At 38.5% G+C, this 72,089-nt stretch overlaps 1 protein-coding gene across 1 annotated transcript; it reads left to right on the top strand.

The window, feature by feature from the left end:
- Positions 1-21,078: 21,078 nt before the first annotated feature.
- RAD23B (RAD23 homolog B, nucleotide excision repair protein) lies at positions 21,079-65,850 on the top strand. The gene is made up of 10 exons (XM_057721531.1): positions 21,079-21,559; positions 36,230-36,311; positions 39,171-39,250; positions 42,244-42,515; positions 46,959-47,014; positions 53,228-53,355; positions 57,000-57,132; positions 58,514-58,641; positions 59,271-59,441; positions 64,493-65,850. Exons 1-10 carry the CDS (start codon positions 21,494-21,496, stop codon positions 64,604-64,606), a joined length of 1,230 nt encoding a protein of 409 aa, XP_057577514.1. The 5' UTR covers positions 21,079-21,493; the 3' UTR covers positions 64,607-65,850.
- The last annotated feature ends 6,239 nt before the right edge of the window (positions 65,851-72,089 follow it).

Raw genomic sequence — 72,089 nt, 5'->3', positions numbered from 1 at the left:
GCAACAAAAAGAATAAAATACCTAGCAATAAACCTAACTAAGGAGGTAAAAGACCTGTACTCAGAAAACTATAAGACTAATGAAAGAAATCAAAGAAGACACAAACAGATGGAGAGACATACCATGTTCTTGGATTGGAAGAATCAACACTGTGAAAATGACTGTACTACCCAAAGCAATTTACAGATTCAAAGCAATCCCTATCAAATTACCAATGGCATTTTTCACAGAACTAGAACAAGAAATTTTACTATTTTTATGGAAACACAAAAGACCCCAAATAGCCAAAACAATCTTAAGAAGGAAAGACAGGGTTGGTGGAATCAGGCTTCCTGACTTCAAACTATACTACAAGGCTACCGTGATCAAGGCAGTATGATACTAGCACAAAAATAGAAATATAGATCAATGGAACAGGATAGAAAGCCCAGAGATAAACTATGGTCAACTAATCTATGACAAAGGAGCCAAGGATATACAATGAAGAAAAGGCAGCCTCTTCAATAAGTGGTGCTGGGAAAACTAGACAGCTACATGTAAAGAATGAAATTAGAATACTCCCTAACACCATACACAAAAATATACTCAAAATGGATTAAAGACCTAAACATAAGGCCAGACACTATAAAACTCCTAGAGGAAAACATTGGAAGAACACTCTTCGACATAAATAACAGCAAGATCTTTTTTGATCCACCTCCTAGAGTAATGGAAATAAAAACAAAAATAAGTGGGACCTAATGAAACTTCAAAGCTTCTGCACAGCAAAGTATAAGCAAGACAAAAAGACAACCCTCAGAATGGGAGAAAATATTTGCAAAGGAATCAACAGACAAAGGATTAATCTCCAAAATATATAAACAGTTCATCCAGCTCAATATCAAAAAAACAAACAACCCAATCAAAACATGGGCAGAAGACCTAAACAGGCACTTCTCCAAAGAAGACATACGGATGGCCAAGAGGCACATGAAAAGCTGCTCAACATCACTAATTATTAGAGAAATGCAAATCAAAACGACAATGAGGTATCACCTCACACCGGTTAGAACGGGCATCATCAGAAAATCGACAAACAGTAAATGCTGGAGAGGGTGTGGAGAAAAGTGAACGCACTTGCACTGTTGGTGGGAATATAAATTGATACAGCCACTATGGAGAACCGTATGGAGGTTCCTTGCAAAGCTAAAAATAGAGTTACCATATGACCCAGCAATCCCACTCCTGGGCATATACTCAGAGAACACCATAATTCAAAAAGACACATGCACTCCAATGTTCATTGCAGCACTATTTACAATAGCCAGGACATGGAAGCAACCTAAATGTCCATCAACAGATGAATGGATAAAAAAGATGTGGTACATATATACAACGGAATATTACTCAGCTGTAAAAATGAATGAAACTGGGACTTTTGTTGAAACATGGATGGACCTAGAGACTGTCATACAGAGTGAAGTGAGTCAGAAAGAGAAAAGCAAATGTCATATATTAACACATATATGTAGAATATAGAAAAATGGTACAAATCAACCAGTTTGCAAGGTAGAAATAGAGACACAGATGTAGAGAACAAACATATGGACACCAAGTGGGGAAAGTGGTGAGGGTTGGGGGGGAATGAATTGGGAGATTGGGATTGCCATATATACATTACTAATAAGAAAAAAAATACCAAATTGAAATATATGCAGTGTATTGTATGTTAACTGTATTTCAATAAAAGTTCTTAAAAAAAAAAAAATTATGGGACTTCCCTGGTGGTCCAGTGGTAAAGAATCTGTCTTGCAATGCAGGAGACACAGGTTCCATCCCTGGTCAGGGAACTAAGATGCCATATGCCATGGGGCAACTAAGCCCATCCGCCACAACTACTGAGCTCATGCACCTCAACTAGAGAGTCTGCCTGCCTCAAACTACAGCGCCCATGCACTCTGGAGCCCATGTGCCCTGGAGCCTGCACACCACAACTAAAGAAGAGAAAACCCACATGCCACAACTCGAGAGAAGCCCATGTGCCTCAACAAAGATTCCATGTGCTGCAATTAAGACCTGACACAACCAAAAAATAAACAAATAAAATTAAACAAAATTTTTTGAAAAGAATTTTTAAAATTATAATAATCTTAAAGATCTTTTTACTTACTGCCATTTAACTTTCTAGAAATACTGCAATTTATAATCTATAAACAGTACAGGAAAATGTTCATCTCTTTGCATCTTTGCTAATAAGGAGTACTGCCACTTCATTTCAAAAAATTCTGTCCTGGTAAAGAAAAATGGAGCTGGAGGAATCAGGTTCTCTGACTTCAGACTATACTACAAAGCTACAGTAATCGAAACAGTATGGTACTGGCACAGAAACAAAATATAGACTAATGGAACAGAACAGAAAGCCCAGAAATAAACCCACACACCTATGATCAATTAATCTATGACAAAGGAGGCAAAGATATACAATGGAGAAAAGACAGTCTCCTCAATAAGTGGTGCTGGGAAAACTGGACAGCTACATGCAAAAAAATGAAATTAGAACATTCTCTAACACCATACAGAAAAATAAACTCACAATGGATTAAAGACCTAAGTGTAAGACTGGACACTACAAAACTCTCAGAGGAAAACATAGGCAGAACACTGACATAAATCACAGCAATATCTTTTTGGATCCATTTCCTAGAGTAATGAAAATATAAACAAAAATAAACAAATGGGACCTAATTAAACTTAAAAGCGTTTGCACAGCAAAGAAAACCATAAACAAAACAAAAAGACAACCTACAGAATGGGAAAATATACTTGCAAATGAAGTGAGCAACTAGGGATTAATCACCAAAATATACAAACAGCTCATGCAGCTCAGTTAAAAAAAAAAAACCTCAATCAAAAAATTGGCAGAAGATCTAAATAGACATTTCTCCAAAGAAGACATACAGATGGCCAAAAGGCACATGAAAAGATGTGCAACATCACTAATTATTAGAGAAATGCAAATCAAAACTGCAATGAGGTATCACCTCATACTGGTCAGAATGGCCAACATCAAAAAGTCTACAAACAATAAATGCTGGAGAGGGTGTGGATAAAAGGGAACCCTCCTACATTGTTGGCAGGAAAGTAAATTGGTACAACCACTGTGGAGAACAGTACGGATAAACTAAAAATAGAGTCACCAATCCCACGCCTGGGTATACATATCCAGAGAAAACCATACTTCAAAAAGACACATGCACCCCAATGTTCATTGCAGCATTATTTACAACAGCCAAGACATGGAAGCAACCTAAATGTCAACAGAGCAATGGATAAAGAAGATGTGGTATTGATACAAGTATACAACAGAATATTACTCAACCATAAAAAAGAATGAAATAATGCCATTTGCAGCAACATGGATGGACCTAGAGATTATCATACTAAGTGAAATAAGTCAGACAGAGAAAGACAAATATCATATGATATCACTTACATGTGGAATCTTAAAAAATGATACAAATGAACATATTTACAAAATAGAAACAGACTTACAGATATGAAAAACAACTTACGAGTACCCAAAGGAAAACATGGTGGGGCTGGATAAATTAGCAGTTTGGGATTAACATATACACAGTATTATATATAAAGCAGATAATCAACAAGGACCTAGTGTATAGCACGTGGAACTCTACTTAATATCCTGTAATAACCTATATGGGAAAAGAATCTGAAAAAGAATGGATGTATGTATATGTATAACTGAATCACCTTGCTGTACACCTGAAACTAACACATTATAAATCAACTATATTCCAATTAAAAAAAAAATTCTGGCCAACTCAATAAGTCAAAGACTACATTTCTTTGATGTTTAAACTGATCAATAGACTAACAATAAAGAATTTTATCTTATATATCAAAGATTATTACAACACTTTTCCCCTTTTATCATTTGCTTTATTTCATGGTTTTTCAAGTAGACACATTATTGATTTTGATGCTATTAAGTCTATTTCTCTGTAATTTATTTCATTATTTTTGTGCTTAGAAGGCCTCTCCACATTTTGAGATAAGAAATACTCACCTCGACTTCGAGCTAATTATTTAAAGGTTTCACTTTTCATATATAATCCATTCTTCCATTTGGAATATATTTTAGTCTATGGTATGACAAATCTTTTTTTTTTTCTATTTAGCGCATTAGTAATCCCAATATAACTTAATTGAGTAATCTTTTTCTTTTATTTACATATTTTATTTATTTACATATTTATTTTTTGGCTGCTTTGGGTCTTTGTTGCTGCGTGCAGGCTTTCTCTAGTTGCAGTGAACAGGGGCTGCTCGTGGTGCACGGGCTTCTCATTGCAGAGGCTTCTCTTGTTGCAGAGCACAGGCTCTAGGTGCACGGGCTTCAGTAGTTGTGTTATGTGGGCTCAATAGTTGTGGCTTGCGGGCTCCAGAGCACACGCTCAGTAGCTGTGGCGTATGGGCTTAGCTGCTCCGCAGCATGTGGGATCTTCCCAGACAAGGTATTGAACCCATGTCCCCTGCGCTGGCAGGCGGATTCTTAATCACTGCACCATCAGAGAAGCCCCTTCTTTTTCTTATTTGGCTTATGGCTTTGATCACACAATTTCTTTTTTAATATGAAAGGGTCTGTTGTGGAGCATTCAAATCTGTTCCAATTATTCATTAGTCTATTTAGTTTCAGTATCACCTTGTTTGACACCTTCCAACTTAAGTTTGAATAGTTAATAAGGCATGTCACCTCAAATATTTCCACTATTTGGGAAGTGCCATATGTGGCAACTAGTATCTCTCGTTCTTTTCACTTGTGTTGAGTTGAATACTAGTGAAATGTAATTTTTTTTTAATGTGTATATGGACCGCTTGTGTTTTTTATTTGTTTATTGCCTGCCTATATCATTTGGCAAATTTTCTATTAATTTAAACTTTTCTTATCAATTTGTACATGTGTTCTATTAATTAGAGATATTAACGTAACACATGGTTTATTTTTGTCTTCATTTTAATTCTGCTGCATCTTTTTCGTGAATGAAGTTAGCTAGAGCACAGGCCTCTTTCTATAACTGGCCTAATTTCTGTAGTACAAGCTTACTATTATTGAAACAGCCATTCTTCTCCCACTGATTTGAAATGGTCACTTTTATCACATTCTGCTTATATGGACCAGTGGTTAATAGTAAAAACTCTGAGATCATAACTGCTCCCGTTCTCTTTATCAGCGTTTTCTACGAGGCTGCGAGTGAACTGGGGCAGTGGCCTTCAGCACATTGTAAGTGGCACATAAGTGATAGCTGTTATTATTACACAGGCTAAACGATCTCTCCTGCTGTGCTCTTTGTTTGTTTTCACATCCTGTTTCATTTGGTGAGATCAATCTCAGTAAGCCTTGACCTTTGCTCTTTGAATATTTTCAGCTACTCACCTCCCTAGAGACAGTCTGGAAACTCTCTCAAGTAAGATAAATGGAGTTCTCCAAATTCTTTGCTTTGACGCCCTATTCTCAACCCTGAAAAAAACCTGCCAAACATTCCAGCCACTGTCCTTGCATATTAGGGATACTGTATTGCAGGAGGTTACTGTGGAGGTGACACGCTGGACTTACCATGACATAGTCAATTTACCATGGCAACCTGAAGGGGCACTGAGCCACCAAACTCCTTATTGCCCAATCCAGGAGCTGTGGCAAACCCCTCCCTTAGCCAGCACACATAGCAAAGTGAAGCCTCCTAACTCCTAAGGTCCTTCAGTTTACAACCCACCCAATTCTCTGCATCTCAGGGCTGGCTCCTGATAGCATTGCCTCTGCTTGGAACTCACATAGGAAAATCTACCTGTGTTTGTTTGTTTACTGTCATTCCATTTCCAGATGCTTTATAGCTTCTAGAACAATAGCCAAGTATCAATCTACCCCAAATTTCATGGCTTACAACATTAATTTAGTAGGATCTCTCATGATGCTGTGTGTTGACTGGGTTTAGCTGAGCAGTTCTCCTCCTGGTGTCACTTTACGTCTCTCATGCAGTTACACTCAGATGGCTATCCTGCATGGGGACATCCAAGATGACATGTGCACTCACATATCTGGCCCCTTGGTGCTTCTCTAAAAGGCCATTCTCTCCATCCTCAGGGGTATCTCATCCTCCCAATCTTTCCACATGGTCTCTTTCTACAGCATGGTAGCTGGACTTCATACATGGTGGCCAGCTTCCAAGGGTGTATAGGGGCCAGAATACGCCACCCTAAAATGCGCCACTTTGGCATAAGGATTATTTTGAGCTAGAGGCAAACGAGAATTGAGAGATGCAGAAAGACATCTTCCCAGAGCTTCCCTTACCCGACGAAAAGCAGAAACTTCTGAGAAATGAGGGCTGCCATAACTCCCTCTCCTAGGGAAGTTTTATGGCCATGAAAAAGAGGGAAAGTCAACACCGATATGCACCTGCACACAGCAGCCTCCCTCCATCAGTTTCCCCCATACATCGATAGTTACCTTCCCACAGTTTGCCCCCCTTGGAAGCCCCAAACCCTCTCTCTTTGTCCGGTCACTTCTCTACAAATTTATTGTTCTTTGCTAAGATGCCACATAAGCCCAAGTTCTAGCCACTCTTTTGAACTACTCATCACTGAGCATACGCATGCTATAACATTAATACAATTCTTTTGTTTTTCTCTGGTTATTCTGTCTTTAGGCAGTCTAACTGGCAGGGACTCAATCAATGACCTAAGTTGGATAGAGAAAAAAAAGGGTTTTTTTTTCCTTCTCTAAAGTATAGAGGAGGAAGCTGCCAGGACTTTTAAAGGCTTAGATACAAAACTATCCAGCACCACTCTTGGTATTCTGTTGGCTAAAGTTCAGCTTCAAAATGGGAGGGGAACTTCACAAGGACCTGAGTACCAATGAGCCTGGTTCACTGGGAACAATTCTGTGTAACTATTACATCACCTTCCTGGTTTTCCAGAGCTCTTACTTTTGTTTTAAACTGGATTATTTCAAAAAGATTTCAAGGAGAGAAAAATGGTGAATTCCTTGTTTTAATTCATCTTCTTCAAAGTGAAAGTCGAGTATTTGTTTTGAAGATGGCTACGGAAATTTTTTTTTGCCAGTTATGTCATCCTCTTTTTACATATACATATTATGTAATACGATATTTATAACACTCATTCTCCAATCCTCTCAATATCACTTAATTGAAAAAATAACTTTTCTTCGACAATGAGATCCCTCAGAATAAGAGTATATTTAATTCTCTAATTTAATAAATATTTTTAAAATGCCAATTGTGTGTTGGGTCCTACAATTAGGGTACAGACTAATATTTTCAATTCAATTCAATAGTAAAGAAGCACAAAACATTTTTTTAAAGTGCATTAAGCTCTTGTTATAATGCCTGGTACTGTAAGGGATGTAAAGGATTATAAGACACAGTGCTGTCCTCAAAGGGCCTTCTTGCAATATGGAAAAGTATCAAATGTAATAAAAATGAATATCTAATACCCACATGCAAAAGAATGAAATTGGACCCTTACCTAACAACACATACAAAATTAACTCAGAATGGATCAAAGATCCACACACTAGCTCTAAAACTATAAAACTTTTAGAACTGAGGAAAGCTTCATGACATTGGATTTGACAGTGATTTCCTGGATATGACATCAAAAGCTCAGGCTACAAAAGAAAAAACAGACCAGCTGGACTTCATAAAAATTAAAGAATTTTGTGCACCAAAGGACACAGCTATGGTCTGAATGTTTGTGTCCCCTCAAAATCCTAGCCCCCAAGTTGATGGTACTAGGAAGTGGGGCCTTTGGGAGGAAGTGGGAGGTGACTGGGTCCTGAGGGCACAGCCCTTATGAATGAAATTCGTGCCCTTATAAAAGGAACTCCAGAGAGCTCCCTCATCCCTTCCACCATATGAGGACACAGCAAGAAGACTGCCATCTATGAACCAGGAAGTGGGCCTTCACAAGACACTGAAACCGCTTGTGCCTTGATCTTGGACTTCCTAGCCTCCAGAATGGTGAAAAATAAATTTCTGTTGTTTATAAACTACCCAGTTTATGGTAATTCTGTTATAGTAGCCCCAATGGACTAAGACAGACACTATTACTAGAATAAAAAGGCAACTCACAGGAGAAACTATTTGTGGATCATATATCTGATAAGGGATTAACATCCAGGATATATTGAGAATACCCAGAACTCAACAAAGAAAAAACAAACAACCCAATTGAAAAATGGGCAAAGGACTTGAGTAGATGTTTCTCCAAAGAAGATATACAAATGGCCTAAAAGCACATGAAAAGATGCTTAGTATCACTAATCATTAAGGAAATGCAACTCAAAACCACAATGTGTGATACCACTTCAAACCCATTTCTATAGCTATCATTAAAAAAAAAAAAGTGAGGATGTGGAGAAGCTGGAATCCTTGTGCACTGCTGGTAAAAATGCAAGATAGTGCAGCCACTGTGAAAACCAGTCTGGCAGTTCTTCAAAAAATTAAACACACAATTACCATTTCATCCAGTAATTCCACTTCTGGTTATATACCCAAAAAGTCTCAAAGCAGAGATTTGAACAGATACGTGTACACCCATTATTCATAACAGTTAAAAGTGGAAACAACCCAAATGGCCTTTGGCAGCTGAATGGATAAACAAAATGTGGTATACACATATAATGGACTATTACTCAACCTTAAAAAGGAAGGTTCTGATACACACTACAACATGGATGAACGCTGAAGAAATTATCCTAAGCAAAATAAACCAAACACAAAAGGACAAATACTGTATGGTTCCATTTATATGAGGCACCTAGGGTAGTCAAATTCATAGAGACAGAAAGTGAAAGTGTTGCTAGGGACAAGGACAGGAGGGAGTGGAGAGGGAGGGTGTGGAAGGGCAGAATGGGGGGTTATAGTTCAGTGGGTACAGAGTTTCAGTTTGGGATGATGAAAAAGTTCTGGAGGTGAACAGTGGTGATGGTTGCACAACAATGTGAATGTACTTATTGTCACTGAACTATATATTTTAAAATGATTAAAATGGCAAATTGTATGTTATGTATATTTGAGCACAAGAAAATAAATAAAATAAACATATAGAATAGCAAGTGATAAATGCTATAAGAAAGGCACAAGTAACCTTTCCCTAGGACTTTCCTCAGGCATTATATCTAAAATTTGAATCCTATTTCCACCCTGATACTTCTTATCCCCCACATCTGCTTTCTTTATTCTTATTGCTATTTAATATTCTATAAGTTTAACTTTATTTTTACTGTCTGCCTTCCTCCTTAGAATGTAAGTGCCACAAAGGTAGAAAATTCTGCCTGATTTGTCCATTGCTTTATCTGCAGTGACTAGAACACATAGTAAATGCTCAATAAATATTTGTTGAATGAGTAGATAAAATGATGAGGGGATTGAGAGGAAGGAAAAATGATTTACTGAGCACTTTAAGGAAATCTTCAAAGAGAACAGGATATTAAATGTGCCCTTAAGGATGAACAGGATCTGAACTCTTCACAGGCAAGAGTGATGTGCCCATCAGATCAACAAAAAAGAAAATTATAGAACCTAGTAGGTGTTGGCTGGGGGGCAGGGGAAGCTGGTACTCTCAAACTGTGTTGGTAGGAATATACGTGGCAGTTTGGGTAGAATTTTGGTAGGATCTATTAAATTGAAAATCCAGGACTTCCCTGGTGGCGCAGTGGTTAAGAATCCGCCTGCCAGTGCGGGGGTCATGGGTTTGATCCCTGGCCCAGGAAGATTCCACATGCAGCTAAGCCCATGAGCCACAACTACTGAGCCACATGCTATAACTATTGAAACCCACGCACCTAGAGCCCGTGCTCCACAACAAGAGAAGCCACCGCAATGAGAAGCCAGCACACCACAATGAAGAGTAGCCCTCGCTCACCACAACTAGAGAAAGCCTTGGGCACAACAATGAAGACCCAATGCAGCCAAATAAACAAATAAATCTTTAAAAAAAAAGAAAGAAAAGAAAATCCACATTCTCTGTTGATCCAGCAATCTCACTTCTTTGCATCTTTCGTGAAGTAATTCTCAGACATGTTCACAATGCCCTGCATTGGCAAGTGGATTCTTAACCACTGCGCCACCTAGGAAGCCCTGTTGCACACTTTTTATCCTGTTTACATTATTATTACATGATGAGATAATGAAATCTTTATGTAGTCAATTCCATTATGGGTATTTTTTAAGCTTGGATATTTGCTGCCGATCAGAACTCTGACAAATATTTGCTTCTTATTTATTGTTTCTGTAGTCTGATTTTTCGTATTTACTAGTCAATCTAGCTAGAATTGATGTCAGTGTACCTAGAAGTTTTGGTATCAGTTTCCTAGGGCTGCTGTAACAAATTACAGCAAACTGGGTGCCTAAAACAACAGAAACGTATTGCCTCACAATTCTGGAGGCTGGAAATCTGAAATCAAGGCGTTGGCAGGGCTATGCTCTCTCTGCAGGCTCTAGGGGAACATCCTTCCTAACTTCTGGTGGTTTTGCTAAAACTTCCTGGTGTTCCTTGGATTATGGCAGCATCACTCCAATCTCTGCCACCACTGTTACATGGCATTCTTCCCTTTGTCTGTGTCTGTGTCCAAATTTCCTTCTTCTTATCAGGACCCAGTCACTGGATTAGGGTCCACTCTAATCCATCTAATCCAGCATGACCTCATTTTAACTGGATTATATCTACAAAGACTCTTTCTGATACCGTAATATTCACAAGTACTGGGTGTTAGAACTTAAACATATCTTTTGAGGAAACACAATTCAACACACCACAGCTTCTAAATAGCTAACCAATTACTCTACTGCTAACACTCTTCCCTTTTAAAGATTATTAAATAATCTTTTATCATGCTATCAGATCCTAAATTAAATGGGTATATACTAGAGTCTCAGGATGTCATGTTTTACTCTACTCTGTTCCTTATACCAACATGAGAGGTGATATATCTGTAAGTGGCTTATAATCATTTTTACAAGTAGTTGAATATAACTTTTCAAAATGTCATATAATATAACATAACCAAATTATTTCCCTCTGCCAAAAACCTATACTTTCACCAGCAGAGTCTTATTCATTCCTAACTTTCTCAGAGCCAATGGTTTCGGAAGAGCAAGAGTTTCTGCTATGTTTAGGAGTATGCCCTATTCACAGCCCTCGTGTTTTTTGGTTTTATCTTAGTTTTAGCCCATATTTTATGTAGTCCATAAACTACAACATGGGCTACAACTACTTTATAATGATTTGGAACGGGCAGTAAGGAGACTCAGTAAGAAATGAGACAGACTGGGAACACCAATGGGAACTAAAACTATAAAACCAATTTCACTCAACAGTGAATATACAAGAAAAGATGTAGCAGTGGGACAACTGCTATCTAAGCTTCAGACACTTTGGGTCCTGGGACACTTCTTAATTAATACATAGTATAACAGCTCTGCAAAACACATGTATTGCATGTATTGCAAAGCCACAAATAATAAACATGGGTCTGGGAAAAGGAAAACCTACTTTCCATTTAAAGTAAAAAGAAAAAAAAAATGTAATGCTCTAGAGTTTCTTTAGAGAAGCCCATAGGATTATACTAATTTATTCACAGTTTCCTTTATGACAAGATAATATTATAACTCTAATATAATTTTCAGAACACTTGACCAATACATAGATTAGACAGCCAGCTGTGAAAGAGAGGCAGACTGAGAGCTGAAAAGATGTTAGATCCCTGTGTCCATCTCCACCCCATCAAGAGCCAATCAAGCCTTACTGCCTTCCTGGAATCTGCCTCAAACTCAGCACATAACTGAGATCTTTGACTTGTTTATTTCTCTTAGTAACCTCCTGTGGGCAGAGATTCAGAGACTCGTCAGACATAGGTAGGGCCTGGTCTATAATTGCTTCCCAATAAATATTGGAGAATAAATGTCAATAAACTAACAAACACATAAACATGATTTCAACAAAAAGCCAGCTATGCTTTTTAGCTCAAAAGACAAACCAGGTATACTTGAAATAAAGCATGTATTAAAATCAGCTTTAGCTAGTAATGAAAAAACCTGCTGAAAGAAAAAGAATGTTGAATTGGGAAAACACAAAAAATGGAAGAACCAAAACTATTTAAACATATTGAACTTTAGCAAAAGATCTATTTCACAACTTGTTGCTAACAATTTTTCTACTCTCTTGCAAAATTAATGAGAAAATCAGTGCAAATGAAAAAAAAGAATGTTTGGTTGCATAAATGATACTGTTTAAACATAAAACATGTGAAACACTAAGCCTTTGCCCCAGTGGTTAGCTGACTACACCATTACATCAACTTTTCAAATCATAGACAGCTAAGCCTAGAAAAGTAGTTTCAGAGATACTCATGTAGTGTATACAAGAGTTGAAATTCCAGAAGTTAAGAACCACCTATATGGCTAAATGGCTTCCCAAAAGTTTGTAAGAAATTCTAAACTCACCAGCAAACTATGAAAACATTTTCCCCATACACTTTTTCATATTATTGGAGGTTAAGTTTTAATCGTTAATTTTAACACATAACAATATCACCTTGTCTTACTTTTTTTTGATAGGTGGATAAATTTTCCTTTCATTGCTGAGTTCTTTCTGTTTCAGACACTCTTCTTGGTGCTTAAAGAATGTGAGTAAGTAAAACAGAGAAAGATCCCTGTCTTCTAGCAGGGGAGACAGACATCAAAAAAGAAACATAATAAATAAACAATGTACTGTGTTAAAAGAGGAGGAAAGCAGGGTATAGGGAAAGCTGGGCTGGGAAATGGGCATTTTGTCATATAACATAGGGTGATCAAGGGGTCAGAGCAGGTTTCATTGAGAAGGTGAAATCTGAGCAAAGGTTGGAGGAGGTGAAGGAGAGGGCCGATATCTGTAGGAGAGTATTTCAGGAAGAGAGATCAAAAGACCAGGTAGGAGTGGACCTGGTCAACTCAAGGCACAGCAAGGAGGCCAGTGTGGCTGGAGCAGATTGAACCTGTGTAGCTGATGACGTCAGAAAAGTAATGAAGAGGATGAGGGGTGGGGAGCAATGCGAAGACTTGGGATTTTACTGATTGAAGAAGGGAGCTAGTATAGGGTTTTGAGCCTGAGTGAACTGATCTATGTTTTAAGAAAATATGGCTACTGTATCTAGAACAGACCATAAGGAAGGAAGAGTAGAAACATGATGAGCGGAGTGACCACGGTGGCAGAGGTGGAGACTACGCATGACCTCTTGGCATGAACTCTCAGTAAGGCTCATCTAGCCACCGTCACCTCTGAATGTCCAACCTGGCAGAAAGAGAGACCAGTGCTGGATTCCCAATGTGCTACTCTTCTCTGAGGGACCAACTGACCACTTGGTGACAAGTTGACTTCATTGGGCCCTTTGCATGCTGGAAGGCCAAGCAACTTGTTCTCACAGGAATAGACATTTATTCTGGGCACAGGCTTACATTTCCTGCCAGCAGAGCTTCAGCCTACACCACTCTACAGGAGTTTACAGAGTGCCTGATGCACAGACCAGAACCCCACCCATCACAGCATCCAACCAGGGGGCCCACTTCAGTGAAGGAGGTTTGGGAGTGGCCCCATGATCACGGGACCTGTTGGTCTTGTCACATACCACCTTCCCCAGAAGCGCTAGCCTGAGAGAGGGTTGGAACCATCTGCTGATGGTGCGGATGAAGCACCATCTCGGGGCAATTCTGTGCCAGAACAGGGTCTCATTCTCCAGGGTGCAATCTACAAACTGAATAAAAGTGCCCTACAGGGCACTGTGTCCCCAGCAGGAAGACTAGCTGCGTCCAGGAATCAAGGCAGGGAAGCAAGAATGGTCCCATTTACCACTCCCAGTGACCCACTGAGGACCCTCCTGTCCTGGGACCTGTGGGGTTAGAAGTCTTTGTCCTCAAAGGGGGAGCACTTTGCCAGGGGACACAGCAATGGTCCCACGGAACTACAAACTTTATTGCTTATATTAAGAGAAGAGTCATCGACTTGGGAGGGGCAGCCGATCCTTATGAGCAAGAGAAGGTAGGACCACCTTACACTCACAACAAGAAGGAACATATGTGGAATTGACTTGGATGCTTCTTGCTACTCCCTTGCTCAGCTGTGACTCTGAATGGACAACTACAGCAACCCAGGCCTGAGAAGAGTGGAAACACCAAAGGCTCATCCCCTTCAGGAATACATAAAGGCAATGCACCGAGACCAGCAGAGGTGACTGGTGAGAACGAGGGGAATTTAGTAAGGATCATGGAGGAGGGAAATGATGAGACCAGTTGCCTGTACGGAGTGTGTGTGTTGTCCCACTAGCCTCCTTCATCTAGGTTTCCCTTTAACAAGAGAGGCTCAGTGGGCCCCTGGAGCAGCTGTTTCCTGAGTGTGTAGGGATGAGCAGGTTTATGTGGTGCAAGCAGACGCCTGTTTCAGCCAAAAAGGTGCACTATGTGGTTGGCCCTTCAAGAAAAAATTTACCTGTGAGAACTTAGCTATGGGAAGTACAGTTAGCTGACAGCTCTTCCTGGGCAGCCTCTAGCCACTAAACATATCAGGGATACCAGAGTCTGGCAATTTCATCCAAAGAGTGACTGCTCTAATGGGTAATCTTTACATCATTTACTCCTATTGGGTTGGCTAATACTTTGTCAGATCTACATCACAATCTGAGTCTTTCTCTACCCAATGTTTCCTTCTTTCTTTTCACAGCAAACACATCAACATTGTGCTCTGAAGCAGCTTGCTTCCTCCCCTGTGTTTTTCACAGTTGATATCCACCAAAAAAACCTTCTTGTACTCCTAACTCCATTTCAGTGTCTGAACTGACGTAGTGGCTGAACAACGAATGAGGCTCACAGGGCTGAGCAACTTGGGGTGGGGAGGCAGGATGGAAAATGAGGTAGCCAGAAGCCTAAGCTAGAAGACAGAAGAAATTTTTAAAGCTCAATTGTTATGGGCTGAATTGTTTTAAAAAGTATATTTAATTGCAAAACAAAGGACTTTTAATAAAGAGTTGAAAACTTTAATTACAAAAAGGAACCATATGCACCACTCTATAAACATCTAGAACTTGGATAAAGGTTCTATTAACGTAAAACTTAAGTCGTAAATTACCAATAGATTTTATAACCAATGGAGATGGGAGCTGTGCATCTTGCCTTTGGAAGGGCTTAAGTCAAACACTGTTATTTTTTTTAAAAGGATCCAAAGTCAGTCTTCATTCATTACTGTATATCCAACACAATGCCTGGCACAGAGTAGATGCTCAGATAATATTTGCTGGATAGGTTGGTGCCCTACAAAACACCGTCAGTCAGGACAGACACTCTTCAGAATTCCAAGGAAGTTTCCTAATGTGAACTCCTGTGTGCTGAGCCTCTTTCTCTCACACCCCACATGCACTCCATGAGCAAAGCCTGTAAGCTCTATTTTCAGTAAATAGAGAATCCAGCCGCTTCTTACCACTTGTAAAGTTTCCACACTATCACAAGTCATCGGTCTCTTCTGGATTGCTGCAATAACCTCCTAGCTGGTCTCCTTGCGTCCATCCTTACTGTCCACCACCCCACACCAAGAAGTTCTCCACACAGCAATCAGAGTAATCCTTTAAAGGCATAAGTCAGATCCTGTCACTCCTCCACCCTAAAATTTCCAATGACTTTCCAAGTTACTCCGGAAGTCTTTACAGTAGCTTTGTGCTTACTGCCTCACTTCCTTCACACCTCTAATGTCATCAGCTACTCTCTCCTCACAGCTGCCCCAGCTCCCTCACCTGACCTCCTGGGTATTTCTCCAATATGCCAAGGATGCTTCTACCTCATGGCCTTGCCTCTGCACGTAACAAATACTACGTGAGTATGAACATTTGTGGCTATTACCGTTGTCCCCTCTACTTAGTCCCAACTCTACTTAGTATCTGTGTGTCTGGCTTTCTCACTTCTCTCTACTCTAATATCAACTGTGGGGAAAACCTTCCTTGATTAACCCATATATCAGAGTCTCAGCAGAAAAACATTCTGCTGAGAATGAGGTACTGTTCAAATACAAATACAAATGGAAACATTCAAATGAGGTATGGTTACAGATTGAATTGTGTCCCTCCAAAAGATATGTTAAGGTCCTAATTCCCAGTACCTCAGAATGTGACCTTATTTGGAAATAGGAGTTATAATTAAAGTTATAATTAAAGTTATAATTAAATTAAGTTGTATCAGAGTAGGGTGGGTCCTTAATCCAATATGACTGGTATGAAATAATAAGAAATATACATACTGGCCTCTGCCCCTTGTTCTTGCTAATATTTGGTCTTTGACCTTGGTTCCTGACACAGGGCTCTCCAAAACTTTTATAATTTCCTGAGTGATAGCCGTATCTGACACAGAGCTCCTAAATCCCTTGGAATTTCCTGAGTAATAGGAATGTCTTTCATAATGAGGGGACTCTTCGTGGGCTCCTGGTTGGGGGCTGGTCACCAGAGAGACTAAGCCATGATTAGAAGGTTGTAACTTTCAGCCCAACCCCCATTCTTCGGAGAAGAGAGAGAGACTGGAAAATGAGCTAAATAATTGATCATGCCTGCATGATGAAGCCTCCATAAAAATCCCCAAATTATGGATATTTGAGAGCTTCTGCGTTGGTGAACACATCCATGTGCCAGGAGGGTGGAGCACCCCAGCTCTACAGGGACAGAAGCTCCTGCACTTGGAACCCTTCCAGATCTTGCCCTATGTATCTCTTCATCTGGTTGTTCATCAGTACCCTTTATCATACCCTTTATTATATAAAAATCTAGTAAACATGTTTGAGTTCTGTGAACTGTTCTAGCAAGTGACCAAACCCAAGGAGGGGGTCGTGGGAATCCTAGTTTTACAGCAGCTCAGTCTGAAGTACAGGTGACAAGCTGGGACTTGCAATTGGCATCTGAAGTGGGGGCAGTCTTGTGGGACTGAGCCCTTAATTTGTGGGATCAGATGCTAACTCCAGGTAGTGTCAGAATTGAACTGAACTGTAGGACACCCAGCCAGTGTCTGCAGAGAACTGGAGAATTACTTTGTATGGGAAAAAAACCCATACACTTGGTGATCGGAAGTAAATATTAAGAGTAGTAATAGAGTGGTGAGTAGAGGAGAAACAATAGAGTTTTTCCTATTCTACTGGTATCCTCATAAGAAGAGATATACAGGGACAGATATACAAGAGGAGAACATCATATGATGATGGAGGCAGAGATCGAGCTGGTGCAGCAAGCCAAGGAACGCCAAAGATGGCCAGAAAACCACCAGAAGCTAGGAAGGGGCAACGAATTCCTTGTGATGGGTGTCAGAGAGAGCGGTGCCCTACCAACACCTTAATTTTGGACTTCTAGCCCCTAGAACTGTGAGACACTAAATTTCAATTGTTTTCAGCCACTCAGCTCATGGCACTTTGCCTCAGCAGTCCTCTGAAACTAATACAGGGGTAATCCAGGGAGGTTCAGCAAAGGGACTCTTCACAATCATGTAGGGAAGCATACAGGGACACTGCAAGGACAGTACAGCACCGTGGAGTGAGAAGTAGGGGCCCTCTAGGCCTGAAGGGGCAAGGTGGGGTGCAGTTCCCAGAACCTGGAAGGAGAGAGTCACCTGGAAGGCCAGGATACACAGCAATGACCTGGTATCAAGAGCACGGCCAACCACAAAGAGGACTACATTGCCTCCCTTCACTCTCCTCCCTCAGTCCTATCTCCTGCTGGCACTCCCCAGGAAGCCACTGTGGTAGCCCAAACAGGGCAGCCCTCTTGGGGCCAACGGCTGGGTGAAGAAGTAGTAAGAAAGAAGATGGGGGAGGGGAACGAAAAACATCTGGCACATTCTCTGTAGCAATTCTATTTCTTCTGAGGACTGTTGATCATTTTTTTTAAACAGCACTTATCAGTACCCCATATATTATAAATATTGATAACTTTGATTTTTAGTTTATTTGTTTATCTGTTATCCCACTAGAATACAAACTCCAGGAAGGCAGGGATTTTGTTCCCTATTGCATCCTCAGTACCTAGAACAGTTCCTGGCATGGAGAGAGTCTCAAGGACTATTTGCTGAATGAATGGCTTGGAGTCTGGCATTTTTACCCTGGTATTTTCTAAGTTGGCAGTTGCTGCATCTCTGCTTGTCCATCTTCTTCCCTGAAATCATTTGACTGATTACCAAAAATGCAAGCAAAATTCCCTGGCTTGTTACCAAGTATTTGTAATCAACAACTCCCTCCCATCTTTTTATCTTGGCCAAATAGCTCCTGAAGAAGCCCAAGGCCTATCCTACAAGGCCTTGCTCATAAGCACCCTCACCTTGGTGGCCTTTGCACTGGGGGGTTGGAGGGGGTCCTATCATCTGTCATGTGAATTGTGGGACTCTGGGCAAATGCACCTACACCAGACAAGGAGACATGCAGCCTGTCCAAACTGTACTATTTAGCCAAGAAAATAAAAAATAATAACTTCAGGTAGAGCCATGAAAAAATGGAAACCAGGGTACTGTTGCAGCTATCACATGGAGTTTTGTGGGGCTCAGATGAGGTTATCCATGGAAAGTGCCTTGAATGGTGACTTGCCTAAAGGGTTAAGGTATGTTTATTATATATTATTAAAGTTGTTGGAGAAGTCCTCGGTGAGGAAGTAAATTATGACTTGGACTCTGAATGATAAAAAGGAGTTAGTCATTCAAAAATCTGGAAAGAGAGCTTCAAGCTGAAGTAATCTCAACTGCAAAGGCCCAGAGACTAGAACCAGCTCGGCCTGCTCAAGGGACGAAAGAAAGGTGGTACAGAGGGATGACTGCAAATGAGAGGGAGATAGAAGGAAAGAAATGAGGCCAGAGGGTTTCACAAGTATCAGATCATGTGAGCTCCCCAAGGCCAAGTAAAGAGTTTGCATTTTATTCTCAAGCATAATTAGGTATTAAGAATAGAAGTGACATGATTTAACATTTGAAAAAGACCACTCTGACTGCTGGGGAGGTTGGAAAAGGGCAGAAGTGGAGAGACCAATTGGGAGGAAGCTGAAAGATACTGACTGACTAGCCTAGGGTTGTAGAAGCAGAAATGGTGAGAAATGGCTGAATTGGGGATGTAGTTTGGAGAATAAAGTTGATAGGACTTGTTAATAGATTAGATGTGGCAGTGGGGGGATGGAAGAGAGGGAAGAGATTTATCAGGGTTGATGACTAGATTTTTGGTGAGCACCTGGGTAGATGGTGGTGCCATGAACTAAGGGGAAAACTGAGAGGAGCAGGTTTCAGGGGGAAGGGAGGTCCAGAGGGAATCAATGGTTCTGTTTGGCCATGTTAAGTTTCAGAGGCATATTATATTTCAAGTGAAGATACCGTGTAGGCAATTGGCTAACTTTATCTATAGCTAAGGGGAGAGGTCCAGCCTGGAGGTATGAGATCACCTGGTGACTAACAGTAGATATACAGGAAGACAGAAGGTGGAGGATTACATACCATATTACAATACAGGGAGCTAGGGCCTGTGAATGGGGCAACACCAGCTTAGTGGAGAGAGAGATTGGTCACCAAAGTTCCATGTAAAAATTATATCCACAGAAAACCAAGCAGTGATATTTTATCAGTGAGGATGCTGGTCCAGAGGGGTAATCTGCAATTAGTCACACAGCTAGTGACCTAACTGTAACTTTATACTTGAACTACTTTAAGTCAAATGTGCAGCAGGGTATCCTATTAAGAGGCAGCAGAGCCAGGCACCTAGGAACACAGGCTCTGGAGTCATTCTGCTTGGGCTCAAATTCTGGACCTGCATTTACCAGGTGGGTGACTCCAAGTACATCACTCATCATCTCTATACTTCAGTTTTCTTATCTATAAATGGGCATACTACAAATAGCTCTCCACTTAGGGACCGCTTCCTATGTTCCTACCACTAAGACTTTACATACATTATTCAACACCCGCCTCCAATAATCAATGAAGTTGAGTGCTATTATTGTCCCCATCTTTCTGATGAGAAACCGAAAGCACATTTACGCATTCCACAAATATTTACTGTGCCTGCGCTACATGTCACGCATGTTTCTTCACGCTGGGGGTACATCAAGCAACACAACAAAGTCCTTGCCTTTGTGCAGCTTGTCTGTGACTTACTGAAGGGAGAAAGATGATACACATAATAAATGCGTACATTATGTGGTAATTAGAAGATGATAAATGCTACAGAAAAAACAGCAGGGTACTGGAGCTAGGGAGGTTGCTGTTTTAAGTCTAGTATCCAGAGCAGACCTGAGAAGGCGACATCTGAGCGAAGATTTTAGGAAGTGAGATAGCGAGCCACCCAGGTATCCAGGCAAAGAAGATTCGGAGCGGAAACAGCAAGGGCAAAGGTAGGCGCTCAGGTGAGAGGATTTGCCTAACATCCACCAACAACGCCTAGGGCAAGCCGTGAGAATAAGATGTGATGGGCAGGGGCTGTGTATCCAATTCTAAGAACTTTGACTTTTACTCTGGGTGAGATGAGGAACCACTGGACAGTTCTGCCTGGAGGAGTGATATAACTTGACCTTGTATTTAAGCCCAAGGTCCACCAAAGCAGTCTGGCGCTGGAGTCAGTGCTCTCAGGATAGAAGAATCAGCCGCCAGCACCAGAGTTTAGCCACACTGTAGCAACCGCTCTGCAAGTGCCGGCCCATTTCCTTTCACTTAAATCCCGCCCCGACCTACCGCCCTCTAGTTCCCCAGCTCCAGGGCTCGGCCTCGCCTCAGTCCTGTCTCCACGTAGCGCTTCCCCGGCTACGGATTGCGCAACTCGGGCAACCGGGCGGAGTCTGGACGCAGGCGGAGAGGCGGCGGGCGGGAGAACGCCCCGGCTGCAGACGCGACTAGGAAGCCCAGAGCAGCCCCGAGCCGCCCACTAACTGCGCCTGCGCACGCGCGATCCAGGTCGCCGACATTCCACAGCCGTAATCCACCCGGCCCCAATTCCGGGGCGGAGTTCTAGGCTGCGCCTGCGCACAGCCTCGCCGCACCCTACGCCTGCGCGCTCAGCCAGCCCGGCCCCCATCCCCCAGGTTTTTCGGATGGGGGAGGGGGCGCGTCTCGGCGAGTCACGATGATGGCGGCCACCAGCTTGTGGTGAGCTAGCGGATCCTCTGCTGCTCTCGCAGAGCCCCTCGCGCCTCCTGCAGACCCAGTAGCTGGCGCCTGGCGCGTGAGGAAGCACGGCGGCCCGAGCTCGAGAGGAAGGCCGCAGTCGCGGAGGCAGCGGCGCGGCCCGCGGCCAGCGCTGGGGGAGAGGCCGCTCCGCAGGGCGAATGTGACAAGCCCCCACCCCCACCGCCTTCCTCCGGAGCGCGCGAGGAGCGCGGGCGACCCCGGGGCCCCGCCAGGCCACAGACCCCGCCCAGCGGCCAGCACCCGGAGCAGGCCCGGCAGCGGAGCTGCGCGGCGGCACCATGCTGGTCACCCTGAAGACCCTGCAGCAGCAGACCTTCAAGATCGACATCGACCCCGACGAGACGGTGAGGCCGGCGGGGAGCGCGGGGCCCGGCGCGGGGTGGGGGCGGCGCGCGAGGGGCCCGCCGGGCCTGGGCGCGGGGCGGCGCGGCGGTGTGCGGGGCTCCGGCCCCAGCTTCGCGCGGGGCCGGGCGGCGCGCCGGAGCCGGGAGAGCCGCGGTGCACCCCGAGAGGGCGCGGCGAGCGGGGGCCCTGGGCCCCGGGCGCGGGATGAGGCCTGCGGGCTCCGGGCGCGGGCGAGGCCAGGCGGCATGCGGCCGACCGGACCTTCCGCGTTGGCTGCGGGCTTTGTGGCAGGAGTGCGGAGAAGCGGTGGTCGGACACGGAAGCCCCGCTGGCAGATGGCGTGGAGCACACGCCCGCGGGGCACGGGAGGCCTCGGCCTGGGCGCTTTCGGCGGAGGGGCCGGAGGGGGAGGGGAGGTCGAGCCGGGCGCCGCGGTGTGGGTGCACAGGTGGGGGAGGGAGATGTAGGCGTCGCCACTATCCCTGCCTGGACCTGGTTAGGCGCTAAGGTCTAGGGGGTGGTAACCGGAGATGAGGAGCCTTAAATAAAAAGGTGTCAGGTTCCGCCTGCCGCAGAGAAGTGAGGGGTGGCGAAGAGGCATTCTTTGCCCCTTTCTCCACAGAATTGGTGACCCTTTTATTTGCATATATCTCGACTCGTTTCGCTGCAGTTCTCCCGCCACCCAACCCACACCCCTATGCACATTGCACTTTGAGGTCTCTCTGGTGGTGAAGATTGTTGCATTAGAGCCCTTCAGATCCAGGCTCAAACTTAACTCCAGATTAGCGAGCCCCCTGAGTTTGAAACCTTGAAACTGTGGGAGTTGGAACTCTGTACCCAACCCCCAAATAAAAGCCTTTCAGGGGAGAAAATAGAAAATGAAAACTTTGAATCTCTTCTGTAAACTCTTGAACACCTCTAAAGTTCACGTGTTAAATTCTCATGTCATCCTCTGTGTTTGTGACTGCAAAAAGCCACTGTGTTGAAATCAGTACAACTTTATGCCAAGATCTAAAAATGCCATTCAGTGTAAACTTACTTCCTGTCTTCTGGAATTGTGATTCTGTACACCATTGAGGTTGTCATAATGCTGTATTTAAAGCAGCAACTTTCTGCCCCTCTATATTTTTTAAAATAGTTGATTCAATTTTGGTGGAGATCAGGGGCCTTGCTGTTAAATAAACTTGAGCTCCCATTTGTGGCTCTAACTTATTTGCTATGTACTTGTTTTGCAAAGATGTGAAGATTAGTATTTAATTGGTGGTCAATAAATAGAATTGTTTATTAATCAATGAGTGCCTTTGAGTGAGGGTATAGTGTTATGTTTTACATATATCATCTGAAGTTTTCTACATCTTTATTTTAAAAACGTAGTTCCCAACCTTTTTGGAATTGTGGCACAAAATGATTTTTGTTCAAGATATTTAATTATATGTGTAAATATGCTGTGTGATAAATTCTTAAAAGTGCAGGAGATAACAGTCTTAGATGAGAAATTCAATGTCCTCAGAAGTAATTGGGAACACACTGTGGATTGCTGTTACTAACAGAAATCAACTTCTTCCTGAATATTCCTTTGCTGCTTAGTGTGTACTTATACGTCAAAGGATCAAAGTGAAAATGCAGCTGTTTAATGTTTTCAGACAAACTTTTCATAAATTGTCTGTTGACTTTGGTTTTTGATAGTAATAAACGTTGGTGCCGCAGGAACTTTACCAGCTTATACTCACAATTCCAGAATTATTGAAACCTAAAGGATTTTTTTTTCTTTTTTTGGTAAATATCTGGGTTTATTGAAGTTATGCAGTGACTTTCTACAGCTCCACTGAAATATTTATGTTCCATAAGATTTGTATAGCTCTTTAGGCATTTTATACATTATTTTAGAGCCAATATTGTGTTTGTATAGATTCTTAACTAGCTGTTTTCCAGTTTATTTCCAAGGAGATTTAAGTTACATGAATTATAAACATACTTCTAGAGGTATATTTTCAGAAAGCTCAGTTGTTACAGAGAGTTGCTTCTTCAGCTTTTTGTTGCTATTTGTCCAAATGTAATTTTGTTGCTCTTTATGTAAACATAGAAACTAACATTGTTAGTCTAGGACAAGAAATGAAAACATTTCATTGGGATATACTGGAACATTTACATTAAAAAGACTTGTGGGTTTTTACTTAAATGGACTTAAATTTCAGAAATGGGAAAAACGTTAGAACTATTTTAATTCCATCTTTATAGTGATTTTTAAATTAATGTTTATTTTTGACACAGTAGTTGAGAGAATTCCAATAAGAAAAAAAGCAATGAAAATTATATAAGAATAGGGAGGCTGTAAGTGTCCTGTTTGTAATTTGCAAAAACTAGATAACCAAGGATATTAGAGATAGAGCTAAAAGAAACAGGAGAAAATAGGATTTTAGTGAGACCTCTAAGGAGATTCACACAAAACAAACAGATTTGGGTCTGTAAGACCTCTATTTTGGCTGCTCAAAGGTATGATTTTTACCTAGAAGGAACTAAGGAACCTTGAGGAACTTAGGTAACTTGAAGTGGCTCGTATAGAAACTCTTGTGAGCTGGAGACGAGCAGGAACAAAAATGAGTGAGAGAGAGGACTGAGAGATAAGAGAAATCATGGGAGTGATTCATTTGCTGAGCAAGTAAATGTTTGGTGAGCTTTGACTGGCAGAACTGGAGGAGTACGGGGACATGGGGGACATGGTCTGGGTCTTCTTGGGAGCCATATTGACATAGTCTTAGCTCAGTCAGTGGCTGTAGAGTAGGAGATGTACGAAGTAGAAAAAGCAAGAGAATTTGTTTTTAAGGTGTTTGTGTTTGCTTTAGTGTTTGAATGTTGAAAGTCCTCCCCTGCCTTTTTTTTTTTTTTTAATTGGCCGCGTTGGGTCTTCCTTGCTGCACACAGGCTTTCTCTAGTTGCTACGAGCGGGGGGTACTCTTCATTGTGGTGTGCAGGCTCCTCATTGTAGTGGTTTCTCTTGTGGAGCACGGGCTCTAGGCACATGGGCTTCAGCAGTTGCGGCACATGGGCTCAGTAGCTGTGGCTCATGAGCTCTAGAGCACAGGCTCAGTAGTTGTGGCGCATGGGCTTAGTTGCTCCATGGCATGTGGAATCTTCCCAGGACAGGGCTCGAACCTGTGTCCCCTGCATTGGCAGTCGGATTCTTTACCACTGTGCCACCTAGGAAGTCCATCCCTGCCTTTTTTTTAACTAGTGAAACTTTCCTAACATTCATTTGCCATTTTGTATCATTTATTTGACCATTACCATGCACTGCCTTTAGTGTTAACCATCACCTAACATTCTTTATTATTACAATAATAATTCATCTTTTCTTATAAAATAACGGGGTAAAACCAACAGTAAATTTGAGGTGGGATTTTAAATGCACAAGCTGAAATGTGATTATATTACATAAGTGGCGTCAAAGCTACATGGTATACATTGGAAGTTTTTGATAAGAGAATTGTGAAGCAGCAATAGTTTTAATTAGTATAGACAGCATATTTAATGTGCTTTACAGTAATCTGCAGAGAATTACCTCACTTTGTGGTATATTTGTATAATGGTGATTATGCTATAAAATACTGCTTGAGTACTAGTTTTGTAAATGGAATTTACTAGCCATTATTTATTAGCAAGTTGTTCCCATTGTGTATTTTAATAGAGTTGTGCTGGCGATAGTGCCTTATTATAAAAGTTTACTAGATTATTAAAAACATTAAGTAGTAAACATATTAAAACAGTATATCACAGAGATAAAACTAAGGTTTCTTGGCATATTGGTAAAACAAAATACTGGAAGTACTTGGGAAACCAGGTATGGTTTGTATCAGACCTTTGCTCTTTCTATACTTGGCACACGGTAGGCATTTAATAAAGATCTTTTGAATGAATTAAATACGTTTTTTGGTGAATTGCCAAGTCAGTGATCCCTCAGTGTTTGCATATTGATTTAGTTATTTAATGTTTGTTGAATACTTACTAAAAGTGTCAGGTCCTGCTGTTGTGGTGCATACATTATAGTGAAATAAATCAGTCGAAAAAAATTTTAAAAACCCGATAATGGTAGGAGTTATGCAGAGAATTGAAATAGGGTGAGGTAATGTGATAGTGCATGACTGGGTGGCTACTTTTAAATTGACTGGTCACAGAAGACCTTTCTAAATAAGGTGACATTTAAATTGAGATCTGAATAATAAGCACTCAGAGATGGCGAGAGTGTTTTCTGTAGAGAAAGACCTTAAAGAGTTTGTTTTGGGAATCAAAAAGGTCTGTACTGTTGATCTAGTAGGTGAAGGGGAAGAGAGATAAGGGATGAGAGTTAGGCAAGGGGCCAAGGTCTGTAGGGCTTTTGATAAGCTGGAGGTTTTCAACATAAAATAGGAAGCCTTTGGGGACTTTTAAGCAAAAGAGAAAAATTATTTCTTTTATGACTTGAAAAGTTTGCTGTACGGAGAATAGATAGTAGGAAGACCAGTTAGAAGGCTTGCACTACAGTCTTAAGGGGTCGAAGTTTTGACCCGGAAAGCAGTGAAGGTACGGAGAGGGGGAGGGGTTTGAGATATGGTTGGGAGGGTAGAGTTGACGGAATTTTTTGGTGGGTTGGAGTGGGGAAATTTGAGAAGTCAAAGATTAAACATAGATTTGGGTTGTATAACTTGTGTGAATACCTGTGTTCTTTCCTGAGATGTGGAGGGATGGGAGAAGAGCAGGTTCAGGCTTTGGGGTGGGAACTCAAGACTTAAGTGCCTGTTAAACATTCAAGTGACAAGGAGATTTGCTTTAATTTTGATTCCAAAAGGATATTTGGGCTGGAGCTTGAGACGTGACAATAAGCAGCATATATGTTGGACCTCAGTGCCTGGAACTGGATGAGATCATCTCACCTCAGTCTTTTTCAATGCCCATTACTTGACAGAGTTGAGCCCAAGTGCCTAAATTATCCCTTCTATGTAGTTAGCGTCTCTGCTACTAGAGTTGAGGAACCTTGGTGAGAATGTAATGGGATGGGGCTTTTGGCTGAAACCTGGGTTGCTGTAACGGGTGGAGATTGAGTAGTGAAGAGGTCAGTTAAGGAGCAACTTTTGAGGTAGGAAGAATCCAGGAGAAGAAAAAAGTCTCAAAGAACCCCCAGAGAAAAGGGTCAGATGTATCTACTGCTTGAGAAATCAAAAGTAAGATAAAAACAAGAGACATGACTTTCAGTTTTAGCAACTTGGAGGTCATTAGTGACCCTGATGAGTAGTCTCCATGGAGAGCTGGGGCCAGAAGTTAGATTTGAGTGGCTTGAGGAATGAATGAGAGACATGAAAATGATCACAGTAATTCTAAGAATCACAGCCTATGGTAGGCATTGTTTAAAAAAAAAAACCCACATAAGTATTGTGAAAAATATGTAATAGTGTAGCTTTTAAAAAGAAGAAATGGAGACGAGCATGATGAGTAACTTGCCTGGTAGTTTCACTGTCTGTGAATGATGGTCTTGCCCATACGCTGACCTTCTATTCCTTAATTGCTCATCCAGTGATCTTTCTTTCTACTCTACTTCTATTATTCAGACCCATGACTGGTAACTAGCTCTTATCACAACCAGTGACTGTAGCCCCCCCATCCACAGTAATCTGTTTTTAGCATCCCACTTTAACTTCCCCCTGATTCCAGTTCTGAGACTTGAAATCTTTTTGATCCCTGTTTCTTTTCACTGGCCCTCCCCTCGTGTTATTGCTTCCACTTTGCCCAGCTAAAATAGTGTCAGTGACTGCACAGTGCTTGCACCTGTGCAGCTGAAAGGCGAACACATCGGCACCTTGACTTATCTCACTTAAATTCCTGAACAATAATCGTAATCAAGCCCTTTCTACTGACAGTCATACATTTCACTAGTCCATTCACTTTTCCACTGTCATAGGCAGATTTCATATCATCTCCTCTCTTTATTTTCAGTTTATGACCCTAGATTTTAGACTATTGAGAATATAGAACTTTCACAAGATCCTACCAGAGCTCCCTACCTGTTAACCTGCTTTTAGTTGTGTGGAGATAGCTGTGTGTTGTGGATGGTGCTAAGGCCAAGCCTCTCCACTTTTCCATGACATCCTGAACTCTTGACACTTATGAAGAGCATCACTCCATCAGTTCTCCTTTTCTACATCATTGATTTTTCCATTTCTAGAGTATGTGAACATTTTGCTTGTCATAATAAAACCTCCCGTCTCCACATTTGCCTACTGCCCCATTTTCCCCTTTCTTACAGTAGAACTTGAGTACCTCTGAGTCTGTTTGCTTTTTTTTTTTAACATCTTGCTCTTTCAAATACATCGTACTATTCTGAAACTAGAGGAAAGTTTTCTCCCATTTTGTAGTTGCCCTGTGTCCTTGAGCATAGTACTCAAATCTCGTACTTAAATCTCTCTTCTCATGAGTAAAATGGGAGTAATAATTATTTACCTTATTTCCTCATAGAGTTGATGTGAAAATCAGATGAGATCATGGATCTGAAAAATTTTTGGTGGATTGTGAAATCAGAAATAAATCTGCAGTTTTTTTTTTTAACAAATCCTGTTTTTATCAGTTTTCCAGTTATTTTGATCAGTTTTCACTGCCGTTTTTGAAAAAGGTTTGTGTGAGATAGCCTCCTCCTTTTCTCAGTTTGATGTAATCAGCAACTTCAGTGTTAAGAGCAGTGTTCTGTCTTTATTAGCGTGGAAATTGAGATTATTTCCTAGATAATGTATAAAATTTCTGTTGCTTTTGGAAAGAAAGGCGCTAAATTTAAGCCTTCTGTAGAACAGCGAATCCTGCTGAAGGATACCACAACGTCTGTTCCCTATAAGTTTGGATAAATACATTCCTTAGGTAGTGTCTCAAAGAGCTAATTTTATAATGGAGTGAACTTCATAAACCCTTTAACATATACCTATTCAAGCAGAGGAAGTAGACCAGCTACAAATGACTAATATGCACGAATAGGTCCTAGATGCTTCAAACAAGTAGATAAAAATTATTTATCTCTCCCTCTGCCCTCTCCCCCACACATTTCTGATTGAATTAGGGAGATGGCTTTTTTGTGGTATGTTAGATCCATTCTCTGCCTATATAGAAACTTTAAAATTTACAAGTAACTTGGGAGTTTCTAGTTTTCAATCTTCAAAGTCTCTGTCTGTTTTGATCTTGTTGAGACCATACTGTTAGGAATATATTTTATAATAGAATAGATTAAACTGGCATAAATAGGTAGGCTTAGGAGCCTAAATACCATATTTTTTATTGGGGGAAAAATGCATTCTGGCTTTCAAATTATATTTAAAAGAGTAGCCTTTTGGATCATAACCCTAATTTGAGAATTGGTTGCCTTTGTTTAGTGTTTATCCACACATTATTGATACTGTAGTCTCAGTTATTGTTTCCGTTAAAAAAAAAAATAAGTCTTGTGCCACATTTTTTTCATTACGTGGGTCCAGTGGGGAGATTTTTCCTGTTGCACTGATGTCAGCTGACATCTTCATAATCAATTCTGTTTTTAGAGTTAGCGGAAACCTACTTTGTGGGAGAGATTCAGGACATACTCCTTGGTGCCTGCACCAGGTTCTCGAACAGAAGGCTACCACCCAAGGAACCAAAAAGGAAAAACCTTTGCCCATAGTGTAAATCTATGAAATCCTTCTGTTAACATACTTGGCTTTAGGTCTCTGTTTCCTTTTGCTAATGGTTGATTGCCAAAACTTATTTGCTCTTACTAATTTTTTAATTTGCTAGGCTGTGTAGTGTTAGAACTACTGTCCAGAATTTTCTGCTTTAGTGAAATCTCTTAAATTGCAGTATATTCTTGTGTAATATTAGTAATGATTGCGAGGGGGGTGCAATGAGACTTTTTTTTCTTTTAAACTATTTAAATTTCCCCTTAAAAGTTACTAAAAAATAATCCAGGCTTCTTATAGTAAGTAAAGTGTATAAAGTAAAAGAGCGAAAGACTTTAGGCTCATGTCTAAGTAACCACTGTTGGATTCTGTATATGCTGCTAGTCTTTTTTTTTTAAATATGTACATATAATACATAAACACAACACTGTTTTTAAAAATTAGTTGCTTAGCAACTAGTTTTTGTCCCTTAAAGATAATTGTGACTGTTTCATCCAGTCATCTATATGTGCATGCATTCTGTGAATATCTTCCATCTGTAGTCGCTGATCTTATTGTATTGCATAAGTATTCAAATGGATGCATGAGCAACAGTGCATTTTACCATTTCACCATTGATGGATGTTTACGATTGTTTGCAGTATTACAACCAGTAGTGCACTGCACATATTTTGTTCATATATCTTTGAAGTATTTGTGTGAACATCTCTTTAGCATTGATTCTTAGAGGTGAAATTATTGCATCAAAGGGTGGCAGATGGCTGCATTAGTGTTCACAAAGCTCAACAGTGTTTGTTGTTTTTAATACTAATGTCCATCTGAGTAAACTAGCCAGGATTCAAATAGAGGTCTAGCACAGAATAAGTGAGTTAAATATGGTGAAGCTCTTTGTACACTGCCTGACGCATGGTAAGTACGTAGTACCCATGAGCTATTATAACAGTAATAAGAAAAATAATGTACCATTGAGGAAGCTGGATTATTATATGTATATTCAATTGCTATCCTGATCAACAAGCAGTAGTTCTAGAAATCTTATGCAAAAGTGATGTGTAAGAAGACTGACATGCAAGACATCATACTGCTATGGAGGTAAAATTTATAAGACATTTTAGTATCTGAAACAAAATTTAAATTCATTGAGTGGAAACAACTATTTTTCATGGTGGTTGGCCTGAACTAGGGTAGTGCCATGGAATGCAGTGTAGTGTTCACGTTGGGAAGTAGTTAGGTGGTAAGTTGGAACCACTGGATGAATGATTTAATGTGAGGAATACAGAAGGAAGAGACAAATACCTGACAAGGGAATGGGATGAAAAAGGATAACTGATCTGCTTTTGTGTTGGCACTTTTTAATAGATTATTATTGTCTCCCTTTGGGGGAAAAAATAGAAGCCATGATAACTATGTTTAGTATTAGAGGTTGAGTATGTTTTTGTTTTAAAATGCACAATTTTGTAAGAGAGAAGTATGTGGCAAAAAAAAAATTGATTTCTTCAGTGTTAACTGTGCTTTGTCTCTAGTTGAATCTGTGATAAACTCCCATTCCTTTTTTTTTTTTAAGCTCTTTATTGGAATATAATTGCTTTGCACTGTTGTACCAGCTTTTGAGGTACACCAAAGTGAATCAGCTGTACTTATATATATATCCCCATATCCCCTCCCTCCCACGACTCCCTCCCACCCTCCCTGTCCTGGCCCTCTAAGGCATTACCCATCATGGAGTTGATCTCCCTTTGTTTTACAGCAACTTCCCAGTAGCTGTTTTACAGTTGGTAGTGTATATATGTCTATACTACTCTCTCACTTCATCCCAGCTTCCCACCCCGCCCCCCCCCCCCCACCGTGTCCTCCAGTCCATTCTCTGCATCTGCATCCTTATTCTTGTCTTGTCACTGAGTTCATCAGTACCATTTTTTTTTTTTTAGATTCCATATATATGAGTTAGCAAACAATATTTGTTTTTCTCTTTCTGGCTTACTTCACTCTGTATGACAGACTCCAGGTCTATCCACCTCATTATATATAGCTCCACCTCATTCCTTTTTATAGCTGAGTAATATTCCATTGTATATATGTGCCACATCTTCTTTATCCATTTATCTGTTGATGGGCACTTAGGTTGCTTCCATGTCCTGGCTATTGTAAATAGTGCTGCAGTGAACATTATGGTACATATTTCTTTTTGGATTATGGTTTTCTCTGGGTATATGCCCAGGAGTGGGATTACTGGATCATATGGTAGTTCTGTTTGTAGTTTTTTAAGGAACCTCCAAACTGTTTTCCATAGTGGCTGTACCAACTGACATTCCCACCAACAGTGGAGGAGAGTTCCCTTTTCTCCACACCCCCTCCAGCATTTATTGTTTCTAGATTTTTTGATGATGGCCATTCTGACTGGTGTGAGATGATACCTCATTGTGGCTTTGACTTGCATTTCTCTAATGATTAGTGATGTTGAGCGTCTTTTCATGTGTTTGTTGGTCATCTGTATGTCTTCTTTGGAGAAATGCCTATGTAGGTCTTCCGCCCATTTGTGGATTGGCTTATTTGCTTTTTTGGTATTAAGCTGCATGAGCTGCTTGTATGTTTTGGAGATTAATCCTTTGTCCATTGCTTCATTGGCAAGTATTTTCTCCCACTCTGAGGGTTGTCTTCTTGTCTTGTTTATGGTTTCTGTCGCTGTGCAAAAGCTTTTAAGTTTCACAAAATCACTTGATTTTATTTCAGTTATTCTAGGAGGTGGGTCAAAAAGGATCTTGCTTTGATGTATGTCATAGAGTGTTCTGCCTATGTTTTCCTCTAGGAGTTTTATAGTGTCTGGCCTTACATTTAGGTCTTTAATCCATTTTGAGTTTATTTTTGTGTATGGTGTTAGGAAGTTAAACTCCCATTCTTTACATAGGGGGAAGTAAGCAGCAAAACGAAAGTGTAGTCCTTGCTTCTTGTTTGTTAGCCTTGGAGAAGCCTGGTTATTTATTGGGTTCATAGTGCTCAGTTTTAGGTCCATCCTGTTGAAATGACTTACTAGAAGCATTGGCACAAGGTTCAGCTCAGAGTCATAACTACATCAGCTGCTGGACATAACCTTTTCAAGAGAAACCATGTGCAAGTTGCTACCTTTTCCTTCTTTGCAACATCCAGAAAGAAGACCATTCTTTATAAGCTGTTTTAAAATGTGCTCCATTTGAGTGGGTTAGGGAGGACTTAGACAAACTAGTCTAGAAACCATCCTTCAGCACATACATTATGGTTGAAATGGCTGTGGGACATCCAGTGAAGGTGTCAGGTACAGAGTTGCATGTGCAAAACTGAAGGTCAAGAGAGAGCTGAGCTAGAGATACACATAACATCTGAATGGTTCTTAAAACTAGAAGTAGATGAGGTGAATTATCCTGGAAGTCTGTGTAGAAGAAAAGGCAGCCTTGGGCATAACCCTAAGTAACACTTAAAGGTCTGGCCAAGGAAGAGGATTTCAAAAAGGAGTGAACAAAGAGCTAGGAGGAAAACTGGAAGAATGTGGTGTTATGGAAGCCAGAGGAAGACAGTGTGAAAAGGAGAGCTGGGTCAGTACTGTCAGATGTGGCGAAGAGGTCAGGTAGCAAGCACTAGAGAAAGGGACTAAGAAGTGTCTAAAGATGATTTTGCTGAATTCAGTGGTACTGGTGAGGGCAGTCTTAATGGGATTGTGGGAGTGGTGCTATGCAGAAAATAAGCAGCAAAATGAGAACACAGTCCATGCTTCAAATGATCAGCATTGTATTGCACTCTTGAGTAATAAGTGTGGGGTTATGAGTAAGTAAAGACAGTGTATAGTTAATTGAAAATTGCTTGAGGCTAAGGGCAGGAGAGCAGAGCTAGCAGGAAACATTGAATTGTGTGATGGGGTTGTTTGTTTTTAAGATGGTAGGGAATTGGGTCTGTTTAAGTGTGAATGGAAATGAACTGGCTTTGAGGGAGAGTGAGAATAAAGCTGGGGGAGGGGGTAGGAAATATAATGAATCTAGCAAGGTACTGGAGAACACTGGAGGGAGAACAGGAATTAGATCTGAAGAGACAAATACCTGTCATTTAGTAGGGAAGAAGATTGAGATTAGGTGGATCTGGATGTGTCAGTTTGGTAGCAGAAAGTTGGGCATGTGAGTTCCTGTGTCTTGAATGAAGTAGAAAATGGTCACCTGCGGGGAGAGGGGATAGTGTTGGGAATCAGATTTAGAGGAGAGTACAGGTTTGAAAGAACCTGGAGAATAGAGGAAAGGGCTAACCAGGAGAACAGAAGGATTGAGGGTATCTTTCCTTTTCTCCAGTAACATTTAGAAGACTGGATATAAATTTGGATAGGAAGCTGGTTAGACATTAAAGGTGAGATTTGTTAGCTAAGTGAGGTAGAAGAGTATGACACCACAGAGTGGTTGAAGTAAATTTTATTATGAGTACTGACAAATAAATTCAATTGTGTTGGTCCAGTTATGAAATTTTGCCTGGTAGGAGCAGCAGAAAGACAAATAAGTCTGTGATGTTGGGAAGAAAGTGGTATTGTCTAAGCTGAATGGAGCTAGCAGTAAAGATAAGAATGAATGACAGTAGAGGCTCAAGGGAACAAAGTCATAATGAGATGCAAGACCAGGTGTAGTGAACAGTTACTGAGAGACCTGGTGGCAATAGAAGATTGGCATTTACTTATAATTTCAGATAGCATTTTGGGAATGGTGAGATTCAGCCTGTGTCCTGAATAATTGTGAGCAGATGAATTAATTGGATTGAAAGTAAAGATCATTGTGTTGAATTAAGGAACAATGCCAGAAGTTTGGACAGGTCAGTGAACCTGGTTCCAAAGTCTGGTTTACTTATTTTCTTTGATACATGACCCAAAGTGGTATTGCTGGGTTGAATCAACACACACACACCCCCCACAGCCTCTGCCAAAAAAATGTTGAGGTGCTTTGGCATATTGCCCACAAAACATTTTATCATTTGATACTCATTCTAAGAGTGTCTCTCTTTACACTTAACACCAAAAATTGTTCAAGAAAGTCTTTTCCAATATGACCATCTACTGGATTAATGATGTCTGACATTAAAATTTGTGCTTTTGGTTACTAGTGAGGTTGAGCTTTTCTTTTTATTGGGTGCATAACTGTGAATTGCCTGCCCCTGTCACTTTTCTGTTTTTCTGCTGGCGCAAGAACCATTTTCTACCATTTCTCTCATTTTATTTGCATTTTTCCTTTTGGTATGTGTCTTGTTATTTCTGTGTGAGTTGTGTGCTTAGTTTATTAATTTTCCTTCTCCTTTAATAATAAACATGTTTAGTGTTAGTCTGTGATTACTTTTTTAACCACATGATACAGGTATTGATGTGTATAGAGTTCTCATTATTCTTAATAATCTTTAATCACAGTTTTGATTTCTCTGAAGCAGTGTTATTTATTAGTAAATGGAGGGTTTTCTTGTTGTTTGGCCTACTTTCCCACTCTTAATATATATATATAGTGGGTTAAGATTCTTGTGATGGATTTCGACTTTGGGAAATATCAGAATATCAGTGATGATACTGACCCACTTCAGGAAGATCAGTATATAGCAAGGGTGATTTATGTGGCATTTGCAAAATACTTGGCTCTAAAGCTTGGAGTCAGAAGAGCTGGTTTTGGATTTCAGCTACTACTTATAGTAGCAATGTGATTTGAGGAGGAAGCCTCCCTTTTATATCTGTATCATGGCAGTTTTCCACTTAGAACTATCAACTTAGATAATTTTCAGAAGTATTCCGGGAATTGAAGGAAATAGAATTTTCCCTCTTGATTCTTGGGCATTTAAAGTAGTGAAATTTAGTTCCATTATGTCTCCTTGCCTTTTTTTTTTTTCCCACTCCTCTGCCACCCTACTTCAGAAATTGACTGCACTTGTTTTCTAAGTACTTCTTAATGAACCTGTTGTCATGTAATTTGAGAAATCAGAGGCCATAAAGATCGTTTCTTCCAGTCCTTTGTAGATGAGACTGATGCTGAGAAAAACTGAGCTACTTGTTCCAGATCATTTAAGTAATACAGTGGTTCTCAAGTTTGGCTGAACTTTGAAGCCAAGTGTAAAGCTTTTTAAAAATATTGATGTCCAGGCCCACTCTCAGAAATTGTATTTTAATTGGTCTTTATAAAGCTACCTTAAGTGATTATAATGAAACATTAGCCACTTTTAAAGTGAATAATTTGCCTTTTAACATTCACATTTAACTGTTTTTTTTTTTAATTATTTTAAACGAGACCACTTTATTTCTTAGACCTTTTAGATTAGAGAGCTTTTCTTTCCTTTCTTACTCTGTGGGAAATAAGCCCATAAACTTTCTAGTGAGAATCAAAACTTTGCTTTTGAAACCTTTATTTTGAATAGATTTACAAGTCAACTGGTAAAGTCTTTTTTTTTTTTTTTTTTTTTTTTTTTTAATTGGCTGTGTTGCTGTGAGTGGGCTTTCTTTTTTAATTGCTGTGAGCGGGGGGGGGGGCTACTCTTCGCCGTGGTGTGCAGGCTCCTCATTGCCGTGGCTTTCCTTGTTGCAGAGCACGGACTCTAGGCACGTGGGCTTCAGTAGTTGCAGCACATGGGCTCAATAGTTGTGGCTCACGGGCTCTAAAGCGCAGGCTCAATAGTTGTGGCACACGGGCTTAGTTGCTCCGCGGCATGTGGAATCTTCCTGGAGCAGGGATCGAACCCATGTCCCCTGCATTGGCAGGCAGATTCTCAACCACTGCACCACCTAGGAAGCCCTGGTAAAGTCTTTTTTAAAAAGAACTGTGTATGTGTAACAGATGGTAAAACAGTTTATACTTATCATACTTAATAGTATGGGTTATTAATAAGTCTTTTGACATAATATTATAGAGACATGATCTTTTAAGTTTTTGGAATCATTAATAATATGTACAAAATTTTTATCTTGCATCATTTGTTCAGATTCTGGATTTTCATTTGTTTATATAGACTTTTTCAAAAATTTTTAAATGTTTCCTATAGGTAAGAGCACTGAAAGAGAAGATTGAATCTGAAAAGGGTAAAGATGCCTTTCCTGTAGCAGGTCAAAAATTAATTTATGCAGGTATGAATTAAATGCTGAAATTAATATGCCATTTTCTTGTGTACTGTGACATTCTTTTAGTTTTAGAAATTGCCATCTTACAAATTGTAGTGTATACAAATTGATTCAGAAACATTGTACAGATAAAACAGAGAATGAACAGTCATTTGAATGTTATTAATAAATATTCAGTCCTCTCATTTTTCACATTTGCTGTATGTTTTTCTCCATTCAGTGATGTTAGATAGTTTTGCTTACTAGTTTTATCTTTTGTAAGCATTTTGTAACTGGCTGTATTTGCTTTGCTTTGTTTTTTGAGTTAAAAAATTTTTATTGAATTAGTTTGATATGTGACATTGTATAAGTGTAAGGTGTACAGGGTGTTACTTTGATACACATATATTGTAATATGATTGCTGAATATAGTGATATTTATCGAATTACATGATTATAGTACACTATTGTTGTCTGTATTCATTATGCTGTGCATTAGACCTCTGTGACTTATTTACTTTTCATTACAAGTTTGTACTCTTAAACACCATCACTCTTATCTCCCCCAAGCCCCAAATCCTTGGTAACCATCAAGGTAAAATACTCTTTTTTTATAAGTTAAGATTTTTAGATTCCACATATAAGTAGATTCTGCATGCTGTACTTGACTTACCTTGCTTAGCATAATGTCCTCAAGGTTCGTCCATGTTGTTGCAGTTGGGAGGATATCTTCTTTCTCATGGGTGAATAATGTGTATATGGGTCAGGTCTTTTTTAGTCATTCATCCATTGATGGCACTTTGGATTGTTTCCATATCTTAGCTACTATGAATAGTGCTGCTGTAGAGATGGGAGTGTATATGTCTTGTCCAAATCCTGTTTTCATTTTCTTTGGGTATATACCCAAAAGTGGAATTGCTGGATCATATGGTAGATCTATTTTTAATTTTTTAAGAAACTTAAATATTGTTCTCCATAGTGGTTGGACCAACACTCCCACCACCAGTGTATAAGGATTCTTTTTTCACCACAACCTCACCAGCCCCTCTTGTCTTCTTGATGATAGCAGTTCTAACAGGTGTGAGGTAATATCTCATTGTTTTGATTTGCATTTCCCTGATGCTTAGTGATGTTGAGCATCTTTTCATCTGTCTGTTGACCATTTCGATGTCCTCTTTGGAGAAATTGTTGATTTACTCTGCTGATTTTTAATCAGATTGATTGTTTTTTGTTATTGAGTTGACTGAGTTCTTTATGTATTTTGGATATTAACCCCATATCTGATATATGGTTTTTAAAAATTTTCTCCCATTTTGTAATTTGTTCCATAGTGGAGAACTCTTTTCATTTTGTTAATTGTTTCTTTTGCTGTGCAGAAGCTTTTAAGTTTGGTGTAGTCCCATTTGTTGATTTTGTTTTGTTTTGTTTTTTGTGCTTTTGGCATCACACCCAAAAAATTATTGCCAAGACCAGAATCGCTGACTTTCTTCCCTACATTTTCTTCCAGGAGTTTTGTGGTATCAGGTCTTAAATGTTTAAGTCTTTGATTCATTTCAAGTTAATTTTTGTGAGTGGTGCAAGGTAGGGATCCAGTTTTATTGTTCTCAACATGTTTCTTCAGTTTTCCCATGAAGCGGAGCATCTTTTTTTAATCTGTTGAAATGAAACCATTAATACTGATTATGTTTGTTAATGTACTTGGAATCATTCCTGTGAAATTAAGTTTCATTTTAACTGTTTTTTAAATACCAAAATTGACTAAAGAATATAGAAAACCTTATATGTCAAAAGACACTATAAATAAGTGACAGGAAAAGAAAAGGAAGAACTCTTATAAATCAATAAGGAGAGGCTGACCCACTTAAAAAGCAACAAAGGATATGAATAAGAAATTGCAAATTAACTAGCTCACTAGTAACTAGGAAAATGTGTGATAAAAATAGACTGGGTATGTGAATTTTGTGGAGGAAATTCTTTTCTTTGCTCTCCAGAAGAAATACTGAGCACTGTCATTGTAGATGTCAGTAAGATAAATCTTGAGTTGCCTGTGGATTCTTGCCTCTTCCTAGATGGAGATTTTGTAGTATTTTCTCAACTGAGGTGGCTAAGAGGAAACACAGTCCTGGGATGAGGAATCAGAAGCCTGAAGAGGTGCACGTAGTTGGTGGCAGACATAAAACTAGAATTTCTGGTTCCTAGTCTTGGCCTGTTTTTTTCATTCTCATGCAGAGTAGCAACACTATTCCCTTTTGTCTTAACGCTTGCAGCTTTTGATTCAATACCTTTTTTTTAATGGAAAACTAATTTAAAGTCAGTGGAAGTCTGAAGGAATCAGTCTTATATAGTTTGTGTGCCTTACTCAGTTCTATATCATCTTGCCATTTCTGTGTACCAAGTCGTTATGTGTATCTTACTTTTATAGCAGTGGAACATTTCTGTGTTGCAGGTGTCCAGTATTTGTGGGAGCAGGAAGCTTGTTCTTCCTCCTTTTCTCCTTCCATCAAGAGGGATTGGGGGTTATTCTGGGGGTGGGGGGGATCCCTTGAGCATCTCAAAATTGAATTTTGTCTTCATGATCTCCCCTTTCTCAGGACCTAGTTAATGTTTCCTTAGCCAGCAAGTCTTTTTTATTATCAGTAATAATTTTTAAGAAATGCTTGGGTTTGCGATACCTACATACAGTATATGATTTTGATATCTTTTAGTCAGATGCTTATATCTTCTTAACTAATCATGTATCTGTTTATGTTTATCTTGGCTGATTAATGTTTTTCTTTGGGGAAAGTTTTAATTGATAGAATTGATGTTGGTGATTGTTTTAACCTCAGTTAGTGAAAGACAAAGTTATCGTGCCTTCAATAATATGTTTTTTTCTTAATGTACTAGGCAAAATCCTTAATGATGATACTGCTCTAAAAGAATATAAAATTGATGAGAAAAACTTCGTGGTGGTTATGGTGACAAAAGTAAGTTTCAGCCTCGTGTGTATCTTTATGCATGTGAGTTTAGAAAAAAGATGATCCCAAGTCTTATTTAACACTTTAAAGTGAAAACAGTTGATACACATCCATAGTGGCATGCACTTAATTGTTATTAAAGGTTTTAACAGTTTGCTCTGAGTCAACCATAAAGTTAATAATTTTATATGTTTGTAGTTTGAGTATAACTTTGTCAAAACAATTGATATATGAAATGTCATGATAAAAATTATTAGGTATTGTTGGATTAGTAAAATCACTAATTATGTAACTGTTAGAGAATGTGAGTCTTAGAAATTGAATAAATGTTTCTTATTTTGTAGTTTTTAATAAGAGTGTCTTAAAAGGACTTGCTAAATGGTGTACTGGACCTAACAGACACCTCAAGGCTGCAAAGGCATATAGACTAACAATTTCAGTGATATTTCTTAGTCAGTGGAAACTAAAAAAAGGAAAACACAGCTAAGAGAATGATGGAATGATTATTGTGAGGAAGTTTTTAACAGGAACTTGTTTATGATTTATTGGACTGAAATAAATTTTGGACAGTTTATAAAAGTCTAAGTTTTTCTCTAAAGCAGAGAATGAATATGGATTCTTTCAGGTTTTTTGTTTTATTTATATACTTGAAAGATACGTAAACATGCAGTAGAGAGGACAAATAGAGGAGTGGTAGTGCTCGTGACAGTCATTTTTAGGACTGAATTATGATCCTAAATTCTAAACTCCTAATAACCTCAGGAGAATAGTGTTACTTGTAGTACTGAAATTAAGTTTAAATAGGTAATTGGAAACCAGTGTGTCAACGCCGAAAATAGAATAAATGTGGGTTTTTTTTTCTCAAAATAATTGACATATACAGTAGAAAATAGAATTGAACAAGTAAATTTTAATTACTGCATACTTTTGTAGTGAGAAACAAAAAGCAGCTAAACAGTTTACATGTATTGAACTTAAATTTTTTTAATCCATTAAGAACCATATTGATTTTGCTATATTTAAGTGCTTATCAAATGTTAAACTTTAAATACAGAGGAACAGAATCATATGAGGAAACTTTGTCTCGTGTAGTTTTTTCAAAAATTGTGATAAAATACAGGATACAAAGTTTACAACGTTAACCATTTTTAAGTGCATCATTCATTGGCATTAAATATATTCACATTGTTATGTAGCAATCACCACTATCCATTTCTAAAACTTTTTTCATTTTCCCAAACTGAAACTCTGTACCTATTAAACAGTAGCTACCCGTTTCTCCCGCCCCCAGCCCTGGACACCACTGTTCTCCTTTCTGTCTATGAATTTGACTGCTTATCAGACCTCATATAAGTGAAATCATTCAGTATTTGTCCTTTTGTGACTTGTTCATTTACCTTAGTATAATGTCTTCAAGGTTCATCCACGTTGTAGCATGTGCCAGAATTTCTGTCCTTTTTAGGGCTGGATAATATTCCCTTGTCTAGTTTTATCATACATAGTATGTAGTGGAAAATGTGGTAGCCATACATTTGGGTATGCATTTGTAATGGTCTTATTTCCTTTAGTATTATAGTAACCTTGACCATTTAAAACATAACTAAGAGTTAAGCAGGATAGGTCTCAGTATAGGTGCATGCATTTGAAAAATAGCTACTTGGAGCCAAGCATATTCTTATTTTACATAGGCCAGCTTTTAGATGGGAAGAAGATTGCTACAGTTAAGCATTTGGGAAGTGATGAGAAATTACCTTATTACAAAGAAGAGATAGGAGAAACTATTAATATCAAAAGTAAGCAGAGGAACTTTGAAAAGCAGATAGGTTTGGTACTGTTTACAGTGTGGCTTAAAAAGCTGTTTGTGGCAACAGAGACCTTGAGGGCGTGGTATGTTGCAGTATTATATTGATCACAAATAATCTTAAGGGAAATAGTAAATGGGCATAATGCATTTAAATTACATTCTTATCTAGTTGGAGTTACAGAACATTAATAATTTGCAGAGTATTATATTGGCAATAAGAGAGAGCCAAAATACAAGACTCTTAATATAGGAAAAGGAGGGAGCGAATGCTACTAGTTTTTTCAAAGTCCCATGCCCCTACCTTGCACAAGGCACTTTTTTCCAGTATGCTCTATACTAGCTAAATAGAAGAAAACACAAATCCACTTATTGCATTTACAGTTTGTTGATTTATACTTGGGGCAAATTATGTTGAATTTTAATCTCATCTTGCATCAAATCAGTTACCTTTTCACCTTAGGAAAATTATGAGCCAAGCAGGTAGTGAGCATGGGTAGGCCTTAGAAAAAGACTAAACTCATATAGTGTGATTTTTACCCATACGTAATTGCTTTTTGCTTGGTGGGAATGTTTATGGCTCTGATTCTAGTTCAGAAAGTGCTAAGCATGTGATTATAACTTTATTTGGCCTTTATTTGTCTGTTTAACCACATATACATCTCAAAAGTTATGTTAATCTCTTTGTACGTATACCTATTATATTCAATATTGGGATTTTCATCCCTCTTCTAAAACACAGCAGAATATCTGGCATGTACATTAATCATACTTCTATTTATAATTTCCTTTCAAGAAAGTCATTTTTGTAATGCTTTCAAATGACAGTAAATACTTTGAAGTATAATCAAGAAACTTTGTGAAGTTTTGGAGGGGGGAGTTATGTGTTTCTTTTTTTGGATACACAGTCTGTATGTTTTAAAATAGTTGCTTCTTTTGGTTCTTTTTCATAATGATCGGAAGACTGAAACCCTTGGCTAAAGCTAATTGGGACCGATAGTTTATATATGTTGTCATCAGCTTTGAAAGAGTCACATAAATAGTGATTCAGATTGCTATTGATCACTCAGTATGTCACCTTACAAAATTATTTTCAAGTTACAAGTTTGTATTAGTGTTATGTTTGTTTGTAGCACCCAGAGATCAGGTAATAATGTAGTATTTTATCATAATGCATTATTTTGCTTTGTAATGTGTTTAGCCCAAAGCAGTGACAACACCAGCACCAACTACAACTCAGCAATCAAATTCTGCCACCACTACCACAGTTAGTTCCTCCACAGCACCAGCTGTGGCTCAGGCCCCAACAACCCCTGCCCCCACTTTGTCTCCTACTCCCACACCTGCATCTGTCACTCCAGCATCAACGACAGCGTCTTCTGAACCTGCACCTGCTAGTGCAATAAAACAAGAGAAACCTGCGGAAAAGCCAGCAGAAACACCAGTGGCTGCTAGCCCAACATCAACTGACAGGTAAGAACGGGATTCTAGGAAATTGTATAGGAATATGTTCATAACGGTGATTTCATGCATGTATTTATTTTGATTATTGTTTTGATCAAACTAACTTTCTCTCTCCTGTGTTAAACTTTTCTAAACTTTGAACCCTGACTAAATCAGTATGCTTGTTTCTGTTTAAATTTCTATTATCTGGATTTGTATATTCGGGATTGTTTTTTTTCTCCCAGGGGGAAGGGAAAGGGGTCAAAGTCATTATTCATTCTGTGTAGAAAAGTTAGGAAATACAAATAACCAAAAGGAAGAATTATTATAAAATAATCTGACAGTATATTATAGTTTGACATAAATAACTTGACATTGTCCCCCAATCATTATCATATTTGGTTTATATTCTTTGACTGTTGTCACATCTATCATAAACATCCTTCCATGTCAGTAAATTTTTCCAGTTGCTACGTGGTATTGTGTTTGGGTCTGACATTTGTTAGGTCTTAACCTTAGAAAAGAAATTAACATCTTTGGATTTTTCCTCACCTATAAAATGTGGATGACAGTAGGACCTATTTCATAGAGTTGTTACAAGGATTAAATTAAATAATAAGTGTAAAAGTTATGAAATAGCACATGGCATACAGTAAGGGCTAAGTAAGTATATCTTTGTGAAACTGTATAGAAATTTAAGCTTTTGCCCATGTAGATCTTTAGAACAAAAGAAAAAGTGCTGGGATATTTTGAGAGCCAAAAAAAAGTTCTTGTGGGAAGTTGGCAGTTAGGATCATTGAGAAGTTTGTGACAAAGGTTTATTTCCTGGGTGATAAATAAAATAACCAAAACAAATGCTTCAGTTCTCTTGGCTGGAAATCGTACATGGGAATCTCTTCTTTATCTGAGAGCATGAGTTGCTTTGTGTCCAGTGTGCCTGGACACTGAAGCTGTTTGTATTTTGTGACTTTGGTGCATCTCAGGACTTTAGTGGCAGTAGAGTCCGGGAGTAAGAACCAAACACAACGGAAAACTATGCAGTAATTGGAAACACTGACATAGAAGGAGGTCTGTGATAAATACAGTGGTGAGGAGGAATTAAGTCAAGACCTTGCATTTTAGTGTTCTGCCTTTGATTGTGGTTTTTTGTCTGACCCAGTCAACCATGTTGGGAAGGGTTTGAGTCACCTGGTTTGTTGCTCACTCGGGCATCTTTTCAAGAATTTAATTCTCTAAGAGGAGAACACGGGTTCAGGTAGTAAAATATATTTTCCCTATGTCTGCATGCTGTACATTGCTTTAGGCATTCTGAGACACTGTTGCCTATACAGCTAGAATTGCATACAGCACTCTTAACTAGTAGGAGACAGCCCAGAGTCAGGTTATGCTGTTACATCAGAAGGCTGAACTTATAAATTTAACAAATTGGTTTTCCAAATCACTCAAACATTGAAACTTAATTAAATATGTCTTGAGTTGGTACAGTATATCTTATTTTCTTAATTGCTTTAAGCTCCTTTTAAAAAGTTCATACTGTAAGAATTTCCAAATTGATCAATCCATTTTAATGTGCTTAATATCATCAATTCAAGTTTATTATCTCTGTTCTTTTTATTTCTTCCTGGGCGTACAGTTTTATTTTTCTGTTCTCAAGAGTCAGGATTACCTTTTCAGACCTATAGAGATTACATAAAGGAGTTGATGGTCAGGAAGGCAGACTCCAGAGTTTCCTACTTACTTGGGCTTTGCACACCAACCCTTTATTCTTATTTCTCCAAGTTGTACAGCTCAGAGAAGGATAGCACAGAAAGGGAGGCATGAGGGAAGCTCAGAAAACTAGCTGCTTAAATATGCCTTAGTTTTTTCATTTGTGCTATAAAACATTTAATGTCCTGTAAAGCATAGAACCCAGTGAGATAATTATCAGGTGATATGCTGGTGTGAATTTGAGGGGTGTCAGAAAGTTTTTCTGTCACCCTGGCCTGACATCGTATTATTAAGGATTTGTTTTTTTAGGTCAGTTTTGTTCTTTAAAAACCATCTATTACAGTGCAAATTCCATTTGTTGATATCTACGTTAGAGAAACTGCACTTGTGCACAAGGACTGTATTGCTTATAATTGAAGACAAATTGGAACCAACCTAAATATCCATTAGTAAGGGCATGACTTGACTTGTTATTTTTTCGTATTAGAGAACTGTGCTTTTCATAGTGTGGTAGTAAATAGGCAGCATCAGCATCACTGGGAGTTTGGTTGAAATTAATTCTTACGCTCCACCCCAGACTTCTAAATCAGAATTATCTGGGCATGGGTCCTAGAAATCTGTATTTTAACAAGCTCTCCTTTTGAATTCTTAGGCTTCCTAAAGTTTGAGAAGCTCTGATGTCCAACACTACAGACCAGTTAAAGTATGCAGTATATATGCATTTTAAATAAATGTGGTTTCAAGGCTTCCTTATCAAGTGAAAAAAGCAGATTGCAGAACAGTATAGGCAGTAACCATAAACCAAACAAAAGCCACATAACAACATTGCATATTTTCTGTGGGTAAGCATATTAATGTGCAGAAAAACAGTAGCAGAGGGACAGCACACTGATAAAGTGGTTTCCTCTGTGGATGGGGAGGGGAGGAGTGTTGAGGCAGAATCAAGATTGACTTGTGGTTAAATGGCATCTCATTCTTATCTGTAATGTTTAAAAATAAATTTTAAAACAATGCAAAAATAGCACAAATTGTTCCATAAAAGAACAGTAACTAAGGGGTCTAATTCTACCAGATAGTAAAAGGTATTTTGCATGGTAATGATTACAATTTAGTATGGCTCTTACTAGAAAGACTGGTGAAATTCTAGTCTAGAAACAGACCAAAATATATACAGGGACTTAATATAAGATAAAAATGTAATTTTAGACCACTATGGGAAAAATGCTGTTGGGATAAATGTCTGACCATCTGGAGGTAAATAAGATGAATCACATCTTACACTCATAAAAATAAATTTTAGATGGATAAAGACAATGTAAAAGTGAAACCATAAACTGGAGGAAAACATGGGGAAAATAATAATCTTAAGCCAGAAAAGACATAAAAGGAATGGTTAATAAATTTGATTCAGAGAGAATTTAAATGTTGGAAACCAAACAAAAACTTTCTTAATAGTTTGACTTGGTTGATTAAATGGAATATTGTGCATCTCTGGGTAAAATTGAGGCAGTTGTAGTTCTGCTGACGAGCAGTAATAGTTCAAACACACAACAGCAAGACACAAGTCAGTAGATAGAAACTGGTAGTAGTGGTTGTCTCTGGGTAGGGGTCTAGGGCAGGAGAATTTGTTTTCCTATAATATGTAGTATAGAATTATATAGTTCTTTTTGAAGTTTTGCCTTCTACATGTTAGTTTTACTCTCTAGTTAATGAAGATACATTAAAAATTATACCAAAGGATTGTTTTAATCATAACAATCACGTTGAGTGTTATGGTACCAGGCACTTTGCTAAGCACTTTACCAGCGGTAACCATACCCACAGCACTTGGGGATACATGGGTTACCATTGTTTTTATTGTATTGATGAAGAACTGACTGAGGCTTACAAAGTAATTTATGAATTCAAACTTAGGTGTTTCCATTACTCTTGCTATGCTGTAGGGTTTTCTCAGAACTGAAGTCTACTATGTTTTGTTTCTAAAAATTAGGACAGAGGTATATGTGTGTATTGTGCTGTGTGTATGTTTTAATCTAAACTGCTAAGTGCTGTCTTTACCACTTTTATAAACCTCAGTTTATTTTTCTTTGGCCTTCTCTTCATGATCTTTCATTATCGTGTTGGTGTCTGCTTTGTTTCCTAGACTCATCTTCTGCAATTGCTTAACAAAAACTTGGTCCTTTAAAACTGGTTTAAAACTTGGTTACAACTTGGGTCTATCCACCGCTGCATTTTTTGTTTATGCTATGTCCCTTGACTTGAATGCTTTCTTCCAGTTTCTGTGTTCAGAACCTAACTATAAGATATAAATGAAATTCTACTGTGTAAAGACTTCCCAGGCCTTTCCAGCCTAATGCAGTTTCTACATATGCTGTTTATCATGTACAGCTTTTGATATTTCTTTTACTGTGACTTGACTTACAGGTTATTTAACTTTTCTTGTAAATTCTTTCAGGGAAATAGTTGTGCATTATCTTTTTTGTATTCTTTAAGTGGTAAGCTGTCTGTACGGGTGTTGTTTATACCTTTGGAGATTTTAAATGATGGATTTGTGGAACAGAATGAGTATTAAAATTGAAAATTCTTCCCAAGCTGTAAATGTTATGGATAAAGCTTTGGAGTTTAATCTAGGAGCCTTTTTTAAACACTGTAGCCAGACTTTTATATTTAATTAAAATAAAAAAATCTCTACAAATTAGACAGCTACTAAACTTTAAGGTAAATTTCATATACTCTGATACGTGATTTTCTAAAAATATTTTACAGTACATCAGGTGATTCTTCTCGGTCAAACCTTTTTGAAGATGCTACAAGTGCACTTGGTAAGTATCTATGTTGTAAATTACCTTACAAGAGGGAAGAGGTTTAAGTTTAATTTTTCTAGATCATGAAAATGTTCATTTTCATGGTTGCTTATAATCAAGCAGCTAAAATGATTTAGATAATTCAGTTGATGTTACTAAAGACTTGTATATTAATGTTTATATTTTATATATTGAATCCTTTAAATTGTATTGTTAAAGTATATTTCTTAAAGCAGATTATTTTCAATTTTCCAAATGTGGGTTTTAAATGAGGTTTCAGTGAAGTTTGATCTGTGTACAGGTTTATTACAAAGTATCTTTGAAATGAGTACAAGATACTACTAAATCCCTTTTGCATTTCATCTTTATTCACCTCCAGCATTTATTCCAACCTGTAGCCCTTATAGGCCCCCATCTGCATCTTGTTGCTTGTATTGTACTTTCAGTGAAAATGCCTTTTTATCCTGACTTTAAATTTTACCTGTTTAATAATGTCTTTCCATCTCCCCTTCACACCTAATCTGTCAAAATCAGTTTGGGGTTTTTTTTACCCATTTTCCCATTGTAACTGTCCCTGGTACAGTGCCTGCTGTAAGTGCTCATTATTGGTCTGTTGGCTGGCAGCCCCATTCCTGCCCTTTGGTACTCTTCTATACTACAGGAAATGGTAGGGAGGTAGGAGACTGGGAACAGGTGGAAATGGCAGCTTCAGTAGAGTATGGGCTTCTGAATTTCTTGTTTAGCTGCTGCAGCAGCAAGGTTCCAAAAGCAGTAGTATCTCATAAGATGTGGGGTTGGCTTTCTGACCTAATTGAGCTTGAACTCCCTGATGCCATCATTGCTGTGGAAAATGGCTGGCTGGTTGCCCATAGCACATGGGGCAAAATACTTGTTTAATCAACCTAAGATCACCTGGATGTAGCAAGCCCATATTCATATCTTTTTTTTTTTTAACATTTTTTTCCCACCAGATCTTTATGGGAATACATTCATATCTTTGAGGGATTGTTTTCTGGGAATACTCTGCTACCATTTGAGTATGAGTTACTGTCCAACAGTCAGGAAAACAGAAATCACTCTATTTCAAACAGGAAAAGGCTTAATCTTAGGAAATTGTTACAGAGGTGCTGGCACAGCTCAAGATGACCTAGAGATGAGCAAAGCGTTCTGTAGCCTCAGCATTGTAACCAGCCAGCACTTGCCCCTGATGCTGTTGGAGGCTCTGGCTGTTGCTACTTCAGTTGGAATGCATTGATGCAGCTGGGTGGGAGCCCAAGAGTCCACAGCTCTCGTTGCTCCTGCTGTAGTCTCTCTGGTTGGTGGTGGTGTCTTACCTTTTACATTTGCCTCTCTTAAAACAGCCATTCTCAACTTTATGGTCTCATGATCCCTTTACTCTTTCATCTTTAATTTATCCAGTCTTTATGTTGATACCCTGCTTCTTTAAATGTTTCTTCTTTGACTTCTGTGACACTACTCTTTTCTTGAATGGTACCTCTGACTGTTCTGCTCAGGGTTTCTGGTTGATTCTATCTTACCTGGCCCTTAAATGTATGGGTTTTCTATGGTTCAGCTCTAGGCATAGTTCAAAGTTCAGACTATGGGAATGGCAAATATCACCCATATACAGTTGACTCTTGAACAACACAAGGGGTTAGGGGTGTCAACTCCATGTAGTCAAAACTCCATCTATAACTTTATAGTCAGGTTCATGGTTGTGCATCTGCAGTTTCAGCCAACTATGGCTCATGTAGTAGTGTACTAAGAATACACTTATCTGATTATTAGTGGACCTACACAGTTCAAACCCATATTGTACAAGGGTCAACTGTACTGTAAGGATTCTCAAAATTAAAACTCCAGTATGCATCTCCCTCTGACTTCGCAGACTCGTTCTTTAAGCTCCCACTGGAAAACCTATAATCTCCACAAACTCCTTAGGTTCCAAATTGACTAATTGTTTATTCTCCCATCTGGCTCTTCTCCTTTGTTGCCTTCTTGCTTGTGCATCACCCACTCTCTACCAAAGTATTGGCATCAACCTTGACTCTCTGTCTCTCTTGGCCCAGTGAGACCAGGAGTCTTATTGCTCCTCCTTCCTAAAGTCTCTGGAGCATTTGTTTCTACTGCCACTTAATTGCCTGAGTTCGTGTCCTTACCTTACTGATACCCTTTATCACTGTCTTTTAACTGGTCTGTTCCCTGCCACAGTGGAGTTTCTAAAAGGCAAATCTAATGAGATCACTGTTCCTTTCATAGCACCTCCTAACCTAGAAGATAGGTCCAGAACTCCTTCTTAATGACATGTAAGATTCTTCACTACTTCAGTCTCGTTAGCTCTGTCTCATGTTGTCCATTGTCCCTAATTTTTCTAGGAGTCATTTCCCTCATACTTTTAGGATCTAAAAAGTATCAAACCTGCACGTAGGCATTTCTTTTTGAGTTCTTATAACTTGACTAATTAGGAAGCATGATTTTAGTAGGCATAGCATTAAGGATTAGATGTGGGAGCTCTGGAGTCTAGACAACTTGTGTTTGTGTCTCTGCACCATGACTTTACAGCCATTGATCAAATTGTGAATCTTTCTTAAGCCTTAGCCTCATTATCTTTAGAAGGAGGGGAAAATAAACCTTTCTCATTGAGTTCTTGTGAGAATTGAATGAGAAACACTATGTTAAAATAGTATAGTTCAGATACTCCACAGCCCTTAATTTTGTTTATTATTGATACTGTTTTCTGTATCTGGGAACTAGATTACTGAAAGTATATTGGCACTTGAGTGCTTTGTGCTAGAATTATATCAGTGGGTAATTAAAAAGATAGAAAAAGCTTAAGTACTTTATGAAATAGGGAAAAGTCATTACTCTAAAGAAGATATCAAATGCTGAATTTGCTCAATGATACTTAGTTTTTTAAGGTGTACTTTCATAGCTATTAGATAACTATTGAAAATTTTGCTGTCAACAAAGTAAAAAGACAACTTATGAAATGGGGAAAAAATATTTGCAAACCGTATGTATAATAAGAGGTTAATATCCATGATATATAATGAACTCATACAACTCAATAGCAGAAGAAAAAAAAAATTTTTTAATGGGCAAAGTACTTGAATAGTTATTTCTCCAAAGGAGATATACAGAAGACCAACAGGTGTATAAAAAAGATGCTCAGCATCATTAGTTGTTAGGAAAATGCAAATTACAACCACAAGGAGATATCATCTGAGGCCTGTTAAAATGGCCATCATCAAAAAGACAAGATAGCAAATGCTGGCAAGGATGTGGAGAAAGGGAACCCTTGTACACTGTTGGTGGGATTATAAATTGGGGCATCTACTACAGAAAACAGTATGGTGGTTCCTCAGAAATTAAAAATAGAATTACCAGATGATCCAGCAATTCCAGTTCTGGAAGTCTATCTAAAGGAAATGAAAACACTAACTTGAAAAAATAACCTGCATCCCCCTGTTCATAACAGCATTATTTACAATAACCAAGACATGGAAACAACCTAAATGTCCCATCACTGGATGGATGGATGAAGGTGTGTGTGGGACAGGGGGTGTCTTTGTGTGTGTACGCATAATGGGGTATTATTCAACCATAAAAAATTAGGAGATTCTGCCATTTGTGACAATGTGGATGGACCTTGAAGGTATTATCTCAAGTGAAATAAGTCAGAGAAAGACAACTACTATGGGATCTCACTTACATGTAGACTCTTCAAATCAATAAAACAAAACAAAAAAAACCCAAAACATCAAACTCAAAGAAAAAGAGATCAGATTTGTGGTTTCCAGAGGCAGAGGATGGGGGATAAGAAATTGGAGGAAGGTGATCAAAAGGTACAAACTTCCAGTTATAAGATAAATACTGGGGATGCAGTGTACCACATGATGACTATAGCTAACATTGCTGTAAATCCAATGGTGTAAATCCTGTGAGAGTAAGTCCTATGAGTTCTCATCCCAAGGAGAAAATTTTTTTTTCCTTTTTTTGTATCCCTATGAGAAGATGGATATTAGCTGAACCTATTGTAATCATTTCACAATATATGTAAATCAGGCCATCATGCTGTATGCCTTAAAGTTATACAGTGATGTATGTCAATTATTTCTCAATAAAACTGGGTGAGGGGAGCGGATAGACCAGAGTTTTAGTGTAATATACTATATGAAATAAGAAAAAATTTTGTAGAAAAAAGTCATTCAACTGATTTTGTCACCAGTATGTCAGGGAAACAGTAAAGCAAAAATGGCACGGTCCCTTGCACCTGCATTCAGATGGGGGAAAGAAAACAGAGTGAAACATAAATTGCAAATCATGATAAATGATACTAAGAAAATTAATGACTTCCATAAAGAAAAACAAATGGCACTTACACTTAGGATAGTCAGGCAGTACCTCTCTGAGACTAGCATTTAAATTGAGAACTTGAACATGTAAAGGAACTGACCATCAAAGAAGCCTGGTGTATATGAAGGTTCTGGGGCAGGAGAAGCTATGACTTGTGAAGTATATGAAGGTTCTGGGGCAGGAGAAGCTATGACTTGTGAAGTAAGTAGAGGTGGATGTGATTGGAGTGTGGTATGTGGAGGGTTGTTGAAGTTGGAAGCCCAGAATGAGATGAGGTGTTTTTTTTTTTTAAAAAAACTCACTTTTGCAGCTGGCTGAAGAATGGATTGTAGGCTTGAGGGCAGGAGAGGAAGCAGGATGTAATCCAGACAAGAGATTGTTGTGGACTGGTCTTGATTGAAGACAGGGAGAAAGAGGAAGTTAAATTCGGGATATATTTTAGAAATAGGACCCACGAGGTATGCTAGTATATGTGGAAGGAGGGGAAAGGAGGTGGAAAAGGCAGATAATAAATAGTGGGACACGTTTGAGGGGGAAATCTTTGAGATCCAAAGTCACGTGCTGATATTGGTTGAGGAATGAGCAGAATGTGAGGAAGCAGACACAGCCTGTGCAGACAGCTATGGCTGTGAAGGGAAGAGCGCAGACAGATGGACCAGTTCCTGAAAGAAAATTGGGATGCAGTCAAGGGAGGCATGTTTTTGTTTTAGGGTGACATTCTAGGATATAGTTAACTGCTGATCAAGATAATTAGGTGGGCAGGAAAGGGTGGGAGGTGGACAAGAGAGGATAACCGGAGGATCTGACTCTGAGATGAGCAAAGGAACGGTATCCAGAACCCGAGTGGAAGAAACGATGTTTTACGTGTGGTAGGTTTAAGTTTAGTGGGAGAGGGTTGGCTTTCTTTAAATCAGAGTGTTGTCTGACATTTCCATGAAGAGTGAGTCAGGGCTGGAGAGATCCTGTGGGAAATGACGTACAGGGATAATGGTACCAGTTTTCTGTGGTTTGGGACATTCTAACTTTCTAGCTTCCAACCTCCTTTCCCTCTCTGCTTTGATATAAAAGGTGTCAAAGGAAAACAACTTGTTACAGCACAATTGATTGCTTGAAATGTCCCTGCTACTTGTTTCCAAAGATCAGTTCATCTGTCCCTTCTTCCAGGTTGCCTGCCCTGACTTGCTAATTCTGTTCTATGTTTGTACTACATTTGTGCTTGATATTTTTATTATGTGTATTAAACATAGTGTATTAGTTTTCCATTGCTGCTCTCAACACCTTCATTATCTTATTATATAGTACTGTAGGTTAGAAGTATGATATGGAGCTCACTGGACTAAAGGGACTAAATCATTGGGCTACAGAGCTGCATTCCTTTCTGGAGACTAGGGGAGAATTTGTCCTTTGCAGCTTCTAGAGGCTGACCACATACCTGGGCTCATAGCCCCTTTCTCTGTCATCAAAGGTAGCAGCGTAGCATCTCTGATCCTGCTTTCGTCCTCTCTTCCTTACATCTATTTCTCTGACCCTGTCATCTGCTTGCGTACTGCTTTTAAGGACCCTTATGATTACATTGGGCCCACCCAGGTAATCCAGGGTAATTTCACTATTTTAAAAAGTAAGTTGATGAGCAACCTTAATTCCCTTTTGCCTTGTAACCTAACTTATTTATAGTTTCCAGGGATGGGAGGGGGTGGATTATTCTGCCTACCGCATATATGTTGTAGTTAACTGTTGCTCATCTTTGTATTCCTAGCACTGTAATGCCTGAAACGGTGTATTCATATGTGCACTCAGATTATGTGGAGAATGTTTATTTATTAGATTTTCTTTTTCTTTCCCCTTCTTCTACCCACACACACCTTTTTTTTTTAGTGACAGGTCAGTCTTATGAGAATATGGTAACTGAGATCATGTCAATGGGCTATGAACGAGAGCAAGTAATTGCAGCCCTGAGAGCCAGTTTCAACAACCCTGACAGAGCAGTGGAGTATCTTTTAATGGTGAGAAACATTTTGCTTTCTTTGTTCTAGCTGTTTGAGAACAAAGTCTCCAAGAAAAACAGATTTTACAGGAACAGTAACAATTCACAAGATAATAATGATGTATGCTAGGTAATTTACATAATGCTTTTATTTTTCTTAATATGTTAACATTTTCTGTTAATAAAATGTAACATCTTCTAAAAGATTTTGGAAGGATTTTCACTTAGGAAACAGCGTGGCTAAATGGATTGTAAAATTGGCTATCCACTTGGAGCAGTGCTATCAGCCACTGAGATGTCATCCTCAAAGGATGATAGCTGTGTGTTAGAGGGGAAGGGGTGGGACAGATTTTAAATCTAATTGAATCCAACATTTTAGTAGCTCTTTTGCCTGCCAAGCATAATCCTGGGGGTACTATTTAGAGCAAAAGTTTCAGGTTGGAAGCCCAAGCCAAATTTTGTACTGTGTGTAAATTTCTGTAACTAGTTGCCAGCTTTTAAAAATTGTGAGATTTCGGGACTTCCTTGGTGGTGCAGTGGTTAAGAATCCGCCTGCCAATGCAGGGGACATGGGTTCGAGCCCTGGTCCGGGAAGATCCCACAGGCTGAGGAGCAACTGAGCCCGTGCACCACAACTACTGAGCCTTCGTTCTAGAGCCCGAGAGCCACAACTGTTAAGCCCACGTGCTACAACTACTGAAGCCTGTGCACCAAGAGCCCGTGCTCCGCAACAAGAGAAGCCACTGCAGTGAGAAGCCCGCACACGCAACGAAGTGTAGCCCCCGCTCGCTGCAACTAGAAAAAGCCCAAGCACAGCAATGAAGACCCAGTGTAGTCAATAAATAAATGAATAAATTTATTAAAAATAAAAATTGTGAGATTTCACTTAAAAGTTCAGATAATTTGGTTTATCTGGACAGCTCAGATCCCAGATTGGGTTTAAGGAAAGTTTTAGGTCATAGACTCTTTAATTCACTATCTTCCCGTCCATTCCCTATTACCTGACATAGCATCATGCATTTAATTTAATTTGTGATGTTACGACTGGTTCCATTCGCATTTGAATTGTTGGCTTATTTATAGTTAGTAGCAGTCGAGGGAATTTTAAATAAATTATTGGGTTTTGTTTTGTTTTCTGCTAATAAAGGTTTTTGAGAAATAGATTGTAGTGGGCATGGACTGAAACCCTTGGAATTTTTATGACAATGAATGAATGTTTTACAGATGTGACACAGGTCAGAAACAAAGTGTAGAAGTTTGTAATAACATTGGATTAACTTTTTAGTCTTAACCTTTTATTCTTTGTCTTTGGTGTGTTAAAATATCAAAAGTCTGAATTGCCCTCAATATCATCTCAGATCCTAACTCCTTGCAGAATACCATCCACAGTTTAATCCATTCCTTGGTTTCCAGTTGTACTTCTGTTACAAACTCCTTTTCAGAGTAGTTTCAGGAGAGTCCCCGTCATGAGCAGATAACTGTGCTTTTCGTCCACCAGTCATTTGCCTGCTTATCTGCATGAGATTCACAAAACCTTTTCTTAGCATATCATCTTTTGAATTCTTTTCCCCATTGTCCTCTGGAGAGTCTTTAAAATGCTGGCAGTTCATTTAACTATCAATTTGTTTGAAATTGAGGAATCATACTGGATTGATAGTTATTGTGGATCTGTTTGTGGTTGCCCCTCATTCCTCTCCCCCCAAAAAACACATATTACATAAAAATGCTGCCTTTCCTTTTATAGAATGGCTTTAATTTATACCTGGTTTGGAATTCTGCATAAGTTTAATGGTGTCACATGTTTGCACCTGACAGAAAGGTAAATCACTGTTCTCATAGTTGCTGCTCTTTAGCATCAAGTGCAAGTGAATAGATTAAAATTCTTAAGGCAGTTTAAAGTTTTTATATATTTACTATTTGTTTCATAGACTGGGAAAAAGGAACTACCTTTAAGTGTTACTAGTTTTTGACACATCTATATAAGTCAGGGTGAGTGTATGGAAAGAAGAAATAATGATCTAATAAAAGGCTAAATACTCTATGTGAGAATTTGAGGTAGATCTGTAGCAATGGTGATTAACTCTTTAGTTTAACAAACTTGTCTGAGAATTTGATAAAGGCTTTTGGACCCTCAGTCTGTGTATAGTTTGTCAGCACTTGATGGCTCCTCATCAAAGGGTTTGAATTGGTGGGTGGGGATAAACACTAGTTTGCAGTGCCTAGAGGGAACATCTCACACAGGCAGCCGTTATTCTGCTGTTTATTACCCTTCATTCTTTATATGTTTATGATTTTGACTTCTGATTTACTGGGAAATGGAAGTGGTTACTATTACCATCTCATATTCAAACAACATTTTCTCCTTTATTCTCCTTCCAAAATCTATGAAGATTTCATAGACTTTAATAAGTTGTATATGCGAAGCCTTAGAAATCGTTTTTTATCGAAATAGGGTATTACAGAAATCTTAGTGCAGTTTTCAGTTATAATAACTTCAGAGGATAAATGCCACAAACTTAGAAAAAGCATCACCTAAATAATTATTTAAGATTCTTTTATACATATTTAATTTAATTTAATTTAATTTTTTTGCCACGCAGCTCATGGGATCTTCTTAGTTCCCTGACCAGGGATTGAGTCTGTGCCCTCGGCAGTGAAAATGCCGAGTCTTAACCACTGAACTGCCAGGGAATTCCCTTTACTTTTTATAAATTTTGAATAATCAATTTTAATTTTTTGTATGTGATACATTTCTGGATGACACTTTCTCAGAACCATGGTCAGCAGAGGACATTCTTGCTTCGCCACTGTCGTCACCTGCTCTGTCTCCATTAGACTTTTTCCAGAGATCACTTTCATAACTGCCATGTGTGCATCAAAATTTCTTTCTTTGGATGATCTTAAGGCGATGTTAAAAATACAATCCTTTCTGTCACTGAGCTTCTATGAAGGCTCAGTGACAGAAAGGATTGAAAGTTTCTATAAAGTTCAAAAATCAGCTAGAGTGATATGTAAAAGCCAGATATGTCTAATTTTAATAAGATCTGTGTTGATACTTTGAAAATTTAAATAATTAGCCATTTAATGTTAGACATTATTACTTACATGCAAGTTTAGGATCTTGCCTGATACTTTGGTGTTAGATGTTAACGTGTTGCTATATAAACATCATTACGTGATTTATTTTTTTAATTGCAGAATTTCTTTATATCTTAAACCTACACTGTCTAGTAGGGTAGCTGTTGAATACTATTAAGTACAAGTAGCTATTTAAATTTAATAAAATTAAAAGGAAGTTAAAATTTTAAGTGTGTCAGTACCATTAGTCACATTTCAAGTTGTCAGTAGCTACTTGTAGCTAATGGGTATTTTATTGAACAGCATAGATATAGAGCCATTCCATCATCGTGGAAAGTTCTGTTGGACAGTGCTGTTGTATGTTATAGCAGTATGGTTTCATCTATGCCACATTGAGGCCATTTCTAATCTAATTTGAGTATGTGAAGATTTTAGATATGTCTTGATCTTTTAATTGAAGCAGACGTCTGTTAGGTGCTTTTAGAAATTAAGGATATTAAATAGATTCAGAGGTCTCTTACTCCGTGTAATATTTAACTGACTTTGAATGATGAGCTATTTTAAAGCTTGGAAATTTTGTTATAGGGAATTCCTGGAGATAGAGAAAGTCAGGCTGTGGTTGACCCCCCTCCAGCAGCTAGTACTGGAGCCCCTCAGTCTTCGGTGGCTGCAGCTGCAGCAACTACAACAGCAACAACTACAACAACAAGTTCTGGAGGTAAAGTGGAATCTTGTTGGGGAGGAAATGGTCCCAAATCTTCGTATAAAATAATTTAATCTGAAATACTTTTGAGGTGAGGTTCATTCCCAGAGCATCTCCATAACTCATAAAACAAATTCTCTATTCAGTGTTAGAGAAGGGCCCAAAAGAAGTTATAGTAAGTGGATATAAAAGATATTCTTTCTTATATTAAACATCATTACCACAGTTTTGGTAGAGGGCATGTTCTCTTTAGTTTATTCTAAGGAAGAGATGCTTCCCAGTTTGCCTTTAGTGTTATATTCTGAAGCTGTTCAGAATGGTTTGCTCACCTTGTCTCTCTCTCTCTCTCTCCCTGTAAATGTCCTAAAGTGTGTATAACTTCAAAGCCAGTAGGATCTTAACGGTTATTATAGAACCAAAGAAATAAAACCTGGGAGGTTTAATATCTCGTATCTAGAGGTGAAAGCAAAGCTTGAGTTCAAGGGTCTTTACTGGCCAGCACCCAAACTTCCATTGGCAAATGTTTGACTAGAAAGCAAAGCCTGGAGCCCATGGTAGGCCCAGGAATTATTTAATGTTTTCTTTCATTATTTCTGCTATAAAATTGATAAAGTAATTCAAATTGTTAATTTTGAAGAGACCATTCTTTTACGTATATCCTAGCTCTAATTATGGCAGGCACCTCTGGTTGACAAAAATCCCTAAGCACTTTGTTTGCAGTCTCCTGGAGGATAGGCTTTCATTTCCTGAGAGTCAGCATGGAAGTAGAGAAGGGCACCGATTTGGTTCAGATTTGGAGTGCTGGCCCATTCAGCAGCACTCACTGGGTAATTGAGTTTCTGAGTCTCGTTTTCTTCTTCTATAAAACTGATGTTACACAGAAGAATAAGTAGCCATGTTATGTGGCTGTTTTAATTTGAATGATTGTCTTGAATAATTTAGGAGATGACTGTGTACATCTAAAAAATTCTCATTACTCAGTAACCTCAAAAGCATAGCTCTTTTGTATGCAGTTAAAGTAGGTAGGTTTTTTGTGTTTCTTAGTCCTGGTGTATATTTTTCTTAGGAACTTTTAAGCATCAGGAACAACTTCTAATACTTTTTATTTTGATAGAATGAGTGTAGGGCACAAGTTCTCGGTGTTATTTGATAATATTGAGTGCCTAGGGCAATTGTTGGAAAACTTTGTTCTTTTAGTGTTCTGTACTTAGCTAATAGAAATAATTTCTGCAGTATAAGACTTGCAAGTTGGTGCAGTTTGAAGATTTTGTCATTTTTTATATACATCTGAGAACTCAAATCATAGTTTTTTCTTGACAGTGTTTGCTAAATTATATAAATTATATTTGTATATGTAATTGCTATTTTTGTTTAAAAATGTTCATGTGTATTTTAGGACACCCTCTTGAATTTTTACGGAATCAACCTCAGTTTCAACAGATGAGACAGATTATTCAACAGAATCCTTCCCTGCTTCCAGCATTGCTACAACAGATAGGTCGAGAAAATCCTCAGTTACTGCAGGTAACTGTTTAATCAGTTAATTTCAAAAATGGGTTTATAGTGTATCACATTTTGTAGAAGTCCATGAACACCCCTTCCCCTTCACCAAGTCTAGAAACTGTTCTAAGCTACACTCAGTAGAATATGCTGTAGATAGATGTACTGATAAAGAGAGAATTGGGGGTGTTAAACTTTCTAAACCTCTCTTTCCCAGGCTTATTACTAGTGGCACACTGCCTCATAGAAGACATATCTGTAGGCTTATTTTAATGCTCCAGTCATGAAATATTTGAGTTTTGTATAGCATTCTACTGCCTACTTAATGTGGAAGATAAAAATATATACATGTATATATAACTTCTATTTTTTCTTACAGCCACCAGGTAGTTTTTAAACAATGATTGGAGGAGGGTGTTTATGAAAGAATTTGAATTCTTTTAATTCTTCACTGTTTACCTCCCTCAGCAATACTGAGTTTCTTTAATGTACGAGAAATCACATCCTTCCAAAGACTGAATAATCCAGAATCATTCTGAAATAATGCAGTTACAAAGTTACAGCTTTCTCTTTTATTTGTTTTAGAATTCTTATATTCCTGAAGATACTTTATATCAATGTATTGTTTTTCTCTGTCCTTTAAATCACTGCAGCAAATTAGCCAACATCAGGAGCATTTTATTCAGATGTTAAATGAACCAGTTCAAGAAGCTGGAGGTCAAGGAGGAGGAGGTGGAGGTGGCAGTGGAGGAATTGCAGAAGCTGGAAGTGGTCATATGAACTACATTCAAGTAACGCCTCAGGAAAAAGAAGCTATAGAAAGGGTGAGTTTAAGTAAAACTTAAAATTTCAATTCCTAGTCACACTAGCCACATTTTGAAAGCTCAGTAGTCAGACGGGGCTAGTGGCTCCTGCGTTGGATAGCCCAGATATAGAGTATTTCCATCATGGGAAATAGTTCTTATTGGACAGAGCTAAATAGCATTATTAACCTAGGAATTGCAGTGGGGACAGTCTCTTCTCAGCCCTGCTCTCCATCATGTTCTTTGTGAAGTCAAGGGACTAGCATTGGATACCAGTTTAGCATGAAAGTTATATCAAGAAACTTAAAATTTCATTGATGTTTTAAAATTCAAGAAAAAAAATGATCTTAAAGTATATGCCCAATTCAAGATTATCCATTTTTAAATTTGTATTTCAAATTTTGTCTCACTATTGAATCCAAAATGTAAATAGATATGTATATGAAGTGTATAAATTACATGTATAGTAAACATGAGAACCTGGTATCCTGATTCTCTTTGCTTCCTTATCAGGTTGACCTGTACAGGTTGCAGCATTGCAGTAACCTAGTTTTTATGATACTGTGACTAGTCATTCATTTTCTCTGGGCCCCATTGTTAACATTGGTAAATAGGGAATCGTAGTGCTTGCCCTGTCTTATCTTGCAGTGTTTTGAGATGGAAATCAGAGAAAGTGCATTTTAGCTTAATACTTAGAAAATCATCTGAACTATAATTTGTCTTTGTTTATGATATAAACATATCAAATGTTTAAGGTTTATAACTATTTCTTAAAATATACTTTATATACTGTGCTGTTATTTTTCCCCCTCAAATAATAAGTGACAATTGTCTGACTTGTTCTATAGCAACATTTCTTCTGAGGTTAGGGTTTTCAGTTCTTGATTTCTGTGTTGGAGAAATTTTTTCTTTTGTTGCTTGTGCTATTGGTGTCATGCAAGAGAACATTGCCTAACCTAAGGTCGAAAGATTTAAGCCTATGTTTTCTCCAAAGAGTTTTATATATAGCTCTTACTACATTTATGTAATATAAAATGTCTGTGATCCATTTTTGAGTTCTTTTTGCTTATGATGTGAGGTATAGGAGTCTAGCTTTGTATCTTTTGCCTGTGTATATCCAGTTGCCCCACTACCATTTATTGAAAATACTGCTCTTTCCACATTAAATTGCCTTGGCATTCTTGTTGAAAATATGTTGACCATAAATGTGAGGGTTTATTTCTGAGCTTTCAGTTCTGTCCCATTTATCTATATGTTTATCCTTATGCCGTTCCTTCATTGTCTTGATTACTCAGGCTTTGTAAGTTTTCAAATCGACAAGTATGAGTGCTCCACATTTGTTCTTCTTTCCCAAGATTGTTTTGGCTGTTCTGATCCCTTGCATTTTCCTATCAGTTTTAGGATTAGCTTGTCCAATTTCTGCAAAAAGAAAACGGGCTGGGATTTTGATAGATACTGGTTTTTTTCTGTATATCAATTTGGGGAGTATTGCTATGTTGGCAATATTAAGTCTTACCAAGCCATGAACATGGAATGGGATGTCGTTCCATATTGAATTTCAATAATTTCTTTAAGAAATTTCTTTAGTTTTCAGTTTGTACTTTTTTTTTTTTTTTAAGCTCTTTATTGGAGTATAAGTGTTTTTACATTGTTCCAACCAAAAGACACAGGCTGGTCGAATGGAGTTTGTACTTCTTTTGCTAAATTTATTTCTAAGTATTTTTATTCTTTATGATGCTGTTATAAATAGAATTGTGTTCTTAATTTCATTTTTGGATTGCTCATTGCTAGTGATACAGAAGTACAATTTAATTTTGTGTATCTTGCAGCCTTCCTGAACTCATTTATTAATTCTGATAATTTGTGTGTGTGTGTTCCTTAGGATTTCTGTATGTAAGATATCATTTACAGGTAGACATAGTTTTACTTCTTTCTCAATCTGGATGCACTTTATTTATTATTAATATATATTTATATATATTTATTTGCTTAATTGTCCTATCTAGAGCCTTCTCTGTATTGTTGAATAGTGGTGATGAAAGCCAACATCCTTATCTTGTTCTGTACCTTAGGGGAAAATAAAACATTTAGTCTTTCAGCATTATGTTTGATGTTAGCGGTGGGTTTCGTTAGATTCCTTTTATCAAGTTGAGGAGGTTCTCTTCTATTCCTAGTGTGTTGGATGTTTTTATCACAAAGGGTGTGGGATTTTATCAAATTGTGTGTTAATTGAGATGATCGTGTGGTTGTGTCCCTTTTTCTGTTAATATGATTTATTGTGCTGATTGATTTTTGTATGTTGGCCTAACCGTGCATTCCTGGGATGAATCCTGTATGGTCATGGTGTATAATCCTTTTTATATGTTGCTGGAATTGTTCTGTTAGTATTTTGTTGAGGATTTCTGCATCTACATTCATGAGGAATATTGGTCTGTAGTTTTCTTGTGAGGTTCTTTGTCTGGTTTTGGTGTCAGAGTAATACTGGCCTTATAGAATGAGTTCCCTCCTGTTCTTTGGAAGAGTTTATGAAGAATTGGTAATTTTTATTTAAACAACAGGTAGGATTCACCAGTGAAGTTATCTGGGCCTGGCTTTGTGGGAAGTTTTGTGACTACTAATTCAATCTCTTTACTTGTCATAGGACTATTCAGATTTTGTCTTTTTTTTCTCTTGAGTTAATTGGGATGGTTTTTGCCTTTCTAGGAATTTGTCTATTTCATATACGTTACCTAATTTGTTGACATACAGATGTTCTCAGTATTCCCTTATAGTCTTTTTTTATTTCTATAAAAAGTAGTGATGTTCCCTCATTTATTTCTGATTTTAGTCATTTGGCTCCTCAGATTTTTTTTTTCTTTCCCCCTGTCAGTTTAGGTAAAATTTTTTCAATGTTGTTAATTTAAAGAAAAGAAGCAAGAATTTTTGGTTTTGTTGATTCTCTGTTTTTCTAGTCTGTGTTTTATCCCCTTCTACTTGCTTTGGATTTAGTTTCCTCTTTTTTTTTTTTTTTTTTTTCTTTTTCTTCCTAGTTTCTTAAGGTTGAAGCTTAGATGATTGATTTTATATCTTTCTGAACACATAGGCATACCTCATTTTACGGCACTTCATTTTGTTACATCTTTTAGGAATTGAAGGTTCATGATAACCCTGTGCTATCAAATTATGGTTAGCATCTTTTGGCAATAAAGTATTTTTTAATTTAGGTATGTACATTGGTTTTTTTTAAGACATGTTGCTGCTGCACACTTATTAGACTACAGTATAGTGTAAGCATAGCTTTTATATGCATTGGGAAATCAAAAATTCATGTGACCCGCTTTACTGCGATATTCACTTTATAGTGGTGTCTGTAACCCAAACCTGCAATATCTCTGAGGTATGCCTGTAGATATTTACAGCTAGAAACTTTCCTGCAAGCACTGCTACAGCAGCATCCCATATGTTTTAGCATGTTGAGGCTTTATTTTCATTCATCTCAAACTATTTTCTAATTTCTTTTGTCATTTTTTTTTTTGATCCATAGGTTATTTAGGATTGTATCAGTTTCCACATTTATGAATTTTCCAAATTTCCTTCTGTTATTGATTTTTAAGTTCATTCCATTGTGATCAGGGAACATAGTTTGTATAATTTTAATCCTTTTAAATTTATTTGGGCTTGTTTTATGGCCTAACATGGTCTTTATGGAGAATGTTTTGTGTATACTTCAGAAGGATGTCTAATTTGTTGTTGTTAAGTATTGTATAAATGTCTGTTAGGTCTAGGTGGTTTATAGTATTTTTCAAGTCTTCTGTTCCCTTGTCAGTCTTCTGCCTTCTTGTAACCATTATAGAACATGGAAATATTGAACTCCACAATTTGTTGAACTGGTTATTTCTCCCTTTAAGTCTGTCCGTTTTTGTTTCATGTATTTGGGGGCTCTGTTGTTCTATAGGTTTATAACGAAGTCTTTCTGATTGTTTTATCATCATAAAATGTCCTTTTGTTTTAGTAACAACTTTAAAGTCTATTTTGTCTGATATTAAGATAGCCACTTCAGCTCTCTTTTTGTAACTGTTTGCATGGTATATATCTTTTCCCATCCTTTTACTTTCAGCGTATTTGTGTCTTTGAATCTAAAGTGTGTGTGTCTTGTAGAAGCATATAGTTGGATCGTGCCCTATCTACCTTTTACTTCAGCTAGCCCAGCTTTAATCTGGACAAGACCTAGGTAACAAAATCATTTTTGAGTTTCTTCTCCTTTCATGGATGAATATAATCATGCTGAAATAGGACTTTTGCCCAGTTTTTAAAGGTCATTTCTTGACATAGTCTAACGCAAGGTGATTGAGACAGTTGAGGAAGGGGGGTGGTAAATAACATTTGGCTGACAAGTGTATGGTACCTAGGGAACTAGATAATTGACCGGAGTTGTTTAAAGGCTTTTAAAAGCAGCGATTATTGTGTCACAAGTGGTTTTTAATAGACTAGGAAAACAAAATTAAATGACTTGTATCGCTATTTAAAATGCTATAAAAATTAGGCAGATAAAAATAGAACACCATATGCCATGATTTCAGAAATATATCATGTAATGTTACTTATAATTGACCACTCATTTTTGTAGTATGAAGTGTTTCATAAAGCAAGGAGGTTGAGAGTACTGTTTGACCCTAATGAAAGATATGGCTGTACAAATAACTAGATGAGGTAGTTAAACTCCCCTCCAGTTGCTGTCATCCATAGCTTCACCACTTAAGTACTAAAAACCATTTGATTTACAGATTTCTGTAGGGTCATTTATTTTTAAACCACCCCAGGAGGTAATTTTTAGTGTTAATGGCAGTGAGCGTTATCAAAGTATCTGTTAGCCTAATAGCTTGAACGAGGAACAAAGAATTTTGTAGGTGGTTACAGGAGAGGGCTTAGGTTCTATCTAGCCCCTTGAATTGGACAGTGACTCCATATTCAGAAAGGGGTGAATTCATGAAAAATTCTCAAGTTTTTCTGTATCCTTTATAGTATGTTTTCAAGTGATGATCTGTCAGTAATGCTCTGCTATACTCCATAATGTTTTCTTTCTTTTCTTCCAGTTAAAGGCATTAGGATTTCCTGAAGGACTTGTGATACAAGCATATTTTGCTTGTGAGAAGAATGAGAACTTGGCTGCCAATTTTCTTCTACAGCAAAACTTTGATGAAGATTGAAAGGGACTTTTTTTTATCTCACACTTCACACCAGTGCATTACACTAACTTTGTTCACTGGATTGTCTGGGATGACTTGGGCTCATATCCACATACTTGGTATAAGGTAGTAGATTGTTGGGGGTGGGGAGGGAGGGATCTAGGATATAGGGCAGGGATAAATACAGTGCATGTCTGCTTCAATTAGCAGATGCCGCAAATCCACACAGTGTGTAAAATATTATACAACCAAAAATCAGCTTTTGCAGGTCTTTATTTCTTCTATAAAACAGTAGGTAACTTTTCCTAGGTTTCACTCTTTTTAGTGTACTAGATCCAGAAATTTAGTGTAATGCCCTGCTTTATATTTCTTTGACTTAACATTGGTTTCAGAAAGAATCTTTGCTACCTAGAATCTACAGTCCCTATTTTATGGCAACACTGGATAATGGCTTTGTGAAATTGAAAAAAAAAAAAAAATTGGCCTGACTATAAACAGAAATGCCAAATTATTGATGGTTATTGTTGCTGCTTCAAATAAGTATAAAATTAATGTGTAAGAAAGCCCATTCTTTCATGATAAATACTTGGGGTTGAGGGGGAGAAGGGGAATCTTTTCTTAAAATGAAAATAATTACTGCTATTTTAAATTTCTTGATCATTGAATGTGAGACCCTTCTAACATGATTTGAGAAGCTGTACAAGTATAGGCAGAGTTATTTTCCTGTTTACATTTTTTTGGTTTGTTTTGGGGGGAAAATTGGTAGGTGTCTAATTACTGTTTACTTCATTGTTATATTGCAGTAAAAAGTTTTAAAACCACAGTTGCATGTTTGCTTTTGATGTATCCCTTTGTGGAATTAGCACTTTGGGGCCAATGGAGAAATGCAGCATTCACTCTCCCTGTCTTCCCCTTCCCTCAGCAGAAATGTGTTTGTCAGCAAGTCGTGAATTCCAACTGCTGCCTTTTTTAAAACCCACAAAATGCTGATTCAGTTCAAAATTAATGCAAATGTCTCAAAACTGGGTTTCTGATATTTGTAAATGTTTTTCCTTATTAGATAAGAATGTATGACCATTAAAGTCATTAGAATTAATTGCTTTCGAAAAGAGAAGGTGGACAGAACTATAATCCAGCATCTTTTATTGCATTGGAAAGACTGGCGAAAGCTTTTGGAAGGGTTGGGAGATGCGGCTGGAAAAGTACTTTGGAAAATATACAATCAAGATATCTCATGGCATATTAAAAGAAAAATCTTAATAGCAGTGTTGGCTTTTATTTGGATTTTTTTTATCCCAACTTTTTTTTTGTTTGTTTTGTTTTTTGAAATTTCCTTAACTGGCATTGTTATTTGATCATAAAGAGGGGACAGGTGTCTACTTGTTCAGTTTTTCAAATCTATTTTCCTGAATATAAAAAAGACTATTTAAAGAAATTTTTTTTCTACCATCTGATACTGAGTTAAGATGAATTTGCACAGATTTCTTCCTGCATAATCTCTTAATAATCCTTAGCACAGTTTGGTGATGACTTTTAAGTTTTTGCGTCATGCACTCATAAACTGTCTCTTATGGAATTAAATGAAACCATGATTTCTTCCCATGGTGTTATATAGTTTAATCTTCACGTGTTTATTCCATAAACACAATAAGACCTTTGGACTTTGTATTACCTGTATGTTTTTTAATGGATCATGCAGAAATGTCTCAGAATAAAATGAGGATTCATAAATATGTTCATCTTTCAAGACAGAGCAATGAGTTGGGAAGAGGGGTGGCATTTCTGATAATGGGATGCTTTCATTTATTTTAACAATATTTGACCTGCTACTTAACTGCTTAGAGGATAGCAAAAACTGGAAAAGGGAGAAAACAACCAGCAGCAGCCTCTTTTCTCTGGAAAGTGACAGCAGAAGGTGATTGATCACATGGAGCTTTTGTCCTTGGACAACAAAACTACGAATAATGGGATTAATAATTACCAGAAAACAGTTCAGGCCAAGTTTTGACCATTCTTTATAGTACTTTGTTTATCTGCTTAAAGAATCAGCCATGACACTATGAAAGAAATAGGCTTTTTGTGACCTTTTGCTGTTGTCTTTAAATTTACAAAGTTTTGGTAAATCTCTTAATCTAAGTGGCTACATGACTTTGGAATTTTGCATTTGAGGTATTTTGTTGTTTATTTCTTGAAATATATTTATTGTTTAGTTGCTCTGTGGAAAATGTGAGGAAGCTTAAGTTTGTATTTGTTAAATTCTTACTGCCATCCTCTAGTCAAATATGTCTTTACATTGTTTAAAAATACTGAAGTGTTCCACCATATAATTTTTTCCTGTACTAGATGGCTAGGATTCTAGAGAATTGATTATAAAATATTTTCAATATATCCAACATGGCATTTCTCATTTTTTAAAATGATTTTACCATATGGAATCTTACATTGGAAGTTGACAGTGCCTCTGATCCTTCTGTTTCTTCAGTAATTGGTGAATGTAGCATGTAGGAAGGTCGATTTTATTAGGTATCCTGTTTGTGTTCTCAACCGAAACATCACAGAGATGGGATACTTGATAGAATGTAAAGTTCATGAAAGCTTTTAGAGACTTAAGTGAGTTCCCTTTTCTCCATACTTATTTTCTTATATCAGCCAACCTAAGATAGCTACAGAACATTCCACCAAAAGTAAGCAGTTTCTGGGTGTCCCTCCTGACCACATCTGAGTTCTGGTGAGTTCCCTAGCTGTGTGGCTCAGGTACAGTGTGTCCTTCCAGTTGACGTCCCACTGTCCATTTTGTTCCACTTTGTTCTGAGCCAGGGGCTGGCAAACTGCAGCCCCATGAGCCAAATCTGGCTCGCCGCCTGTTGTATGAGCCATGAGCTAAGAGTGGCCTTTACATTTTTAAATGTTTTTTGTTTTTGTTTTTTATGATTGTGAAAATTAAGATTCAAATTATAGTGTCCCTAAATATTTTTGTTGAAACACAGCCATGGTCATTTATTTACATGTTGTCTATAAGCAGCTAAAGAGGTTTGCTGTTGAATGGTTGCAACAAAGACTATGACCGGGAAACCTAAATGATTATTGTCTGGCCCTTTACGGAAAAAGTTTGCCCCCCCTGTTTTAAATTGCAGCTAGGCCCATCATATGTTAAATTACGGTGCTTTCCCCCCTCTGTTTGGCATCCGTGGCCTCGTGAGGTCTTAGCTTCAGTTTGCTTTGCTTGTGGCCATCGTGGGTTCTTTCCAGAGGGGTGGTATCACCCCCCACATAGTGATTATCAGAGGAAGCAGCACTCGTGTGCCCGTGTGCTAGTCTAGCATGTATGCAGGGTCTAAAATTATTCCTTGCTGTTGCTGTGCTGTTTCTTGCTCTTCAGTAAGGTAACTGAATTCACCAAGCACAGTGTCAAAAGCACATGGCATAGTGATAAATCAGCCAGAACAGAAGAGTCAAGTGAATGCATCTGGGAATCCTTGGGCCCTGGGATCAGAGTTGGGGCAATTAGAGGAAGGATCTTAGCCATAGCTGGAAGAGAGTGGATGGATCCCTGGAGGAAGGGATATAGCAGTTGGACCTGTTGGGTGATGGACTGACTAGTTTCCAGAACTGTGTGTGGGTAGTTTGGGGATGGGAGGAGCTGTGACAGGGAGGCAGGGAGCAAAGGCAGGGCTTGCTAGGGAAGAGATACAGCACTGTGCACTGATATTTGGGGAACCACAGGGACACTGATGGTGACAAATTGGTTATAAAAAGACTTCCCTATCATAATACCGTTAACATGGAAAGTGTGGCCCCTCGAGTAGGATTCGCACTGCGGAGAGGAGGCTAGGAGGACCAAAGAAACGTGAGTGATGACAAATTTGCTTCATGTGTGGTACTGCAGATTCCAAAAGGAATGGAAACGGGCTCTGCCAATGAGCTTGATATACTGTGACAGAGACCATTAGAATAGTAATGGACCTTCAACAGGTACAGCATAACCTGACTTCTAGGAACACTTTAGAAAACGTATTTTCCGTTGTTGATCCTTCCTTCTCACCTGCCTCAGAATGGGTTACAGATGTTTGTAGATAGTATTCCTCTCCGGACCATGAGGTGTCTTCAGGGTGCCTGGGGAAGCTGGCCTTCAGTCCTCGCCCTTTTTCTCCAATGTTTTGTTTATTAGGTCTTCTGTGATGAGATGTTGGGCAGCTCTATCCTGCACTTGTACTGACTCTAGGTGGGCTTCTGTCAATGGCCTTTCACGCTTCAAGCATGTGTCTGCCAGGACTGGTTACTGCTTGTTGAATTGCCACCTTAATGCTCAGAGGATATTTGATATGGATCCCGAGTTTTGTTTTTGACAACTTCCATCTCTATGACAAAGTCCAAAATTGTCTCAGAATTCTTAAGAGTGTTTGGCTGTAAATCATAGAAGCCAACTGGGTTATATTTGCCAGCAATAGCAGATTAGAACACTTGATAAATTATCTCAAAGTTGATTGATTAAAAATTGGGTGAGATTGCATGGGGCTGGTGGTGGGGCTATGCCTTAGAATAGCTTGAGGTTAGAATTTTGGTGTGGAGAGGGATGATTTTATGAACGCTGGAGTGAATTTTTTTCCTCCTGCAACTTTTTAATTTTTTTATTTTTTTATTTTTTGGGGGGTACACCAAGTTCAATCATCTGTTTTTATACACATATCCTTGTATTCCCTCCCTCTCTTGACTCCCCCCCCCACCCTCCCTCGAGTCCCCCCTACCCTCTCCGTCCCAGTCCTCTAAGGCATCTTCCATCCTCAAGTTGAACTCCCTTTGTTATACAACAACTTCCCACTGGCTATCCGTTTTACAGTTGGTAGTATATATATGTCTGTGCTACTCTCTCTGCAACTTTTTAACATTTTAGTCTATTTTTATTTTTTGGTAGGGGCATTTTGTGATGGTGTTTTTTGTTTTTCGATGTTTTATTTATTTGTTTTGGTTTTCAAATTTCTTTTTGTCAGTAAGGCCTGTTTCTGCTTGTCTGACATCATTTAAGCTAATTTTTATATTATCTCCACTTCTAAGGAAATTATCTATGAAGGAAAACTATTTTCACTAATTTATTACTTTAATTATAAAATATTTTTATATGTTAAATTTTGGTGTTATAATTTTTACACCATGTTTGCATTTTCGCAAAGAGCCTTAACAATTTTTTCATCTTTACGCAATTTCAGACTTACAGAAAAGTTGTGGAAACAGCATCAAAAGCTTCCAATTACCCCCACCCCCTACTTCGCCAAACTCATTTAAGTTTTGCAGTTGTCCTAGTAATGTCTTCCGTAGCAAAAGCCTTCAGTTTAGAATAGTACACTGCATATAGCTGTCTCCTTCAATCCAAACTCTTGCTCAGTCCTTCCCAGATTTTTATAAACTTAACTTTTTTTTAAGATTACAGGGCACTTGTTTTATACAATGTTTGGTGTTTCCTCATGACTAGACTCCAAAGTTACGCATTTTTGGAAGAAAGAAGTGCTGCTGTGCTCTTTTCAAGTGACATGATTTCCTCTACTTTTATTAGCACTCACCTGTATTCTGGCATTCCCTTTCCCCCATTTGTAATCTGCATTCCTCTGTGAACTCTGATTCCTGTTTTAGTCACTGGTGTATCATCCATCACTGTCATCATATTGTTGCTCAAATTGCCCCATTGTTTTTGTTTTTTAAGCTAGCTTCTGTGTTTGACATGTCCTTATCACTTTTTTGAGTACTTCCTTACTTTCTGGCACAATATTGTATTTCAGGCTCTTGTACTTTCTGTGCACTAGCCTTGAATTCGCCATTTCTCCAAGAAGCTCTGGTTCCCTTTCATGTGGATTGTATTTTTTTTTTTTTTTTTTTTTTTGGCTGCCTTGGGGTCTTCATTGCTGCACGCAGGCTTTCTCTAGTTGCAGCGAGCGGGCTTCTTAGTGAGGTGGCTTTTCTTGTGGAGCACGGGCTCTAGGTGCGCAGGTTTCAGTAGTGGCGGCACAGGCTTAGTTGCTCCGTGGCATGTGGGATCTTTCTGGACCACGGCTCGAACCCATGTCCCCTGCATTGGCAGGTGGATTCTTAACCACTGCCACCAGGGAAGTCCCAGAAATTTTGTTCTAGGTGTGCTCATTGTTGCTGGAGTCTCACTGCTCCCAAGCATTTCAGTAGACACATAGAAAATAACACTACAGGAACATTACATCCGTATTCCTATATCTACATACAGATATTGAACAACTTGAGTTCACACTGATACTTTTTTTCTTTTTTAAACAAGTTGTCATCTTCCTTTACTTTATTGAAGTATAGTTTATTTACAATGTTGTGTTTCTGGTGTACAGCAAAGTGATTTAGTTTTTATATATATGTGTAATATATTTTATATATATATATATTCTTTTTCATATTTTCCATTCTACTATTCCTTTCCAAACCACTATAGATAATAGTTTGTATCTGCTAATGCCACACTCCTTATTTATCCCTTCACCTCCCCTTTCCTCTTTGGTATCCATAAGTTTGTTTCCTATGTCTGTTCATCTGTTTCTGTTTTGTAAATAAGTTCATTTGTATCATATTTTAGATTCCACGTGTAAGTAATGTCATACATTATTTGACTTTTTCTGTCTGATTTACTTCACTTAGTATGGTAATTGCTAGGTCCACGCATGTTGCTGCAAATGACATTGTTTCATTCCTTTTTAGGCCGAGTAATATTCCATCATATACATGTACCACATCTTTATCCATTCCTTTGTTGATGGGCATTTAGGTTGCTTCCATGTCTTGGCTGCTATGAACATTGGGGTGCATGTATCTTTTTGAATTAGAGTTTTCTCCAGATATATGCCCAGGAGTGGGATTGCTGGATCATATGGCAACTCTATTTTTAGTTTTTTAAGGAACCTCCATACAGTTTTCCATAGTGGCTGCACCAATTTACATTCCCACCAGCAGTGTAGGCGGGTTCCCTTTTCGCCACACCCTCTCCAGCATTTGTTATTTGTAGACTTGATTATGGCCATTCTGACCAGTCACACTGGTACCTTTAATTCTAGTCCAGCAGCACAAGGTTCATTCTAGCTTCTCCCTTTCATTATTTCTAACTCCTTCCTTGGACAGTGAGAGACTTAGCTCCCGTTATGCTCCATATATTTACTTATTTGTCACCTTCTCCGTGTGGAACCAGTCTTCTCAGGAACTCAGCTGCGTAAGTGTGTGTTTCAGGTGCTAGTGGTGGTCAGGGAGACTGCAGGAGGAGCAGACTCGTGGAAGGGAGCGCAGCCCACATGCTACCACCCTGATTCGTACATTCAGCAACTAATGAGCAATTGCCTAAGGCCAGGCAGACGCGTGGTTTGGAATTGTTCCCCTCTTTTATCTTGCTGATTCCTCACTGTTCAAAACCATACAAGACCCCTCTTCCAGGATGTCTGCCCATGACCCCCCTTTCCCTCCAGTTTGGGCCAGAGACCTGTTTTCTCTATTCCCTCAGCCTCTTGTA

This window comes from Hippopotamus amphibius, chromosome 2 (genome assembly GCF_030028045.1).
Source record: "Hippopotamus amphibius kiboko isolate mHipAmp2 chromosome 2, mHipAmp2.hap2, whole genome shotgun sequence".
Taxonomy (NCBI): Eukaryota; Metazoa; Chordata; class Mammalia; order Artiodactyla; family Hippopotamidae; genus Hippopotamus; species Hippopotamus amphibius.
Note: the sequence above shows the minus strand (reverse complement) of the source record. Positions and strands in the feature narration are given on the sequence as shown.

Excerpts from the sequence above, each read along its gene's own strand:
- RAD23B (XM_057721531.1), top strand. The coding sequence starts at position 21,494 with ATGCTGGTCACCCTGAAGACCCTGCAGCAGCAGACCTTCAAGATCGAC. Across the intron at positions 47,015-53,227 it reads AGATGCTACAAGTGCACTTG|TGACAGGTCAGTCTTATGAG; the intron begins GTAAGTATCTAT and ends TTTTTTTTTTAG. Across the intron at positions 57,133-58,513 it reads TACAACAACAAGTTCTGGAG|GACACCCTCTTGAATTTTTA; the intron begins GTAAAGTGGAAT and ends TGTGTATTTTAG.